The sequence below is a fragment of the Rhodamnia argentea genome, chromosome 5 (assembly GCF_020921035.1).
Source record: "Rhodamnia argentea isolate NSW1041297 chromosome 5, ASM2092103v1, whole genome shotgun sequence".
In the NCBI taxonomy this organism is placed as follows: Eukaryota; Viridiplantae; Streptophyta; class Magnoliopsida; order Myrtales; family Myrtaceae; genus Rhodamnia; species Rhodamnia argentea.
Window position 1 is genome coordinate 23,845,206 of NC_063154.1, and position 72,089 is coordinate 23,917,294.

The following is a 72,089-nucleotide window of genomic DNA, read 5'->3' on the forward strand; positions in this document are numbered from 1 at the left end:
TTTAGTGATACCAGTACTTTAACATCCAGTTTATTCCCGAGACAGTCTTTCGATTGTTTTGGTGATGCTGTATCGTTCTAGTTCCAACTAGAGAAACACCATCTCCCCCCGTGAGCGTGTTCCTTGGCAATGTTCACCCCAAAAATATCAACAAAAGGTAGACATTCCCTATAGAAAGCGATGGCATGTGTTCGCATGCATACATGTACAAATTGAAAAATACATCGAGGAATCGGTCCATGTGTGTATCATCCAAATAAAACTAAACATATTCTAATACTAGGATCTAACAACCTAAACAAGGCCTATTTTCCAAACTATTTTTCCATTTTTTTATATTTTTTTAATTTTTAATTTATTTTTCCTTTTACTAACTCGTTCCATGATATTCTATGAACTACACGAGTTCCCTCTAAATGTTCTCGTCTCATTTATTTTGGAAAACTTTCCTGGACATGTGCATATGAGCAAAATCCTTTTCATCTATTTTTTACTATTTATCAAATGCCATCACTATCCCTCCGCTCCATCAATCACTGACGTGTAAAAACTACCACCTATCGAACTCCACTCATTCACTTCCACCAACTAGCTCGAGTAACGGAACAACGCCCAATTTTTACTGCAATCATTTACCATTCATAGCCACAAATCAGGGAAATGTAAAATAAATGAACGACACACCTTGATATATGAATGGCCTCAGACGAGGCTCCGACTCCATACCATTTCTCAGGGGCAATCACCAAAGGAATATCCAACACAGCATGTACAGCCACAACCGAAAACCATGAGAGAGGAAACAAAGTGAAATGTTTAGATTCTGCTTTAACCATGATAAATTTCGGATGGAGTTGAGCCTATGCACTATAAAAAATGATTGATCTACACTAAAACATCCTTAGATTGTGCAAAAATATGAACAATTTCGCAGTTATGTTTGAGGAGCATTTCAACAAACAATTGGCATGCATCAGGAACATTTGAACATAATCACCAATTGAAAGCTATTTTCTATCTAGGATCTACACTGTTACCAAAGCATGATCACAGATCACCAAGTATCTCTTCAGATTCCAATGATTCATTCACGATTGATGTATACACAATTTGACCTTTGGTCTCAAAAGAGGCAGACTAAGAAGATAAGAGAGCAACTCTCCGTGAATGATGACAAAATCAGTCAATAACATGGAAATTTCACTAATCAATCTTTGGATTCAACAGCAGAAAGTGATCTTAGGTAGATACATCTCAAGTACAATTCGTCAAACAGATGGTGAACGATTTCATTGTGGTAATTTTTTTCAAAGCAAATGAAAGATTAACATCCACATATATTGCCAGAAATGTTAACATACTAAAAATCACCAAAATAACATCAGACTTGATCATCTTCGCTCAAACAGAAACAAAATCTTTAAGTCTATGTTCTTATTTAAAGCGGACCAAGATTGGGTATTTGGATCTCACCCTATCCGCGAAGCAAATCAGGAGACAATGAGAAATTATTGAGAGTCGTCGCATCAGAACCATACAAACAGATTACATATGCACCACCAACATGATTCGCAATTCGCATACACGGGAATATTTCGTGGATTCTCCAGCAAATTTCATGTAATTCTTCATTTCGGTCCACGCCTAATGAACACGCTAGTGACAATTAACAAGTGAACACTTGAACTAATTTCACAGAATCGAGTTTACCACATGAAGATCAAACTCTTGTTAAAACCAAGATCTTGGGAAAGCAACTCTAAAGTCAATATCGACTATATTTACCCAACCTATACAGCTAGTGTAGTGAATTCGAGTAGATGAGACAATCTAGATCAATTTCGAAGCATTTCTTCAAAGTTTATGCATGAAGAAACTTAACAGAAACGTAAACGTAACTAAATCTGCCTAAGCAAAACGAATGACGGTCAAAATGTTCGAAACCAAATACCATAGCCAAGTAAATATTTCAAGAAAAGAACTGTTTTTGTAATAACCCAATTATTTTACACATCATAAGCAGCCAAAATGAGAAAGCAAAAGCAAGGACTCTCACTCGCTCTCTCTCAATTTCCACATTTGAAGCTTCAGTAATGAGATTGCCGGGACCAGGAGATACCCAGAAGCAAGTAAAAACGAGCAGTTCTGCCTATATAACGTATAGTTGAAGGTTAAGAGCACAAAGACTACTAGCTAACGCGGGATAAAAAGAAACCGAAATTGGAGCAAAACATGAGGCACGAAGAAAGCACAAACACCTCAACGATTTCTCTTTCTGGGCCTGTCGAGGAAGAGACAAATGTTCATCCCTCTTCGCCACTGATTGATCGCTGGCTGGCTGGCTGGCTCGCTCTCTCTGTTCATGCCCCTGTTTTCTCAAGTTCAGATTGCGGAGGAAGAGGATATGGAATCTGATTCAAAAAATTTTGGTACGCTTTTGATAAGGGAAATCTGCGGTTAGTTAAGAGAATACTTGCTTCAACAATGACGATACTATCTTCTCTCTATGTGATTATTCTTAATAAGGGAATCGCCGGTCGGTTTTAAGGGATATTTTCTCTCCTTCTTCTCAAGTTCAGATCAACAAGGTACAAGGGAATATTTTCTGGTGTGAAGATCAAGTTCAGCCCAACTGAAATCCATTCAAATAATTAATTCCAATTATCGAAAATAGCCCTAATAAAAGAAGATTAAAAATATTTAGTAAAGTCTAAGCCGGACATGTGAAATTGCTGAGAATTTTAAGTTTACTTATGGACGTCCGTAAGGTTTTGGAACCCCGTACAAGTGTCATAACAGACGTTCAACCATATTTATGGAAACTATTCTCAACGAAATAATAAGTAAGAAATTGCAACTCATTTATGTCTGTAATTCTGAGCACCTATTGTAATTGTATCAATTCAATCCTAAACTTTTTTTTTTCCAATTTAGTCATCAACATTTTTCATTCACGCCAATTCGCATACCTCCCACAATGACGGCGAGGCCGGCCTCGCAAGGGGCGGCCGATGCTTGCCCTCCTCGGTGGCTAGTGGGGGTGAGCCTTGCCGGTCTTGCCTCTAGCCGGTCGCAAGACTTGGCAGCTGACTAGAGGAATAAGATTAAAAAAAAAAAAAGAGATGTGACACCCTGAAACTCGTCTTACGTAAATAGTGAAATTCAGACTATAGAATGACCGTGAATTTCGTTTTGTTTCTCAAAATTATATTTTGAGAATTTGGAAATCGAAAATCGATTAGTTTTTGGAATGGTCTCACGTTATATTCATGGTGCACATCTGCGTGACTTAATGTCAAGTAAGTTGCATGTGATTGATATGAATATGTGATTGCCTGATATGGTATCTGGACGAATCATCGCCCTAGCGAGGCTTAGGCGTTGACTCGCTGGGATTTTTATCTCACCCCTTTGTGGGAATATTTTCAAGTCCGAAGTGATGAAGTTCGTAGGCTGGGAGCCGTTGATTCTTTTTGGAGTAGATGAAGATTTGACCTTGCCTTGTTTGTAGCTCTATAGGGCTAGCTATTATCCGATAGATATGTATTTTGATATCCTACTGTTACGGGTGTTATGTTTGACTATCCCTATTGTTTTGTATGGTTGGGAGTTTGTTCGTTTCCGCATGTGCCATATGTTATCGTGGATCGATAGCATACCTGGGACGTTATTATTATGACCCAAGACGATTTGGTAGGGATATTACGTACCCGAGGGTCGGGGCATGACAAGAGAAATAAAAAATTCAAACTTCAAAATATTCGAATAATTTGAAAATATTAAAATAGTATTAAAAATTGGCCACGTCAGTGCTGGCTGCTCCATATCAGCAATTTCAGCCAAAATTGGCCAAAAGAACTGAATTGACACAAATGCAAAAGATTTAGGACTCAATTGATAAAAAAAAGTTTAAGGCTAAATTGATACAATTTCAATAGTTTAGAATTTTTTGGTAATTTTTCTCATTAAAAGCCCTTGCCTTCCACCCAGTCTGAGTAGCTTTAAATTGATAAGCACACCACCTACATAAAATTTGTAAAATTTGAAAGACAAATTATGGTGTTTTCATGCCTTGATTAATTAAGAACAAATGGTAGAAAACTTAATCGAGACAAAAGAGAAGTACTTGGACTTGCGCCCTATGGCGTCGAATTAAAGTAAAAGTGCTCCTCCACCGTACATAATGAAAGCTTTAAATAAGGAAATGTTGAAGAAAATGTGACTCCGTTTATTTCGTGAAAAAAGTGGCATGTTGAAAAATGTTGTACAACAACTAATTTTTTAGAAAAATGATGATATTGTTCGGCATTTGGCTAAAATCTGAAAATGCACTAGAAAATTTTTTCCGCCACTCATTTTAATGATTCTTTATTTTTATTTATCTTTTCCTTTAAAAAAACCCATTTTTAATTATTTTTTATTTTCATTTATATTCCCATTTTTTGCCGATCACTGGCGAAGGCTCATCTCACCAAATTTGGTGAGGCTTGGCCTTGCTTGAGGCCACTGTCGCCTTGCCTAACCTCGATAGAGGCCAATCGCTGTATGTGGTTGTGGCCAGCAACCGGCCAAAGAAGAAGGGAATAGAAGAAAAAAGATAAATTTAAAAATTAAATTAATAAAAAGAGAAAAATAAAAACAAAAATATGATTTTTTAAAAAAAAAATGAAAAGAAAGTAACAACATAATTAAAAAGAAAGAAAATGTGAAACAGCGGATGAAGGAAAGATGAGGAAAACGTTTTCCTCTTTCTCAAAAAGAAAAAATATATATATTTTTCTCCACTTTTGAAGGAGTTTTTTTCTACGGGTGGAAAATACTTTTCTTGACTAGTATACGTTCAGCGTACCAAACGTCGGAAGATTTGAAAAACATTTTTTTGAAAAATATTTTTCGTGAAACAAACAGATCCCATGAAGGATTTATAAATTCATCTTTTCATGGAAGATTGATTTATTAAGCATTATGTTGTAGTTTATTTAGGATACATATCAATTGTCTCCATTAATGTGCTCAGTCCCTATAGCCATTGCGAGATTGTGTCATCTGCCCGACTTATTGTAATTCTAGACACATCAAGGGGCGACGGCAACCACCTGGTTGTTGAGGGGGACCAATCCAAGTCTCGATGCCTCTAGATATGGAGTGGAGGGAATGAGCCTCCAGATATGGAGGACGCAACCTCAGCAGCCGGTTAGAGCCCGTCGACTTCTCTGTGGCAGCCGATGCGCGGAGCGGGAGGGAACTGACGTATTACTATGAGGTGGGGAATTGACAATCTGGGCGAAGATGGCTAGTTTATCTGAGGACGACGACGATGGATATGATAACGAGTCGGTAGTGGCTTTTAAGTGGCTAAGCGGGCAGCACTGGAGGACGAACAGTTGTGGCGTCAGGTTGAACTTCTTCTGTGTGGTTGATCACCAAAATGAGATGGATAAGTAGAACTATCTCTTGATTGAGAATGAGATTTGTATATAAATCAGGACAACTTATCTGCATCCCCTGTTGGAGGCTTGAATGAGACTTGTTTACTCATTACACCTGGTTAAAGTTCATTTACATCCCCTAATAATTTGATTTCATGCGCTAATCTCAATACATTTAGCATTACTCCAAATAATGTCTACCATTATACTTTAAATACGGCCAAAGAACACTAGAAGTGCCAAAACTTGTGTACGGCGCTCACTTTAGTGTCAAAAGTTTCAAAACGATCACTTAAGTGCTAACTTTTTTAAAAAACGATTACTTGAGTGCCAACTTCAATTTCAGCTGACGTGGCTTACGGAAAATCCGACACGTGCTTTTTTAATTAATATTTGAGTTGACGTGGCTTGGTAGAGTTTACACTAAAGTGATCGTTTTTTTAAAAAATTGGCACTTAAATGATCGTTTTTAAAAAAAGTTGGCACTTAAGTGATCGTTTTGAAACTTTTGGCACTGTAGTGATCGTTTTTCAAAAATTTTAGCACTTAAGTGATCGTTTTGAAAGTTTTAGTACTGAAGTGAGCGCCGTACACAAGTTTTGGCACTTGTAGTGTACTTAAGCCCTTTAAATATTGTGCCCAATTTGCTGAAATCTCAAACTTCGCTTAAGCCTGTTACTTTTCTTTCATTCGAGGAAAGAAAGATGCAAAATCAACTCCTTCGATGCATCACTTACTAATTTTATCACTTCCCGATCAAACCGGATTTGAAAGCAAAGTTGCATTATCCAAACGAGATGCTCCTTGATAAGTTCATTGCACATGATAAGTTGAAGTCCTAGAAATCTTCATGTCTTATCAATAAATACCCTAAGTGATCAACAAAAATAACATCTCAAACCAATATTAGCTAATTCCTTGAGGGTTATGAATTCTCTAACCATAAAGGAGAACTTCGGGGGCATTACCAAAAAGTCATCAACCTATCGATCTTGTATCAGCTCATTCATAAACTTTTCAATTTGACCAATTGAATCCTAAACCTCTTGAGGGTTTTCAATTAGCCCTTCTGGCTAATGTTGGTTGAAAATCGATGATGTGGATGCCAAACATTCTACATGGCACGACCAGTGCTATTGTAGATAATTTTTGTATTTTTTTCTAAATAAAAATTGAATTTTTATTTTTGTTTTTAAATATTAAATATTTATTTTTCTCTTTGCTTCTATTATTATTATTATTATTTGCAATTGGGGTAGCAATAGTGAGGGTCACCGACCACCCTTACCTCCAATCATGAGTGAGCGCACGAAGGCTCGGCTAGACTTGGGGGAGGGCCGCCTTGCCCGTGGCCTTTGTGGCCGACGGGAGGCCTCCCCTGGATCTAGCAAGATAGCTCTCATGGCCTTGCTCAAATATGGCTAGGTAGCCTTTGCCCAATCTAGGCGAGGCCTTTGCGGTAGGCGAAGGTCGCCAAAGACACTCATTGGGCACAAAGAAAAAAAAAAGAGCAAAGAAAATTAAAAATAAGATAATTTAAAAGAAATATCATTAAAATTATTCACGACAGCGTTGGTCATGCCACGTAGGACGACCGGCGTCCACATCACCGATTTCCCGACAATAGAACTCAATTAACAATTCATCAAAAAGTTTAAAACCCAATACGTCAAATTGAAAGATTTATGATTGAATTGACACAAATGCAATAGATTTATCATATTAGAAAAGAAAAAAAACTATAGATTGATATGTCTCCACTATAATTGAGCAAAAAAGAACAAAAGAAACAAATAACCCATCGTCCGACTTCTTGAAGAATAGAGTGTAGCCCTTACCTTAGCAGTAGATGTCACTTGTCTCCTCATATGAGGGTCTGAAGAGACTTGAGTACGAGATCTCAAAAATAACTCCTTGCACTCAATCAAAGACCAATCTCCACAGTTGTTCATTCATCCCTACCATAAAATAGGTAGGGGATAGACCTCAATAGCAGTTTTAACCATGGGGAGCTCTTCGATAAATTTTACCTGCCGTGTTATGTTTTTGAAAAAATATTAGGTTTTTCTCCGGTTTATGTACGTTCTTTTCTTTTGCTTTTAGTGCAACTACTCATGAGATCCTAAAATAGAGGCTATGTGGACTTCCCATGGTTAAAATTATAGGTGTCAAATGGGTGGGTCGGGGTCAAATATGGACCGACCCATATTGACTCATTTAACCCCGTTTTAACCCATTTTCATACAGTACAAATTTTATGAACCACATCCAACCCAATCTATACCCGATTCATACCCGACCCGACCCATATTATTTAAATAGTTATATATTTGACCAAATCATGAAATATTTATTTTATAAAATTAAAAAATATAAAAATTGTTTTGTAAGTTGCCGCCGGTGCCCATCGTCATTGGCATTGCCCTCCACCGCAAGCTCACCGCCGCCACCTGCCACCCACTATCGCCCACCGTCGTTGACATAGCCCACCACCGCCGCCCCGCCCGGGTGGCCCTCTCGCTCGTCCGCCCGCCGCTGTCCACCCGCCTGCCGCCGCCCATTGTCGCCACCGTGGGATGCGATCCTATTTGACCGGTTATTTTTTTCATCACTAACAACTTCATGATTTGAATTTAACCTCTCTCCTCCGAGCTCTGCAAGAAGAATCACATAGTCTCCCACTTTTTAACCCTAGATGTTCGCAACAAGCACTCCACCACTCCTTCCGGCACACCGAGTCAAGCGCCTTCTCCCATGGAGCGTAATGACCGCCACAACTCGTAAAACAGCAAGTGCAACCCCTACCAGCGCTCCTCCAAGAAGGTCAAGCTCTCCGATCCTCTCCAGCCCATTTCTGACCCCGAGCTCCAAAGTGAGTTCTCCCACCACCAGCGTGGCATCACATGGATCAACAACAACAGCTTCTGCAGCTCTCTTGATGCCATCGTTATCAGAAAATGAAAGAATGAAACAATGGAGTTCTTAAAATCATTGAGAAAAGAAAGACAGAAGAAAACCATTCGTATGAAAAATAGGGTAGGAATGAACCATCTTCATCGACTTGATTGACATTTCTTGTTCGAAGAGGGTCGAGTCATGCGAGCTAAGGAGGGCGGGCCACGGATGCTATGGCAAGTGGGCAGCGGGCGGGGAGCGGAGGCAAGCGAGAGGCGGCTACGGCGGGTAGTGGTAGCTGGAGGTCGCAGAGGCGGGCATTCGGTGGGCGGCATTTTACAAGTGAATAAAAATAGCCTTGCGAAGCCATAGGTTACGAGTCGAAAATGAGTAAAAAATGGGTTGAGTTAGAACCCATATTTGAATAAGCTTTATAATCCTAAACCCATAGTTAACCCATTTTGTAAATTTATATAATCCATATTTGATACAAAAGGAGAAAAGTGGGTTAAAATATGGGTCAAAGACCGATATTGACACCTCTAGTTAAAATTGCTATTGAGCTCTATCCCCGACTTTCATTCCTTGTTTTGCAAGTTCTATTTTAATGGTAGGGATGAATGAACAACCGTGGAGATTGATCTTTGTATGACAGCAAGGAGTTTATTTTGGGATCTCATACTCAAGTCTCTTCTCGACTCTCGGATTGTTGGAGTTGGCGAATACTTCGGGGACCCTTGTTTCTCACACGGGATACGCCCACGTGAGCTTAGGGAAAGCGAAGTGTTACCCAACGACATATGACCCCTGCGCCGGGGATGCGGGGGTTCGAGGGCAGCGCCCCCGACACGGGTGTCCCATTGCTCGGTTAGCGGGTGGGGGTTCGGGGGCAGCGCCTCTCGAAACCTTTACGGGTTTGAGCTTTTATTTAAGCTGGCCCGATTGGTTAGAATTAAGAGATTTTAGGCTTTTAGCCCATTTTTGGGGCATATATATTTTGCTCGGTTTTATCATTGTATGAGTTGAATTGGTTGTAAACCGAAAAAAATATAGTAAAATCTCTTTGCGGGACGTAGCCCTAATCTTGGGGTGAACCCGGGTAATCTCGTGCGTTATTCCAATTTTTCTTGATTCTCCGTATAATCGTCTGATTCGGTTCCGATAAATCCCTTCAATTGGTATCAGAGCCTTGTGTTCCGGAGATTAGGGTTTATCGGAGATGACAGGAGGGTCACGGATTGAGATCGAAAAATTCGATGGGACGCGGTTCGATCTGTGGAAGATGAAGATGGAGGATCTACTTTGCGATCGAGATCTTTGGTCGGCAATTGAAACAGAAAGGCTTGTTGCTGCGAAACCTAGTGTCGTGATAAGGGAATCGTGCAAGGAAGTGGGGAAGGATGACGAGACGTCTTCCAAAAGGGCGGATCCAAAGGAGATTAAAGATCGGGATCGGATTGATCGGAAAGCAAAGGGTTTGATTCAGCTTTGTTTCACGGACTCGATTCTGACGAACGTGATGAGCGAACCTACAGCCAAGGATTTGTGGCAGAAACCGGAGTCGTTGTATCAAAGTAAGTCGTTGGTTAATAAGTTATTTTTTAGAAAAAAGCTGTATAATCTTCGGATGCATGAGGGCGACTTGTTTTTCGCACATTCGTATAGCTTTAACACGGTGATTAGTCAACTCGTATCAATCAGTGTTAAGTTTGAGGATGATGATAAAGCGATAACACTGCTTTGTTCACCGTCGGATTCACGGGATAACTTGATTGTGGTGATCGGTGGTGGGGATAAGGAATTATCATATGAAAATGTGTATTCTGCTTTGTTATCGGAGGAGACATGAAGAAAGGGATCGGAAAATTCCGGTAAAGAGGCATTAACGGCTAGGGGAAGGCCAGTAGAGAAGACTCTGAATCGGAAAGGGTCCGAGTCCAAATCTCGCGGGCGATCGAAGAGTAGGGAGAGGAGGGTACATGCTGGAGATGTGAAGAATGGGGCCATGTGAAGCGAGACCGTAAAAACAAGCCAGGTTTTAAGAAAGAAGCTGAATCATCCTCGGGTAAAAAGGAGGTCGATGCAGGAGATATGTATTTGGCTGCTGCATGTATGGCGCAATCAGACAATGATATCCGGTTGATCGATACCGGTGCTTCATATCACATGACGCCTCATAGACACCGATTTTGTGAATATGAGCAATATAATGGTGGGGATATCATGCTCGGAGATGATACTACAGTTCAAATTGTCGGACGTGGCAAGGTGAAGCCGAGGATGAGTAATGACACCATGAAGACTATTCCGGACGTGATGCACATACCCTTGATGAGTAGAAATCTGTTATCGATCGGTACGATGGCTGATTCGGGGGTTACTTTTCGCTATGATAAGGATTCGTGCAAGATGACTCGAGGTTCTATTGTAATTGCACGAGGAGTCCGTTACGAGACACTATACAAGCTGCTCGGGGAAATAATGACTATTGGTAGCGGGTTTGTTTCTGAAAAGGCCAAGGAAGATGGATATGATATGTCCATGTTGTGGCATCATATGTTAGGGCACATCGGTGAAAAGGGACTGTCTACCTTAGCTTCGAGTCAGATGGTAGAAGGAGTTCCAAAATGCTCTATGGATTCTGTGAACACTGTCTCCATGGAAAACGTAACCGAGTTAGCTTCCAACACACCGGTACGAGAGCAATTGAGGTTCTCGAGTTGATTCACAGTGACGTTTTTGGACCTACTCCGACTCCATCTATTGGAGGATCCAGGTACTATGTATCATTCATAGATGATTTTTCGAGATATAGTTGGATTTATTTTATTAAGAGTAAATCAGATGTATTTGAGAAATTTTGTGAATTTAAAGCCTTGGTTGAAAATCAATTGGGCAAGAAGATCAAGATCCTTCGTACGGATAACGGAGGTGAATTCTGTTCGGATAAGTTCGAGCAATTTTGTGTGGATAATGGTATTGCAAGGCGGAAGACGACTCCATATATGCCTTAATAGAATGGGGTGGCCCAAAGGTTAAATTGGTCACTCATAGAAAAGGCGAGATGTATTCCGAGTTGGGCGGGTTTGGAGCCAGAATTTTGGGCGTAAACCGTAGTCACGACCTGTTATTTGAAGAACCGGTCACCGATCTCATCGGTGAAGGATCGTACACCATATGAGGCAAGATTTGGGAAGAAGCCGAATCTGTCACATGTTCGGGTGTTCGGGTGTGATGCATATGTTCATGTACCCAAGGAGAAACGGGATAAGCTTGACAATAAGTCCGAGAAAAACATATTTGTTGGATACAAGGAAGGGGTCAAGGGCTATAAGCTGTGGAATCCGTAATCAAAGACCATAGTCTACAGCGGGGATGTCGTCTTTCGTGAATTACAATCCCAAGTTGGCACACGTAAAGGGGAGGAGCCCAAGAAAGTGATAGTGCTTGAAGAAAGTCCTAAAGCTGAAATATAGAGATGGTTTCACAAAGCACGCTAGTAGAATCTGATTCTGAATCGGAGCAAGGGGACTTGGTTAATGAAGTCGAGGATGTAGATTCGGATGAAGACTCGGATACGTATAGCATGTCGGCTTTCGGGAGATCAACGCGGGAAAGAAAGGTACCATTTCGATACTCCCTTAGTGCTTTGAGTACGTATCATGCTTTAAGCATTACCGGAGATGATCCTAGTTCTGTGAAAGAGGCGAGATCCGGAGATGACGCGAATCGGTGGGAGTTCGCAATGATAGATGAGATGCGGTCGCTTGATCATAACGAGACATGGAACCTGTGTAAATTGCCTAAGGATAGAAAGGCAATTGGGTGCAAATGGGTATTCAAGCGAAAACTGAAGCCGGATGGAACCGTGGAGAAGTACAAGGCCGGGTTCGTAGCCGGGGGGTATTCTCGGATCGAGGGAGTTGACTATGACGAGATCTTTTCTCCCGTGGCAAAATTGACCTCGATACGGTTTGTTCTATGCATTGCAGCTGCATACGATCTTGAGGTGGAACAGATGGATGTAAAAACAGCTTTCTTTCATGGGGACTTGGAGGAGAGGATATATATGAAGCAACCGGAAGGTTTTGAAGTTAAAGGAAAGGAGAATCTGGTGTGCAAACTGAAAAAGTCATTATATGGGCTAAAGCAATCACCGAGGATGTGGTACCGGAAGTTTGATACATACATGCTCCAACTTGATTTTGTGCGTTCAAATTCTGACCATTGTGTTTATGTGAAGAGGACGGGCAATCGGTTTGTCATTCTCACACTATATGTGGATGATATGTTGTTGATCGGGAATTGCGTGAAGATGGTGAAGTCCGTGAAGAGTTTGTTGGCTAAAAAGTTTGAAATGAAAGACTTAGGGCTTGCAAATTTTATTTTGGGCATGCAGATTAGGAGGGACCGTGAGAAACGGAAGTCGTGGCTAGGGCAGGAGAAATACATCAAAGAAATTTTGAAGAAATTCAATATGATAGACTGCAAGCCTGTTGGTACCTCTATACCTTTAGGGACCAAGTTATTTGCGAAGTAATGTCCTAAAACGGATGAAGAAGCTGAAGAGATGGCCCGAGTTCCATACGCAAGTGCAGTGGGTAGCTTGATGTATGCTACGGTGTGCATGCGTCTGGATATAACCCAAGCATTGGGAGTCTTGAGCTGATACATGTCTAACCCGGGTAGAGAACATTGGAATGCGATCAAAAGAGTTTTCAGGTATCTTCGTGAAAGTTTGAAATTTTTCTTTGTGTTACGAAGGTACAGGGAATGGAAATATGCTTGATATCGTAGGCCATGTAGATGCTGATTGGGGTGGAGATATTGATAGTAGACAGTCCACTAACGGTTTGTTTTCACATTATTTGGTGCTGCGGTGAGTTGGATGAGTAGGAGGCAAAGCGTGGTAGTGCTTTCTTTTACGTAGGCTGAGTATATGGCTCTTACTCATGCTGGAAAAGAGGCCGTATAGTTACGGCGGTTGTGCTCGGAGCTTGGTTTTGAGCAAGATGCTGTAGATGTGAAATGTGATAATCAAGGGGCTATTTATTTAGCCAGGAATCCAGCATTTCATTCACGCACAAAGCACATTGATATTCAATATCATTTCATTAGAGAAAAAGTGGAGAAGAATGAGGTTCGACTTGTAAAGGTCGACACGGTAGAAAATAGTTCGGACTTCCTTACTAAAGCCGTCACGGGTGTGAAGTTTGAATGGTGCTCTGCTGCGATTGGATTAAAGAAGAATGATATTGGAAGGGCTTTCATTTGCGCGAAGTATCCACCAAGTGGGAAAATGTTGGAGTTGGCGAATACTTTGGGGACCATTGTTTCTCACACCGGGTACGCCCACGTGAGCTTAGAGAAACCGAAGTGTTACTCAATGACATGTGATCCCTGCGCCCGGGATGCGGGGGTTCGGGGGCAGCGCCCCCGACACAGGTGTCCTGCTGCCCGGTCGGTGGGCGGGGGTTCGGGGGCAGCGGCTCCCGAAACCTCTACGGGTTTGGGCTTTTATTAAGCTGGCACGTATGGTTAGAATTAAGAGATTTTAGGCTTTTAGCCCGTTTTTGGGGCATATATATTTTGCTCGGTTTTATCATTGTATGAGTTGAATTGGCTGTAAACCGGAAAAAATATAGTTGAATCTCTTTGCAGGACGTAGCCCTAATCTTGGGTTGAACCTAAGTAATCTCGTGCGTCATTCCAATTTTTCTTAATTTTCAGTGTGATCGTTTGATTCGGTTCCGATAAATCCCTTTACAGATGAGGAGATAAGTGATATCTACTGCTAAGGTAAGGGCTACACTTTGTTCTTCAAGAAGTCGGACGATGTGTTATGTACGTGTCTCTTTGTTGCTTTTTTGCTCAATTATAGTGGAGATATATTAACCTATAGTTTTCCATTCTTTAGCATGCTAGATACTTGAAAGTTTTTTTTTTTAAGATGACCTTTATAGATAGGGACTCTTCTGAATATTCCGATGAATGAAGAGGCAATCAAATCAGTCGACGTCTGATCTTTAGTATTCTCGTCTTCTTGTTGCAATCATGCGTCCGAAATGGTAAAATGAGTTCTGTTGGCTCGGTCAATGGGGACCAAGAAGCAACTACGTTCTTCAACGGCCCAAATTGTGCTTTAATAAACCATTCATAACGACTCGTTTATTCGTAGAGCCGCAAAAAATACTCTAATCGGACTGAACCAAACCGAAATTTTCGGAATTTTGGGGTTGACACAAAGCCCTCCACGAAAGTCTCATTCCCCGTCTGCACCTTGATCACCAAGAACATGCTCTTGACTCCGTCCTCCTCGTTTGCACCTCGATCAGAATATAGATTTCCATCTTTGTCTCGCTCCTCCAGCGCCGTGAAGCTGATCCTTGATCTTGTCAGTGAGGCCTTCCTTGTGCTCATCCTTCTTGTGCTCGTTCTGCTTGTGGCCTCCTCGTCCCATGTGGAAGGTCTCTTTGATCTTGTGGATGATTCCTACCATTTTCTTTGTTGTCTCTCTCTATGGTTTGATATGATGAGGGGGAACGCGGAATCTTCTTATTTGGGTTTGGTCCCGGGTTGGTCCCTTATTTATGGGCGAGGGGATTCCTTAGATGGGGGCAAATTCAAAGATGACCAAGAGGACCCCAACCGTGTCTCACGAAAAAAGAATGTTCCAAACATATTCAGTCTCATGAAAATCCAAATGACATGGATTTAGATCGCTTAACATTGAGATTGCCGTGACATGCATGATATTACTCAAATCAGGCCATCTAATTTAAAACGGACGGCTTGATTTGAGTACGTCATGTGTTGAAAGGGAGGGAAAAAATGTGGGCGGGAATCTTTTTGGGATTTGAAAAATTTTGAATCCCAAATGTGGCTCAAATCAAACCATCCATTTTCATTTAGACAGCCTGATTTGAGTAATGTCACGTATATCATGGAAATCCTAATATCAAGCAATCTGGATCCCCGTTGATATCCTATTAATTCATTACTATCAGTGTTTTTATTAGGGTTGGTGTCGTGACATTTTTTAAATTAACTGCTTTGAAGAGTTTAGAGAAAACAACCCTGATTGAAAAGCAATGGAAAAATGACGTTAAATTGAACTCCGCATCTATTACCGAAGTGCAATAATCATTGTATGGCCGAAGTTGGATGTTCTTAGCGAGACTTATAATCATTGAGAGTTTTCGCTTGCATGGAGATCCTGTCAGGACGAATCTTGCTTATAGCAACGCGCTTCGATCTTTTGACAACACTTGAAAAGCAACATAGTAAAAGCCACAACACTCGAAAACTAACCGATTCGGACACCATGTAAAGGAGCTTTTATCAATCCACGTTGTAAACCTGTCACTCGAGTGTATCTTGTAATGATTTTTACGTAAAACATAGTAAATCAAACGCTTAAAGGGGAAAATCCAATGGATAGACTGATTATAAGTCACCAAAGTTAGACTGATTGGGGGCACTTAAGGCTTCAATGAGTGGAAAGATACAAAAGTAACCTGTGGTACTTCTTAGGTCATTCTTGAGCAAGAGAAAGGCCTCCAAGTAGAAAGCTCTGGCTAGCAGAATTGAAGTAAAAGAGAAAAAATTAGCAGATTTGTTGCTTGAGCACATTGTATGTTATACCATTGGTTGGGATAAGTTATCCGTGAATAAGATAATTAGTGCAAACAGATGGTGGGGCATCAATCCATACGTCTAGAACCAACAACAAAAGGCACATTATTCGGTAGAAACCGTCCCTTTCAAATGAAAGGGCAAACTGAAAATGGTCACAAGGGTCTTTATATGAGTCCCTTTGCACTTATTCAGGTGCCAAACGCCGTAGAACAATTCACTGGGACTTCAACCTTGCCTCGACCTCTCTCAATTCCGCCCCTTGTAGCTAAAGCAAAGGAAAACAAAAAATTTAGCAGCATAACGCATGCTTGGTAGGATGCACGGGAAAACAGTTGTATTCAGGTACACTAACCTCATGTAAGTTGGAAAATACTAATCTCATGTAACTTTTCCCACACATAATCATATATTTTGTTGCAGCGAACGCCACTTCCATCGCCATATCATATTCTATGTCGTTGGGCTCTGAAGTATATACAACTTCTTCCTGCTTGACATAAAGGGCAAAGAGCCACAAATGTAAGAAAAGGTAAAACTGTTCAAAGAAAACGTAAACAGGATATGACAAGTCTTGTAGGTCGAACTCTGCCTAGTCAGGAACTTGATAAATGGAGGAAGAGAGAACCGACTATGTCCGGAGTCTGTGGATGCCTTGGATTACCAATTACAAAATGGCCAGGAGAGCAAGGAGTCTGGACGCAGCCGACAAGAGGTTGGAAAGGTTCAACTAAATATACATATGGTCCTTTCATATGATATGGCATCTTCGAAAATTCCAAATTCTTGCACATACCTTCCATCAGGTAGCACCAAGCATCCATCACCTAGTTTTCTTATGGCTCTCTTGCTGCTTCTTCTGTTTCGAATATCACCAAAGCTTGACCTATGTCACAACAATTCACATTGTCAAGAATAAGCATGCGCATGAAGCAAGCATCAATACCAGAAGAAATTCGCATTTACCATCCAAAACTGAAGAAATTACAATAACCTAATGGATAGGAGTATAATACAACTACAATTGATATAAGGCCTTATGGAAGGTATTTTCTCACTTCATTTTGATACAATCGAGCGTAGGGTTTCATAAACAAAGGGAAACCACTCTCTTAACAAGGGGTCATCACACCAAAGCCTTTCGTTCGAATCAATATAGTATGAACCGATTGAAAGGCATGAGTCTTAAGTATTAAATTTCATATATCATGAAAGTTTTAGGTGTTTCGGACTAAATAAAGTGGAAGTTTGTGAGCTGCAAGATTTTGATTAAGCAACCAGTAAACGTAAAAAAGTTAACTGAGAAATGCCCTTAACAAGAGTGGCAGGAAATTCCAATCTTCAAGATCGCATTAAAGCAACATCTCAGAGAGCCGATGTGACATCCTTTGTCCCATATTGCTTAGGAGGGGAGTCTTGGGCTAGTTTATATAGCAATGGATCCATATTAACTTGCAAGACACGTTTTTCGAGCCCAGTGTGGGCCTCCCCTGGAGGAACAAAACCGCGAGGACTGTTTGTCCAAAGCGGATAATATCTTTCGAGTGATGGGCTCAGGCACTTAGATTGCAAGTGATAAATGGTACAACGAAATCAGGTATTTCTCGACTTTTCTTACCATAGTGAGGGCTACAAGATGGAGTCTACGGAAACATTTTGGCTGAGCATTTCTCCTTGAAGCCTTGTCAAATTATATCCTGTCAATTATAGCACTATTGTAGGGACGCACTGCAGTGAAAAATATCCAGACAAAGAAAATCACTGGGAGAGCAGGCTTTGATCCATCCTTAAAAGGATGAAAGTTACCCAATGAGTATTACTCCCTAAAATTGTTCCACTAGCTAAACCACGTGCTTAAAAAACGAGGTTATCATGGCAATGAACCTTAAATGTATGCAGATGTCGAATTCCTAGATGCATATTGGGGAACCCTTGAATGATATGTAGGAATGTAGGACACCTCATACCAGTATTAAGCTACGAAACGTAACAAATTGACGAACTAAATTAGTTTAGAGCTCCATTTTGACAAAGAAAGTGCTAGTCCTTGACGGTTGAAACATCGAAAGTGAGCTAAAAAGTGCCTTATTTCCTCATTAATAACAGCATTTCAGAACTGTTCAAATTGGAACCTGTTTACTTTGTCAAGCTCCAGCAAAGGCAGAAAAATATTTTCATAGTTTTTTCGTGTTGCTAGCAAAAGATTTTAGAATGTTAAGGATGCTAATTGCTTAGCCAGCCAGAGAAGTTTCTCAGGTGACAGGAATTATGACTATTGCAAACAAAACTCAACAAAAGATTATTCCAATTTTGCATGTGTGGAATTACCTCAACTTCAGATGAGGCATAAGTTGGATCCAAGTTTTGAAGCAGAACAAGTTTTCCTTGTTCCCATGCGGTCTGCATTCTTTCTTCAATAGGCTGAAAGCAGTGAATGACATAATCAATCCCCAGGAAAAGATGAGAGTTTCGGCTAATTAGAAGTTCCAGCCTCTTGGCAACCAGATACTCCCATGCTAAATCAGAGTTAACTTTATATTTGCTTCTCTTTTAGCACCACGGTCGAGGTTATGCTAGATCGAAGTCAATTAATATCTTTCGTTCATTTGGCTTGTTAGAAGAATGGAACAAGAGCTGTGGTTGGAAAGCTCTTTGAGTCTACTTTCAATATCTAGTCAATTCAAAGCACACTTTTGGCAAAGCAAATTCATCATTCAAATAATTCTGACGACAAGAAATTCTCCTATCATCAATAAGGACATGAAAACATCAACTGTTAATGACATGCATCAACATGATCACACTTAAGAAGTTACCGGCCATGTGCAAATTGTTGACGTCTGAGACCTACCCCAAACTAAACCAAGTGGAATGTGCACAAATATGAGGCAAAGTAAAGTGTTCAACGAATCGAGACAAATGATGATAATGCGACACAGGAGTGAAAAACTAATCAAAGTCAGGTAATGAGAATCACAGCTAAAGCATCAACAGTCCGCATTGAACATGCAAAGATAAAACACTAGTTTGAATGATTGAACAACAGAACAAGATCATCGAGCAAATTCCTCTACGCAAAGTACAATCCAACTACGGCTTCGGTTTATCTCAAACTAAGCCCATCTGAATAAGAGTACATGATAAGCGAAGATAGGCTTGGGCGGAATAAGAGATCATGGCTAAGGCCACTTACTTTCACCCGTCGATTGCACCAATATTCAGTGGGTCTTGGCCTTCCTGACTGGATCGGATTAATAGAAAGGGACGAAGAGAAACTCAAATGCCAAGAAGTACTCAACACAATCCTATTCATTCCATTTTGAGAATTCGCCTTTTGACATTATCAATTAGATGATGTGGTTATATTACCAAAATTATCAAAGAGAGGGAGTAGGATGCGAAATATATTTAAAAGAGACAATACGCTTGGTTCATTTTAAAGGCAAATCAAAATGCACAATGGACCACAATGTCGACCATTTTCAATTTCTTTTAAAATAATAAATACTTTAATCTTCAAATCATGTATGAAATATAATAGAAAATTAGAAAGAAAAAAAAAGTGAAAAATAGGAGCATATGGTTCATCTTAAAGCCATATCAGAACCGCAACAACAAAATTGTCAGAGAGTCGGTTAAAACTTTTACATCAAATTGTTCGATCGTCACTTAAAAATTGCACCACTACATTCTTTTTTTTCTTTGTTGGCGAATCTACACTACATCCTTGAAATGTGCTTTTTCAACATAAATTTTAGGACATAATTGAATCAATTAAGATGTTAGGCATTCCATTGCATTTTCTTTCACATAAAAGTGCCCGATCCAATGGAATTAATTAAATGACTTCAAACTCGGGTTGATTTTATAAGTGAAGATTGAGCCCCATCATTTAGTGTCATCCATGACTGTCCCAATATTCAATGGGTCTTGGCCTTCTCGACCCTCTTGGCCTAACTGGACCGAAATCTTGGTTAAAAAGTAAGGGAGGGAGAGAGACTGAAATGCCAAGAAGTACTTAACACAATATTATCCATTCCATTTTGAGCATTCGCCTTTTGAAATTATCAAATAGATGATGTAGTTATATTACATAAATTATAAAAAAAAATAAAGAAAGAGAGAGAGTGGGATGTGAAATATATTTAAAAGATAGAATACGTTTCGTTCATTTCAAAGCCAAACAAAATGTACAAAAGACCACAGAGTCGACCAGCTTCAATTTCGTTTCAAAGTAATAAAATATGTTAACAATTGAGTCGTAAAACTTATCAAGTTGATGCAATCAAGTACTTACATTAATTCTCTCCAACTTTTCAAATAAACAATATTAATAAGTTTTAGGATTTGATTGCACTAACTTAACAAGTTTTAGGACTTGATAAGGTTTAGAATTTAATTGCACTTTTAGAAAGTTTTAAGATTCAATTGCATTTTTGTGATAAGTTTTTGGACTTCATTGCACTTTTTAAAACTATTAGGACTCAATTATGCTTTCCCGACAAGTTTTAGCACTTACAATACACTTATCTAAATAGAATTTGAGAAATCTCTCCCTTTCCATCCATCAATTTGCTTCGAGTTTTTCTCCTAAAAATTAACATGGGGATGTTAATGGCAGTGGCATGACCTATGCCAATAGTGGTCATCACATGGTGGTAACTTTTTTGCTTGCAACGCGAGTGAAAAGTTTTATTCTTTTTTTCGTTAGAGTGAAAAAATTTATTTGCTCATGTGACGCCCGAGAAATTCGAATTTTGTAATTTACCCAAATTGAATAAAAAGGGGAAAAAATTGAATTTTAGTCGGTGCAAATTTTGGATCGAAAGGACGAAAGTGACGAATTTGGACTAATCCCGAAATGTCGTTCAATTTAGATTGGATCTCGAAATCTCAGTCGCCATGGCTTAGGGTTTTTAATCCTCACGCCTAGCCTTTTTCCGGACCGAACCTAGCTCGTAAAAATCCAGATTTTATTCCCAAGGAGTTGAGCCAAAAATCCAATCAAACCTGATTTATTGAAAGTCCGTTTTGCCCTCCAATTATTCACAAGAGGACAAAATTCTTTATGGATGACTTGATGGGTGGGGCCCACAAGTCAATTCCCCCACCCACCAGTCAACTCACCAACTCTCTCCCTCTCTCTCTCTCTCTCGCGCCCTCCCCTTTTCTTCGCGAGACACCCCTCCCATAGCTGAACCGAGACCACCATCTTCCTTCTTCCTCCGTGATTTTTGTCCGAAAGCCACCCCTAACCTCCGTCTGCCACTGCTCGCCGCCACCACCACCATCCCGACCGCCATTCGCCGCCACGAGCAGCCCATAGAAGCCCCGACATCCCTTGCTCTATTTCAGACACAGGAAGTGCCCGAGCTACCGCAGCTGCTCCATCGCCCTCATCCCCGCTCGGCAACCACCAGCTATCACTCCCTCACCCCTCGACCCTCTAGCCACCACCATGACCTCCGACAACCTGCCAAGTCGCAGAACCATCGTGAACAACCGGTGGAAGCCGTCTACCCTGTTTTTGCGTCGCTCGGCCACCGCCTCTGTTCCACCCGCCTCCACCCAAATCTGCCAGTCGCCGACCGCCACCAACAACCACCCACACCCCTCTGTTGTCCCTTGGGGCTAGTGGAACCACCCGCCACTAGTAGAGGGCGTGAACCACCCCGGAACAACCTCCCCTGCTTTGATCCGAGCTTCCCTATATTGGTCTCCCCCCACGCGCCGTCGCTCGCCACCTCCGGCGCTCGGTGCTGCCGCCGCCACCTTCGGCCGCCCCGAAGACCCCCAAACCTTGGCCAAGCTTTTCCCCAACCTTGGACCACTCGAATCCCCACAAATCAGCCCCGTTTTCCCCGTTTTCTGCCACCGTTCGCCATTGTTCCCCGGCCGCCACTCGCCACCCTCGAGCCGTGCCACCTTCTGGGAGTTTTTGGGCGTCCGGACCAAGTTGAGCCCGGTTAGTTAGATCGCGGGTGAATAAACGCCGCGGGCCGGGCCTGAGTTCGTGCGCCGCCTCGAGTTGAGGCCGCCCGAGCTATTAAATTTGTGAGTTAGCCCATACTCTTGGTTGGCCGCTAATTACGTTCAGACTAGTTAATTAGATTATTAGGTGTTTAGGTAGGCCCACAAATCAGCCCCGTTTTCCCCTGTTTTCCTCCGCCGGTCACTATTCCGCCATTGTTCACCGCCAGCCGCCACCGTCCGCCACCCTCGAGCCTCGTGCCACCTTCCCGAAGTGTCGCCAAGTCTTTTGGGCCGTCCCGGACCAAGTTGAAGCCCGAAGTTCAAGTTAGATGGCGGGTCGCCAATAAACGCCGCGGGCCGGGCCGAGTTCGTGTCACCGCCGCCGCTCGAGTTGAGACCGCCCGAGCTATTAAATTTGTGAGTTAGCCCCTAACTCTTGGTTAGGCCGCTAATTACGTTCGGACTAGTTAATTAGATTATTAGGTGTTTAGGTAGCTCGATTAGGGCCAATTTAGGTTAGAAACTTGGTTTAAGTTTAATGGCCCTAATTGGTTAAGTTAGTTTAATTAGTTAGAATTCTATGCCTAATTAGATAAGATTGATTGATTTGAATTGATTGACTTGATTGATCGCGAGTGAGTAATAGGTTAGAGACGAGTGCACAATCGGAATTGAAATTGTGATTAATAATCGATCGGCTGCAATTGATTAATTGAATTATTGAATTGTTGGTTGTGAGTGCCAATTTGGCTGTTGATTGCCGTGGGGGTCCGATTAGATGTTAATCGCCTCAAATTGCTTGGTCTGTCAATAGATTTAAATTGCGCATTCATGTGACCACGTATGAGATAAAATTGCATATTTTTGCACGAAAACCGCCTTGGGTCAAGTATTTGAACATGTGAGTATGAACATTCGACCTAAATCCAAGAAATGAACTAGCTGGTTGTCGAAGTGCCCGAGTGGTCACATAATGGGATAATTCCGACAATCATTGTCTTCTGATCAATTGGTCCCGACAATCATTTTCTTCCAGTTACTGGTTGCGCGTCATTCATTGTCTTTCGGATGTACGTTTGACGGTCGCAGCTTGTGATGGGTCGAAGCCTTTTAAGGATTCCCGTTAGCTCCGTGCCGTGTCGACAATCATTGTCTTCCGGTTGGTCAAATGGAGTCACATGGACTATCAAAAGCCATCACCGGAAGTAAGGGACGATGCCCGATCCTGCCAGGAGAGCACCAACAGACTAGTGTGATGGACCTACGGGTCGGATCTGATAATAAATGAACTACGTGTGGTGTCCTATGCACGCAAGTGTTGTGATACTTTGCAATGGGTTGAATTGATTTGATTGGTTGACTGTTGAATCGAGTCTACATTGCATTACGTGTGGCCTGGAGGGTAAGCTTGCATGTGATTGAAATATCTGCTCCGTATTGTTGTGATTGTTTATTAGGATGTCTGAGCAAATCAACGTCCTAACCGGGCTTAGGCTTTGGCTCACTCGAGATTAATTTCTCACCCCATCGTGGCTAACATTTTTCGTGCAGTGACGGAAGCCGTAGACGTTGAACCGTCAAAACCGTGGTAGGATTTTTGGGAGTAGATGAGGGATTAACCTTGTCTAACCCCGTGTCTTTTTGTGGTCCTAGTGAGCCGCCCCAAAGGTTGTTGAACGAAGTCGTTTTGTGAATTGATTGTGTTAATTTTTCTACCGAACTATCCCTACTAATCTTATTGTTTAGGAGTTGCACGTTCCGCATGTGCCGTAATTTCGTAGGCCGATAGCTTACCCGGGACGCTATCATTCATGACCTGAAGCGGGTAAGGTAGGGATGTCGCGAGCTCGAGAGTCGTGGCGTGACATTCCCACCCCAAGGTAGTATCAGAGCAAGGTCAGCCCGATCCATCCGGTCATTAGCCGGGAGTGATAAGAAGCGATAAAAATTGAGATAGTGAGTGGGTTAATAATCATTATGCATGTGATTGTTGATTCCCGAGCTTTGAGTTGTGGGGCCACCTTCTAACCACGCTTGCTATGGGGCATGCGGGACTTCGTAATTTGCTTGCGAAATGAGCGAACACGGTAAACGAGCACCCCGAGGACCTCGGACTAGGCCTGTCGGGCCGATAGGTGAAATCTTGGAGGAAGATAGAGCGCCGCGCACCGCCGAGCCGGTTGGGCAAGAGCCGACTATGGTTGGGATTGTGCAAGCTCTGGGAGCTATTGGAGACCTTATGGGGCAGCAAGTGAAGAATCAGAATCTTGTTGCCGCCGCCGCCACCGGAGCCCCACCTGTGAATCAGCCCTCTGGAACCGTGAATGATGGGCACCCGGCTTAGAGACCGGTAGAGCAATTTCTCAAGCTGAAACCGCCCAAGTTCTCTAGGAGCGGAGATCCCGAAGCCGCCACTTCATGGATCGAGGAGTTGGAGAAAGCCTTTGACCTATTAAGGTGTACCAATGAGGATAAGGTCATCCTGGCCATGTACCGGTTGCAAGGAAATGCAAGTACATGGTGGAGAGCTTCGAAGGACATAGTATTTCCCGAGGGTATGGTCCCAATGTGGGATGCCTTCGTGGAGGCTTTTAATGGAAAATGCTTCTCCGACACCGCGAGAGAACAAAAGATGGCTAAGTTCTTTCGCTTGCATCAAAATCGGATGACAGTTGATCAGTATGAAGCCAAATTTGCTAAACTATCTAAGTATGCTCCGAAACCGGTTGAAGACCCCGTGGATAGGGCAAGAAGGTTCAGAGAGGGGCTGAAACCCGAAATCAGAATTGTGTTGATACCATTTAACCCGAAGGATTACAACGACCTCTATGAGAGAGCGTAGATGGTAGAGCAGGATCTGATCGAAAGGGCCGCCGCTTCCGGATCGCGGTTCGCGCCTTTGAATAGATTTGATAAGCGGCAAGGAAATCGATTCAACGTTTCGCCTAATCGTCGAGGAGCGATCAGCAAGCCAATGCCTTATCGAGACGATGTCCGCCGCCCGTGTAATAAGAGGCATGAGTCTACTCTGTGTTCGATGCGTGGAGTTTGCTTTGGATGTGGCCAGCGGGGCCATCTGGTGAGAGACCGCCCGTAGGGGCAACAAGCTAGGCTGCTGGGAGGCCAAGTTGGAAGGATTGCGCCACCAAATTACCGTAACGGACCTCGGGCGCAAGGACGAGTGTTTTCTGTCACACGGGATGAGGCGAAGGATTCGCCGACCGTCACCGATACGGTCCTTCTACAGAATAACATAGCTTATGCTTTGTTTGACCTTGGTGCTACACATTCTTTTGTTGCGAATCGATTTGTTAGACTGTCTAGGTTGATTGTGGTACCATTAGATGTGGTTGTCAAGGTGTCTACACGTTTAAAGGATAGCATAATAGCTGCAGTAGGTTGTCCTAGATGTAGACTAGTGGTAAATGGTCATGAGAGTAAGATAAATCTAGTTGTACTGGAGATGTACGATTTTGATTTGATCGTGGGAATGGATTGGTTAACGAAGCAAAGGGCCACGATGGATTGCTATCGTAAGGCGATTTAATTTAGGCTGTTGGATGGGGCCAGTTTTGAATTTGTGGGAAGTCGAGGAGGAACCTTGATTGTAGTAATCTCGTCGCTAAAGGCGACTAGGTTATTAGAAAGTGGTTGCCAAGGTTATTTGGCTACGATAGTGGATACGTCTGTTGGGGAAACGAAATTGGAGGATATTGTTGTAGTATGTGAGTTTCCGGATGTTTTTCTCGAAGAACCGCCTGGATTGCCGCCGGATAAAGAAATAGAGTTTGTGATAGAGTTAGCTCCGGGGAAGGAGCCGATCTCTAAGGTGCCGTATAGAATGGCGTTGTCAGAACTAAAGGAACTTAAGATGTAGATGCAAGAACTGTTAGATAAAGGATTTATCCACCCCAAGACGTCGCCGTGGGGAGCACCCGTGTTGTTCGTCAAGAAAAAGGATGGTTCTATGAGGTTGTGTATAGATTACAAGCAGCTAAATCAGGTGACGATCAAGAGCAAGTACCCACTACTTAGGATTGATGATATGTTCGATCGGTTGCGGGGAGCATCGGTGTTTTCTAAGATTGATTTATGGACGGGATACCATCAATTGAGGATCGGGAAGGAAGATATACTCAAGACGGCATTCGGGATGCGTTATGGACACTATGAGTTCACGGTGATGCCGTTTGGTCTAATGAATGCTCCTGCTGCATTTATGGACTTGATGAATAGAGTGTTCAAAGAATTCTTGGATCGCTTCATAATTGTGTTTATAGATGATATCCTGGTGTACTCGAAGAGTTTTGAGGACTATGAACAACACCTCGAGGATAGTGTTGGAGACTCTGAGATTGCATCAACTTTTTGCCAAGCTCGGTAAGTGCAAGTTTTGGTTGGCTCGTGTAGCGTTCTTAAGCCACGTCGTCTTTGGTGAAGGAATCGCTGTAGATCCGTCTAAGATTGAGGTAGTTATAGACCGGCCAAGACCAACGACAAGAACGGAGATCAAAAGCTTTTTGGGATTGGCAAGCTACTATAGGCGATTCGTGGAGAAGTTCTCCGCTATAGCCTCGCCTTTGACTAAGTTGTTGAAGAATGATGTGAAGTATGAATGAATAGACAAGTGTGAACGTAGTTTTCAAGAGCTTAAGCATAAGCCAACTACGGCTCCCGTATTGACAATTCCGTCTGGTCCTGGAGGGTTCGAGATCTACAGTGACACATCTCTCGGAGGTCTAGGTTGTATTCTGATGCAACATGGAAGGGTAGTAGCGTATGCGTCTCGCCGCTTGAGACCCCACGAGTTGAACTATCCAACGCATGACCTGGAATTGGTTGCGGTCATGTTCGCCTTGAAGATTTGGAGGCATTATATGATTGGAGAAAGTTTTCAGGTGTATACCGATCATCAGAGCCCGAGTATATGTTCTCTCGTAAAGAGTTGAACATGAGGCAGCGTCGATGGATGGAGCTGCTCAAGAATTATGATTGCGAGATATTGTATCATCCGGGCAAGGCGAATAAGGTTGCATATGCCCTAAGTAGAAAATCAACGATTGCTCAATTACGTGTGAGTGAATGGTGTCTGCTTGAACAAGTGAGAGACTCTGACTTTAAGTTGGAGATAAGTCGTATGTCGAGTCCGGTGGCTACATTGAGAATTGAGCCAGAAGTGCAAGTGAAAATAAAGACCCCGTAGTCGACAAACCTTATTGTTAAGAAGATTCTTCAAGAGGACTCAACCAAGCGAAGGGTTGATTTTCAAGTGGTCGAGGATGGGATATTAAAGTTTAGAGGACGTCTAGTTGTGCCAGTTGATGAAAGTCTAAGGGATGATATCTTATTGGAGGTACATCGTAGCGCTTATAGCATCCATCCTGGAATTACGAAGATGTATCAGAATCTGAAGCAACATTATTGGTGGAATGGAATGAAGGCAGATATAGCTGAGTATGTAGCTAAGTGTTTGACCTGTCAGCAAGTCAAGGCGCAGATCTGTAAACCGGGAGGATCGTTACAGCCTTTGGAAATTCCGGAGTGGAAATGAGAGCATATCACGATGGATTTCGTGATGGGATTGCTTAGAAGTCAGAGAGGACATGATTCAATCTGGGTTGTAGTCGACTGATTAACGAAGTCGGCACACTTCATTCCAAGAAGAAAAGACTTCGCCTTGGACAGATATGCAAATTTGTATGTGAGGCACATCGTCAGACTACATGGAGTGCCAGTGACAATCACCTCAAATCGTGATCCCAAGTTCACTGCTACATTTTGGAAGAGTCTGCAGATCGCTCTAGGAACAAAGCTGCAGTTTAGTACGGCCTACCATTCGCAGACAGATGGTCGGCCTGAAAGGACGATTCTGACCCTGGAGGATATGCTAAGAGCTTGTGTCTTGGATTTCAAGGGCAGTTGGAAAGAGCAGTTGCATTTAGTTGAGTTTGCCTACAACAATAGTTATCAACAGTGTATCAAGATGGCACCATTGTATGGTAGAGTGTGCCAAATGCCAGCCTCTTAGGACGAAGTAGGTGAAAGGAAAATCACCGGTCCCGAGTTAGTACAACGATCTATAGAAGCTATCAAAATGATCAAAGACAGACCGAGGACCGCTCGTAGTCATCAGAAGAGCTATGCAGATAGGAGGCATAGGCCTCTGGAATTCCAAGTGGGTGATCATGTTTTTCTAAAGGTGTCGCCTATGAGAGAGACATCTCGTTTTGGCAAGAAAGGAAAGTTGAGCCCTAAATTTGTCAGGCCTTTCGAGATTTTAGAGCGGATTGAAAATCTGGCATATCGTCTTGCGTTGCCGCCAAGACCGGCTTAGGTGCATAATGTATTCCACGTGTCAATGCTAAGAAAGTACGAACCGAACCCCGCTCATGTGCTGAGTTATGAAGAAATCGAGCTAGATGAGCGAGCTACGTATGTGGAACTTCCAGATCGAATCGTGATAGGAAAGAGCAAGTGCTCCGGAGCAAGACGATTCCGCTAGTTAAGGAGGTTTGGCAACACCATGGGACCGAAGGTGCTACATGGGAGAACGAAGAACTTATGAAGAGTAGCTATCCATATCTTTTTGAAGAATTGTGACTATACTATAATTTTGGGGATGAAATTTCCTAAGGTGGGGAGAGTTGTGACGCCCGGGAAATTCGAATTTTGTAATTTGCCAAGATTTGATAAAAAGAAAAAAAAATTGAATTTTAGTCGGCGCAAATTTTGGATCGAAAGGATGAAAGTGATGGATTTGGACTAATCCCAAAATGTCATTCGATTTCGATTGGGTCTCGAAATCTCAATCGCAATGGCTTAGGATTTTTAATCCTCGCGCCTAGCCTTTTTCTAGACCGAACCAAGCCCATAAAACTCCAAATTTTATTCCCAAATTTTAATCTCTCTCTCTCTCTCTCTCTCTCTCTCTCTCTCGCGCGCGCCTCCCTCTCCCCTATTCTTCGCGCGGATGCGCCCTCCCACAACTAAACCGAGACCACCATCTTCCTTCTTCCTCTGCGATTTTTGTCCGACAGCCACCCCCAACCTCCGTCCGCCAATGCTCGCCGCCACCACCACCATCTCAACCGCCGTTCGCCTCCGCGAGCAGCCCATAGAAGCCCAAACGTCCCCTACTCTGTTTCGGCCACAAGAAGTGCCCGAGCCACCGTGGCTGTTCCGTCACCCTCAACCCGGATCTTGACCACCACCAGCTATCACTCCCTCACCCTCCGACCCTTAGCCACCGCCATGATCGTCGACGATCGCTGCAAAGTCGCGGAACCGCCGTGAACAGCCGCCCAAAGCCGTCCGCCCTGTTTTTGCGTCGCTCGACCAACGCCTCTGTTCCAGCCGCCTCCGCCCAAATCCGCCGGTCGCCGGCCGCCACCAACAACCATCCACATCCCTCTGTCGTCCCTCGAGGCTAGTGGAAACCACCCGCCACCAGTAGAGGCCGTGAACCACCCCGAAACAACCTCCCCCGCTTTGATCCGAGCCTCTCCCGTTTCAGGCCGGTTCTGCCCGCCTCGCTCCGCTGCCTCCGGTCGTCCGCAAGTGCCGTCATCGCCACCTCCGGCCACCCCAAAGACCCCCAAACCTTGGCCAAGCTTTTCCCCGACCTTGGACCACCCGAATCCCCACAAATCAGCCTCGTTTTCCCCTATTTTCCCCTGCCAGCCACTGTTCCGCCACTGTTCACCGCCGGCCGCCACCCTCGAGCCCCGTGCCACTTTCTTGAAGTGTCATCAAGTCTTTCGGGCCGTCCTGCACCGAGTTGAAGCCCGAAGTTCAAGTTAGATCACGGGTCGCCAATAATCGCCGCGGGTCGGGCCGAGTTCGTGTCACCGCCGCCGCTCGAGTTGAGACCACCCGAGCTATTAAATTTGTGAGTTAGCCTCTAACTCTTGGTTGGGTCGCTAATTATGTTCAGACTAGTTAATTAGATTATTAATTGTTTAGGTTAGAAACTTGGTTTAAGTTCAATGGCCCTAATTGGTTAAGTTAGTTTAATTAGTTAGGATTCTATGCCTAATTAGATAAGATTGATTGATTTGAATTGATTGACTTAATTGATCGCGAGCGAGCGATAAGTCAGAGATGAGTGCACAATTGGAATTGAAATTGATATTAATAATCAACTAGCTGCAATTGATTAAATGAATTGTTGAATTGTTGGTCGTGAGTGCCAGGTTGGCTGTTGATTGCCGTGGGGGTCCGTTTAGATATTAATCGCCCAAAATTGCTTGGTCGTCGGGCCGATTTAAATTGCGCATTCATGTAACCACGTATGAGATAAAATTGCATGTTTTTGCATGAAAACGGCCTTGGGTCAAGTATTTGAACATGCGAGTATGAGCATTCGACCTAAATCCAAGAAATGAACTAGCTGGTTGTCAAAGTGCATGAGTGGTCACATAATGCAATAATTCCGACGATCATTGTCTTCTGGTTGATCGGTCCCGGCAATCGTTGTCTTCCGGTTGCTGGATACGCGTCGATCATTGTCTTCTAATCGTATGTTTGTCGGTCGCAGCTTGTGATGAGTCGAAGCCTTTTAAGGATTCTTGTTAGCTCCGTGCCGTGTCGATAATCATTGTCTTCCGGTTGGTCGAACGGATTCACATTAACTATCGAAGCCGTCGCTGGAAGTAAGAGACGATGCCTGGTCCTGCGAGGAGAGCACCAACCGACTAGTGTGCTGGATTTACGAGTCAGATCCGATAATAAATGGACTAAGTGTGGTGTCCTGTGCATGCAAGTGCTATGATGCTTTGCAGTGAGTTGAATTGATTTGGTTGGTTGATCGTTGAGTTGAGTCTGCATTGCATTACGTATGGCATGGAGGGTAAGCTTGCATGTGATTAAAATATCTGCTCTGTATTATTGTGACTGTTTATTAGGGTGTCTGAGCGAATCAATGTCCTAACCGGGCTTAGGCGTTAGCTCACCGAGATTAATTTCTTACCCCGTCGTGATTAACAATTTTTAGGCAGTGACTGAAGCTATGGATGTTGAACCGTCAGAATAGTGGTTGGATTTTTGGGAGTAGATGAGGGATTAACCTTACCCGTCCCCGTGTCTTTTTGTGGTCCTAGTGAGCTGCCCCGAAGTATGGGGTTGTACTTTTTTTACCGTAGCTCAGAGGGGTTAAATTTCATCTACTCTGATTGTTGAACGAAGTCGTTTTGTGAATTGATTGTGTTAATTTTCCTACTGAACTATCCCCGCTGATCTTGTTGTCTAGGAGTTGCATGTTCCGCATGCGTCGTAATTTCATAGGTCGATAGCTTACCCGGGACGCTATCATTTATGATCCGAGGCGAATAAGGTAGGGATGTCGTGAGCTCGAGAGTCGGGGCGTGACAGCTCGGATATATAATAGGTTTAAATTATTTATAATGGCAACTTCATATTTTAAAAGTGTCTAATTAATTAAAAAAAGAGTGCTCGTACTGCAATTATTTTTCATAAGGTCTCCGATGTCTATATCGTATTGATAATCAACTGAGATGAAAGTATTTAATTCCATAAATTGGGAAAATATTGATGAACAATGGAGATAAAAGGAAAAAAAAAGTGGATAAAGTAAAAGGAGTTAAAAACTAAAATAAGGATAATCTTGCAAACATAAAGTGTCCACCTACGACTTCAATCGTCGTTCATTTGTGGAACAATAACACCAATGGTTCTTGAACTTTAGTTAAATGTGCAATATCGTCTCTAAACTTTTAAATTGTTCAGTGTGATACGTAAAATTTAGTTCAATATGCAATGTGGTCCTTAAACTTTTAATTTGTTCAATATGGTCCATGAACTTTTGATGCATGTTCAAGTTAGTCCCTAAATTATATGTAAATTGTTCAATATTGTCCTCCCCATAATTCAAGTTCGGGAACAAAATCAAACATTTTGATGTAGTTCAGGGACAAGATTGAATATAAACCAAAAGTTCATAGATCACATTCAATAAATTAAAAGTTTAAGGGTGATATTGCATATTAAACTAAATTACAAAAACTATATTGAACAAATCAAAAGTTTAAACATGACATTGAACATTGGGCCAAAGCATAGTGATCATTCATATTATTATCCCTTCATTTGTTGGTAGCAAGTTACAACCGACACATAATATTGATGATGGCGGCATGTGGGCAAATTCTTTTTTTTTTTTCCACCCGCATAGTTTCTAAGAATTGTCCGACAAATAGAATATATGCATCTTAAAGAAGCTTAACAACGCCCCACCCCCCACAAACAAAAAAAACTAAAAAAAAAAAACTTTTGAGTGTGACCTTCATAGATGAATCAAATTAGTTACCATGAATCTATTAGATGAAAATGATTAAGTTAGCAACCCTAACTCATTATGTACCAATTTATTTACCATGAACTATAGCACTTGGAATTTCACAAACCTGAGGACTTTAGCTAGCAGTGTCTCGGCCTCTAGGATCTTTACAAATCCTAAGTACGGATAATTTGTGAGTTGGGAAAATAACCACATCTCCAAAATATTGTACTAGAGTAACCAATTGGTTGAGAAAACTAGGTCGATCGGATACCTAAAAGCTTAGGTAGTGAAAACTGGGGCTTATCATGTCGGTTCATTTCTTGGGCCTTGGATGTTGAGACTAATCGCAGCATCTATAATTATTCCACGACTTAATTCTGGGTCGATCTTTCAAGGGCCCTTAATTCTATGTTGATGACCATGGAGCTTCATATAGATTCACCTATGAGATAATTCCTCAATGACTTAATAATTTTCTTCATCTTTTTTTTTTTTCAAATTTTTATCATTTTTTTCTGATGTGGTGCTCGGTGGGTGCCATATCAGCAGTAAGTGTTTTATAAAAGTGATAAAGTAAAGTCACGTCAACATTTTGAATTAGCCAAATTGGTTTGTTCATTTTGAGTTAGCCAATTGGATGGAACTAATGGAGGGTTTTGGTTACACCAAATTGCAAGTCAAATTTCAAGCTTGATAAAATCATTCACAAAGATAGTAGACGGTGATTGCAATCTCAATGTTGACATGTCACTAGGCTTCAAATTTTAGGATATTACAATTATAGCCTGCAAACATATAGTGAGTTGGCAAATCCTCGACTGAGGGAATAATTGACCACCTCTTCTAGGAATCAACATGGATGACACCCCGACCCATTCCACTCTCGGTAGAATTTTTCTTTCCTTGTTGGGTAGTATGAGAGGAATTGAAGAAGAGAATGGGAGAGATATATTTTCTTGTAGGCCCACATGGATATGTTTTTCTATGATGAGAATTAATTGTCTTCAATGTGTTCACTATTGCAGCCAGTGAATGACTAGGATGGCATTATTATTGTGCAGCGATAGAAACAGATCTGCCTAGAGTTGTCATAATATCTTAAAATATTGATAATTGGCCACATATTCTATAGTTCTAAATGATCTTGTGATTTCACCAGGAACTTGATATTTAGTATTCTTCTATGGAGGCTAATCAAACAAGTCAATCTGTTGCTTCCGAGCTTCAAAGACATGCAGTTTTGGGAGTTCACAAAGAAAGGTCGGCGAATATTTATGCACGGTTGGACATTTGCTCATGCAGAAATATTCACCGACTTTTCTTCCTGAACTCACAAAAATGCAAATCCTTGAAGCTCGGAGGCAATAGATCGACTTGTTTGATCTGCCTCCGTAGAAGAATATCAAATATTAAGTACATGATGAAATCACAAACTTATTTAGAAACATAGAATATATGGCTGATTATCAATACTTTAAGACATTATGACAACTCCAGGCAGATCTGTTTAGATCACTAGACAACGATAATGCCATCCTAGTCATTCATTGGCTGCAATAGTGAACACATTAAAGACAATTAATTCTCATCACAAAAAAACATATCCATGTGGGCATACAAGAAAATGTTTCTCTCCCATTCTCTTCTTCAATTCCCCGCGCTCATACTACCCAACAAGGAAAGAAAAATTCTACTGGCTAGGTTATTTTGTTAAAATGAAACGTCATTACACTAATAAAGTAAGAATATTGACATTATATGACGTTTTATACTTTGCAATTGTCGCAATACCTACATTCTCATAAAATAAAATAAGAAACATATGACATTCACTTGGTTACAAGAAAACTAAGTAATGATCTAAATAAGAAAAGAAATCTCGTTCTATAAAGTTATCCACTTATAATCGGAAATTCTGTATATGATATCATAATCTTGATATTAGACAAATTATACTATCATATATAATATGCTGCACTCGGTTTAAAAAAACGTCGTCAATGGTGGTGCAGCATTGTAAAACTAAAACAAAATACATATATGATATCATGTGTACATGATTAAGACCAAACTTAACAAATCTCTAGAGACTAGGCTAAAAATATTATGATGATTTGTACTTGATAACTACTTCACATCATAAATTCGTAAAATGATTATTTTATTTTATTTTACGAGCAAATTTATTAGAATTTAAGTGGAAAATGTACAGATAATTTCTTTTGGTTGGGGCACAGGTTACCAACTAAAATCACCATATCTCAACTGGAATAAGAGTTCAATTAAAAAAAAACTAGAATAAGATAAAAAGATAAAAGAGCAGGAGTAGAAAGCCATAAGGTAAAAAAAAAAAAAGGAACGTAAAAGGCAATAATTTCTTGACATCGTTTCTTAGTTTGCATAAAAAATTAAAAGGCAACGTTGCAGGAACTGGAGAAGGCAGTCATAAGGTTCCAGCAACACATTTTTTAGGTTAATAGTGGTCCGTTACTCATGCAAAAAGCGACCGACTGTTATGTGGCACATTTGGCGTGGACAACGTTTGTCCTCGCACTTGTAAATCTTTGCATTTGCATATCCAAGCTTAATAGTAATGTCATTCTCCAACTCATTCTTAAAACGAACAGTCCGCAAAAGCCAAGATGCACGTCTAAAATCCTTCCACATTTCAGAGGAAAGAGAACTTGTATCAGAAATCGAAAAAGAAAATGCCCCATGCTGCAACTCCAATGGGCTCATCAAAAGACACAATAGCCACCTCAAATGACAGAACCTAAAGCAGTGGCGTCGTCATAAAAACAGATAAACACGTATAAGACTGACTAGCCCTAGCAGGAAATTTTCCTTGGCTCTCCACAGACTACGACCACAATCAATTTTAATAATAGAATGCAGATTGACACTAGGTTTTCTCCAAACAGGACATCATAAAGCCCTGAATGAATTTGGTCACTAATCATTATATGGCAATCAAAGCCAATATAGGGCAGGTAGAAACTCTAGTTTCGAAGAAAACATTAACATTGAACCAAATAACAAAGGGCATAGTTACCTGCACACCGGAAATTGCCTTTGCAACTGTTGACTTTCCGTTCGCCACACGACCGGTAGTGCCTGATAGAGAACAACGTGCATTGAAGTAACTCGCTAACTAAGAGAAATTTTCAGCCCATAGTTAAAAGTAATAATAATAATAATTTTAGCGTACGTACAGACCGATATTTATAGTCACCTGCCATAAGCTTACTTCCGGAGAGAGTGGAGTCAGTTTTGTCTCGTCCAATTTACTTAAATCCTGCTCCATCAAACCCTTCCGAGACATTTTGGCTTGTTCCGAAAAAAGTCCTGTTCAAATAATGAGAGGACCACTAAAACGGACGACTTTATGAGAGGTAAGACAAACAAACTGCTGAATGCATCAAAGAAAGTGGAATGATGATTCAAGGTCTACAAAGTTAAAAGGAAATGCATTCAAACAGATAGTATTTAACCAAAGCACACCGAATTATATTCGATTGAAGCTCGATAGAGAACTCAAACATGTGATAATGAATGAGAACAAAAAATATTGGGGAGTATAAGCTTTTCCTGCTTCACCTTCTTGATTAAGCTGGAAACTTGGAATCAGCAGTTCAAAAAATTGAGATCAAGTATATAATATTTATCAAGCGTATCAATAGCATATCAGAGTATATTACAGACCCTACTGCCATATACATGACGAAATCTCATATGGATATTAACTGCAAAAGTGGATTTGAAGCAACACTGGCCTCAGAAAAAAAATAATAATAGGGAAACAAGAAGGTTTGATATATTCATCAATCAAAGTTCACATAATTGAAACCTTTAAAAATGAATACCCTCAAACAAAGTTCACTCAAAATGAGATAGCCACTTCAAAGACCCATAACGGGCGTCTAGTATTGAATTTACCCGATGCAATAGTACTCGTTTTGGGAATTTCAAGTGCCAATCCCTAAAACGGACTATGGAATGTAAAACCCACAAAAATAACAGTTGAAAAAAGAGCACCACGATGCCCAACAAAGCCCCCCGACGAAAGAGCAAAATATAACCAAGAACGATACGCAGAAATCGTTCAAAACAAAGAGAAAAAGTATGACATTGACAGAAAATGTGAATCGGGATTCCCTAAGAACCACCTGAGCTTCGGAGTTTAGTTGCCCAAGCCTCTACGAGCGAGCGAGGGTTTTTGAGTTTTGGTTGTCCAGACAAGCAGAGAAAGAGCACATACATTCCCAGAACTCCACGGACAACAGTCCTACGTTATTTTCGTCGAGTCTAAAGGTTATAATTGTCAAACCGTTTGTGTTCTTCTCGGGTCCGGCATTTGCTGTTGGTGGCCAGAGAAGGATGAACGATGTCCAGCGATCTAGAGCTTCTGCTAATGAAGTGATTCCCAACCTCGAAGCGACCGTAGGAGAAGTGAGAAGAAAGAAAGGAACGAGGGAGAGGAGGAGCTGCTGTGCTGGTGGTGGCCGGAGAAGGAAGAAGGGGAGAGAAGCATCAAAGAGAGAATTCTTCTCCTCCCTTTTTCTGAACGTGTGCGCGACCCTGAAGGAACAATAGTGTTGCTTATGTAAAGAAGACGGATAGCGCAGAGAGAGATTAATCGCTAAAGTATCGCACAGATTGACTCGCGCGGTTAGCAGAGAAAGCGGAGTCAGTTGTGAAGAAAAATCAAAGGAAGAGAGAGATGAATCGCTTAATATACGGGAGACGGTTAGCAGAGAGTGCGAATTCGCCTTTCGTTTGTTATCTACGTAATATCTATTTTCCTTGTTCTTTTACTATTTCGACGTAAAAGTTGATCTTTGATTTATTACAAAAACGACACCAAAGTTCAAAATGAACTTTGATTTTGAACTTGAAAGACAGTTAAAAAACTCTTTTTTGGCTAAAACGACGGACCCGGTTACGATCGGAGACCAAACTCTCGAGCTCTTAGCTAATTGGACTTGTCTGAAGTTTCGAAAAAATAAAAATAAAAATAAAGGAGAAGCCCTTACCCCCGTAGCTGCCCACCATCGCTAGCCTTTTAGGGAAACCTCGCCGACTCTCACTGCACCATCGCATCCTTTTGGAGTTGTTCTATTCATCTTTGCTTATGTCTTTAATTTGAGTGGATTTGGTCGATGAAACCCAATCAATGTGGTGGTTGTCCTTGATGTATAATAGAGTCTTTTTTTAACATTAATTATTAGTTTATTAAGGTTAAAACCTTGCTTAATGACACGTTCTAGTCATCTTATATGCAAGCGAGCGAAATGAATATATCTTGCTATTAAAAAATATAAATGAGCATAAAATGATAACAAAAAAAGAAAAGGGTTTTGTCTTTGTTCAAATATAAGAACCGGTGGAGTTTGATTTTCTTAATGCAAATCCATATGTTTACCTAACTCTAAATTGTCATTAGAGCGTAGTAATATAGTAATAAACTCCTAAATTGCCCAACATATGTGATAATATAAAATGTTGCGACGAACTGATATTCCTAATATCTCTGAAATGAATGATTAGTAACATGTATTTGGACCTCAAATTGTTTTTACCATTCTCCAGGAACCTTAGGAAACAGAAGTACTTGAAACATTTCCATAAGCTCAACCTACGTTTCAAGAATCATTGCAAAGGGTGGGTTGCCGAATTACGTGGTGATCTAGCAAAGGTGCTTCGAGCTTTCATGATCTTATTTGCCCAGCAACGACGACCACCCTTCTCATGTGAAAGAAGTGTACAAAGCATTGAGATCGAGCCCCCAATGGAACGAAATCTTGTTCATGATTATTTAAAATGACCATGACGGTCTCTACAAAGATATCAGAACCAACCGTGGAGGATGAATTGTGAAACTTATCTGTTTCTCATCACTTGGATGCAATCATTCCAAACTGAGCTTATAAGTGGAAGAACTTTGGGACAAAAAAAAAAAAGTGCAAGAACTTACCATTTGAAACTCAAGAAAGCTTTTTGACCCAAAAAAACACTCAAGAAAGCTCAACCAAGTTAGCAGTGAATCGAGAACATGCGAAAATCTTTGCATACGCTCTAAAGCATACTTCAAAACGAAGAACTACTCAATCCGCCAAAAGTCTTATAATACTCATCAACTTTCAGCACTTCTCTATTTATGTTTCTTTCTTCATTTCTTCCATCGATCATCTAGATTGCTCAAGCTTTAGTGCAGGTTTTATTTGGCGTTTGCGACTTCTGTATTTTAAAATTGATTTTTACGGTTTTCTAAAAAAATTTAAATTTTTTGAAATTTTCTATTTTTTCTTTTCTTTATTCTATTAAATATTAAATTTAAAAAAGTTGGTAGTGGTCCCACAAAATCAGTCCAAAATAGTAATTAAATAATAAATTTAAAACAGTTGGCAGTGGTTCCAAAAAATCAGTCCAAAATCATAATTAAATATTAAATTTAAAACAGTTGACGGTGGTCCCACAAAATCAATCATGGTATCTTGAAAAGATTTGACCTCCTTTTATGGTACCATGAAATATTTAGTGGGATCACCGCCAATTGTTCTAAAAACTTAAGCTGATAGGTGAAGGTATAAAGAGTATGCAAGATCTATTCACAATCGATATGTGACAACAACTTCAACGATTGTTTATTGCGATTATTGCAAATAGGAGTTATTTGTGGGTAGCTACTAGCATGATTGTTTCTTGTAATATCAAAAGAAAATTCGGGAGCTGTTTTTAGTAATCCCCAAATTCATCATGACAAACTATGAATCATGAGAAAGGTTGTACAGGTGATATAACATAACATGTAAGATGAACTTAGGGAAAATTAGCCTGATTGAATCGTCACTTGTTTTATTTAGTTGTGACAATCTCATTATTTTCTGCTCTGCCATGTACCTTGCCTTATAGTGGTATGTCTCATTCAATTTAATGCACGTGAATGGGATGGTTGGCATTAATCGAATCGGAAGTTCGATGCTCCAAATTTAGAAAAAAAAATAGAAACTTTAGAGAGTAAATTAGACGAAATAAACGAACCATATAGGTCTTCTGTAATATGATTAAGGAAATGACCGAGGTCGTTTGTCTTCTTCACCTTGGTAACCCGACAGAAGATAAGTTTGTGTATCATGTAATAAACATAATTAGCGGATGCCAAACTTATCCGATAGTCATGCTATAAAATTACATGGGGGTACAAAATATGTTTTGGTAGTTACGGTTCACAATGCACATTTCCATCTGATCTCTTTCTGTAAATACAAGTCAGTTCAATCAAAAGAACTTTACAGTTTATTAAGACCCAAAGGAAGCACTAGACATCCCAATGGCATCAAGAAGCTGCGAGAGTTGAGTCACTGGCAGCAACAGCAGGGACCCCGATGCCTGAAAAAGTAGAATCGCACCAAACAGAAGTGGAAAGAGTCCCTACCTGCTTGAATAGCGGGACCGTATGTTCCTCTGTTTCTTCGGGTAATCTTTGTTTCTTCAATGGAGTTCCATCAACTTCACCTCGCATTTGTCCCTGCTGAATCCACGTCCGAGAACACACTCAACGGCTCTCCACATAACGTGGTGAATCAATGCACAAATTAGTGTCTTTCTGCTTTTGATCATTTGACAACCAAGAGCAGAAACAAGAAGGAATACCTCTCTTCTTTCAACTTTCAGTTTCTTGTACTCAGTGCTGCGGCGGTCGAGTCCTTCCCAGAGTCCATATGGTTCTGTACCGGGAGTACAAGCACGTGATACATGTTTCCAATGGCGGTGCAAAAGCCGGACTAAGGACGCCTAGTACGAAATGCAGAACGACATTCTGATCGGCATTGACTCCTCTTTCCCAGTCCTTTACAACTATGTGATGAACACCCAAATCCTCGCGTACACCCTGCAAAAAGCGACTAGCCTTAAAATGAAAAAGAAGCGATGCAGAATCAGAGTAGTTGGTAAAATATGCAGCATGTTGCAATGTGGTTACCTACGGAGGATGAGTGTGTAGAGAGGCCACATCATGTATGCCAACCTTTTAAAAGATAGAAGACATCCGGCATCGTGATTAAAGAGCAGTAGGAGCAAGTGGGACTGAGAAAACTGTCACCTAAAACATTTGCAATGCTCTCCTCAGCATCAAAACTGAGATGAAGATGCATGAGAGATTCAGACTGGATTAGAAAAGTGGTGCTGTTCCTCACTTTGCCATAGCAGCGGTCCAAATTCTTCACAGAGTGATCCATTATTCCGAGAGCTCCTAGCTCATGATCGTTAGGACCAATGCACGTGCAATAAACAAGATCCACGTATCTACACAACATGATTGCGACGAACTTGATCAAAGATGACAAAACACCACAAAATGAGCCAAATTAACTTTCTTGCGTTACCTTTTGTAGACCACCGTTGAACCTCCCTACTCCGGGAAACGGCACAGCTCAAGACCTCTATCAAGCACTAGCCCACTGATTTCTCGGATGACCTCAGGTTACATTCCCACTCAAAGAAAGATGTTAGCCTTCATAATATCAAAACAAGTTGCAGGTGACTAAGAGCCTTCTTTACTCGGTCGATCCACGACAAAGATATGTTTATATGTTTTATGCATGAAATTTCACGATGACATGAACTCACGAGACGTGATTGCGCCAGGCTTACATAAAACTCTTTCACCATCTACTTATTGTTCGCATGCTGATTGAGACTGTTTTGGTTCAATTGGATGTTAATTTGGCCTTAACTTGATATCATCTTCTAATCACGCGATGTTATTTCATGCTACGTATGTTTTGACGCCTCTTTCTCACGATACAATTTCCTCTTTCCCTTATTAATAGCTTCAGCAAAGAAAGAAAATCCATATATCCGTGTACAAAAAGATTAATAGTATCATGTCCTAATTGCACTCGAAATTAAGATGAGAATAAACCATCAGAAATTTGATCAACGCGTGGCATCTTCTATCAAAACTCTTGAATCTATGCCAATGAATGGGCTGCTAGAGTAGTTTCAGGAAAAAAGTGAGACCTACCCCTCCATCCACACTGCCAAACTTTATTAACGAAGACATCTTTTGGCACGAGGTTCTTACACCTATGCCCTCAAATGTTCGCTAAACATCATTTCTACGTAGTGCAACCATGAAATCAATTCGTTTTATCTCAAATTGCTAAAACATATTGCAATTATCACAAAGCTTAGTGTATCAAATGAACGTCGACATGGCACTAGGTGTCAAATTCTAGGAAGTCTACATTACCTCGAGCTCACTGACTGAAGGATAGGGGTGGCCAAAGCATCTCCAATAACTACGAAGTTAACCTAGGATAGAAATAGATGATAGAGATAGGGGTAAGGATTCAAAGAAGGAATAGATAGATAATCACTCCTAAATTTGAGAATTCTTTCTCGATACTCCCCGTTCTATCCACCGAGTCTTGCTAGCATGATAGTGCCGTTCGATTGAGCTTCTAGCAATGCTATGCTGACCAAAATTTTCATTCCAAGAAGAACTGGCTACTGGAAGTTCATAGGTAAGTTTGATTCTTTACATAAAAGTTAAAACAATTTCCTAAGAAAGAAACGAAAATGGAAATCATTATTTGTTCTTTCGAACTACTTCTTTTGAAGCTCAATTTTCATCATATCTGTCATCTATGCACAACTTTGCAGTGTGATTTTTTTTTAATGTTTTTTTCATTTTCACTCTATATTTTGTCAAAATAACACATGGTTACGCTCATAAAATAAGAATATTGACATTGTACAACATTTTATTGTTTGTAATTGTCACAATATCTATATCTCATAAAATAAAATAAGAAAGCATATGACATTCATTTGCTTACAGTAAAACTAAGTAATGATCTAAATAAAAAAAAAATTCCCATTCTATAAAGTTATCCACTTATGATCGGAAATTCTATATATGCTGTCATGACCGTAGCATTAAAAAAATCACATTCGCTCATACGTATAATATGCCGCACTCGGCTTAGAAAAATGTGGAAAATGTGGTCAACGGTTGGTGCAACGTCGTAAAATTAAAACAAAATATATTTTATGATATCATGTGTACTTGATTAAGATCAAACTTAATAAATCTCTAGAGAATAGTCGTAAAACAATTAAGGTTAATACCATGAAAAACTCCAAACCGGTATACCCGTGACAAATTTACCCCAAACTATTTTTTTATCACAAAAAATCCCAAATTAGTATACCCGTGACAAATTTACCTCAAACTATATTTTTTACCACCAAAAACAGAGAACTGGTACATTTGTGATAAATTTATAATAAAATAATTATTTTCACCACAAAAAAATTCAAACTAGTACACATGTGGCAAATTTAGCCTCCATTAAATTGGATTAATACCATGGAAAACCTACACACATGACAAACATAGGATAAAAACGCCAAATTAATACATCCGTAAACCGCCACATGTCATTCAACTTAGTAATTTGACGATTAGATTTAACGAAAACTAGTGTATGGTAAATTTGTCACAGGTGAACCGGTTTTGGGTAAATTTGTCACGGGTGAACCAGTTTGGGGTGTTCCGTCGTATTAACCCCAAAAATTATGATGATTTGTACTTGACAACTTCTTCACATCATAAATTCGTACACTTTGATTTTTTTACGAGCAACTTTATCGACTTTAAGTGGAAAATGCCCTAATAATTTCTTTCGGTTGGCGCACGGATTACCTACTAAAATCACCATATTCAACTGGAATAAGAGACTCTGCTACGAAAAAGAGAAGAAGATCTTGTAAAAGATAAAAAGAGGAGGAGTACAAAGCCATCTGAAAAGGAAAAAAGAAAAATAGGAATGTAAAAGGCAATAATTTCTTGACATTGTTTCTTAGTTGGCATCTAAAATGAAAAGGCAATACCATTGGAGCGCAGCGCAACCCTTAGCATTGGCTTCAACGGAGCCATTCGTGCTGCGGGATGCCGACAGGACTAGGATAAAGACGAAATAACGAGGGGAGGCCCAAAGAGGCGGTGGTGAGGACATGGATCGAGAGCGGAGTTCCGTAGGGATAGTGGCCGTCGGGTTGGGCCTGAGGATGCAAGGCACGTCCGTGTTCTTGTCTGGAAAAAATTTCAGAATTCCGCAATACCATTGAATGCTAAACAAGAGCAGCGACGGCAACCTCTTGATTTTTGTTCTCTAATAAAAGAATCTGATCACGGAATTCCAAGCCGGTTTCATTTCCCATTTTCCTCACCCGCAAAGGATCGGTCAGCTCATAGCGAGGCAATCAATCAAAATCACACGTCCACACGATGAGGTAAGCGGCTCACCACCAAATGAAGTGTGAGATGCGGCCGAGAACTCCGCCCTTCACATTCGGATCCGGATCGTCGGGCCAGGGGTAGTTGTGCTTCTTCACCTTCCTCGACCACCATGGCGCTCCTCCATGGGCTCTCGGCGGGAGCTCATGAACGCCACCGTTGCTCAAGCTCCCGAAAAGATCGACGGCCATGCAGGGCCGGGCAGTGCCATGGACGGCCGAGTCGGGGAACCCATTCGCCCAACTCCTCACCTCAATCCAAACCAGCAGTAGCACGATTAGTGGACGAGTAATGGCAAGTAATCGAACCAGCGGCGATGAGAGGTCGAAGACCAGCGGAGAGAGAGAGAGTCTCAATACTTGTTATGGATAGATTGTTTGACTATACTATTAGGAGCGGTACTGTCACGCCCCAACTCTCGAGCCCGCGACATCCCTACCAAATCGCCACGAGGTCACGAAGGATAACGTCCCAGGCACGTTATCGACCTTTCACAATATACGCATGCGGAAACGGTTTACTCCCGGACAACATATAAACAAATAGGGATAGCATAGCGGGAGATACATACTAAGGCAAATAATTAAAATGTAACATGTGCAGTTACAAGGCGGCAGATGAGTCTTAACCCTACCGAGCTATAGAAATACATACAACCTCATACTTCGGGGCGGCTCACTAAGACCTCAAAAGGTTACTAGGTCAGATAAGGTTAAATTCTCATATACTCCAAAAGACTACCCTCATAACCTGGCCATGGTACCCGCAAAGCTCCATCACTTGGGACCCGAAAGTGGTTCCCACAACGGGAGGAGATATAAATCTCGGTGAATCAAGCCTAAGCTCGGTTAGGACGATGATTCGCCTAAAACATCCTAAACACAAGGATTATAAACATCACGATATAGACATATATCCGGCCATCATATCACATGGCAATAATCACCCACATGCATACTTACCAGCCTTCACCCACACATAATGCAATGTTTGACTCCACTCAACAGCCACATCAGACGACCAACCGAACACGCATCACACTCACAAGTATGCACTGGACACCACACAAGTCCATTTATTAACGATGATCGCGCTCTTGGCGCCACGGTGATGAGGATCCACGCGACCGGCGTGATCGACTCTCACAATTAATGCGATCCCGCATTCTTCCGGCAAGACCGAGCTACGTTCCTTTTCCCTCTCGGCAACGGCTACTACAAGCGGTGTATCCAGTGCACCCTGCACAGCACGGCGAGTAGGCATCCCTATACGGGGCTTCGGTCCATCACAAGCTGCGACCGGCATCCGATAATCCCTTAAAACCGTACGTACCATACGGGGCATGAATTATCGTGCTTCTGGCAAGTCGTGTGGTTCCATAAAAATGGTACGGTGTGTATTATGTGTACAAGACGAACTTGCCAAGAAAACCCATCATCGTTCCTTCATATGACCATACAGCACACCCGACACATCAATCAATTTATTCTCTTTGATTTAGGCCGGATGCTCATACGTACGTGCTCAAAGACTCGGCCCAAGGCCATTTTCATGCTAAAATATGTCTTTGATCTTGCACACGGTCATATGCATATGCAGACTACCAAATAGACGCCGCAAAGATACACGGGACAATTAATTCCCAAACAAACACCAATTCACTCAAATCAACATTTCAACGTGGCGATCCGCCCAAACAAAGTCATCAATTCAACACGAATAAACCAATTCGATTAGGCCACATAAAGGCTCAATTTCGTGCCAGAGTCATTAATTAGCCAATTTGATTTATAGTCGCCAATCGATCGCTCGTCATTAACCTATCGCTCGCTCGCGATCAAATCACAATATACGATCAAATTTGTCTAACATCAATTAGCCGCAGACAATTCTAATTTAACCGATTATGGTCATTTACCCTAAACCGGATTTCTAACTAATCCGACCATAATCAAATCTACCTAAATGCCATATCGACTAGCTAACTAATTCTAGGCGCAATTAGCGCCCTAACCAAAGATTAGGGTCAACTCACCAACAGTGGCGGTCGAGGTCGGGTCGGGCACGATTTTCGAGGTCGGGGGCCAGAAATCACTGTTCACGCCGAAAACACTGTTCCCCGGCGGCGGCACCGATCACTGTTCACAGAACACTGTTCACCAGTACTGTTCGCTGTCACTGTTCACCCCGAACACTGTTCACGGCACTGTTCACCCGAACGGAAAAATCTTGGCTCCACGCTCTCGGGACGACGGCGAGGCTGCGATTCCGGCGGCCGGGACACCCAGATCTAGTGGGTCTTGGGCGAGGAACAACGGAGGCCGAGCTGGGGGGCTCGGGTCGGCGTCGGGCCGAGGTCTCGGGTCCTCCGATCTCACGGCTTGAGGCGGCTGTGGCGGTACAACGGGCTGGCGGTGCGGCAACGGCGGTAGCGCGACCGGGTGGCGGGTGGACGAGAATGGAGGAGGTCGCGGTGGAGGTTGGCTCGGGAGAGAGACAAGGGTGACGAGGCGATGAGCTACGGCCTCGGGCGCCGGGGATGCGGGTCTTTGCGACTCGCGGGGGGGCCGAGCTCAATGAGCGGCGACCAAGCGGAGGGTGGCGCGACGGTGACGAAGCGATGCGGTGGTGGCTGGCTAGTGGAGCTGTGGCTTCGAGTGGAGGGGGCGGTGTCGCAAACAGAAGACCAGAGAAGGAAAGGAAGAAGAAGAAGAAGAAGAAGGAAAAGTCAAGTGGGGGAAAAAGGGGTCTGATCACACGGCAGAAAAAAAAGGAAAAAGGGGGAAGGAGAGAGAGAGAGAGAGAGATCACGTGGGAGGTGGGGCGAGGAAAAAGGAAGAGAGAGAAGATGATGGTGATGGGTTGGTGGAAGACTTGACTAAAGGGGCCCACCATGGGTTTAAATTGTTTTGGCATTATGTGCATTATTGAGAGGGGCAGAAGAGTAATTCAATAAATCGGGACTGATCAGATTTTTTGCTCAACCGGTAGAAAATAAATTTGGATTTCTACGGGCTAGGGTCGGTCCGGGAAAAAGGCTTAGGCGCGACGATTTAAAAATCCTAAGTCGCGGTGACCATGATTTCGAGACCCAATCGAAATCGAACGACATTTCGGGACTCGTCCAAAAATCGTCACTTATGTCCTTGCAATCCAAAAATTTGCGCCGACTAAAATTCAATTTCTTCCTTTTTATTGAATTCGGGCAAATTTATAAAGTCGGAATTTCCTGGGCGTCACGAGTACAATCCCAATCCAATTTTTTTTCTTTTTCCTTTCTTTCTATTCATTTCCCAATACACAAGTCATTTGACCTTCTAAAAACTAACCATTAACATCGGCATAGTTTTTGCATCCGACACGGATCATGGACTAGATCCATCTCCAATCTCTCCACCAGCATTTTCCTAACTGGGAGCTACCAACTTGACAATACTATCAATGACAATACAATCCCAACCATAGATCCACACGCAATCAATGCGTGTTTTATATAAAACATTCATTGATTTAGAGATCGTATGATTAAAAATAACTGGCGCATCTGTCAGATTGTCAGGCTAGCGGTTCCTAGCTAGGAAAATGCCGATGGAGAGATTTGAGATGGATCTGGTTCACGATCTGCGTTAGACGCGAAAACTATGCCAGCGTTAATGGTTAGTTTTTAAAAAGTCAAATGACTCGTGTTCTGGGAAACGAAGAGAAATAAAGGAAAAATAAAAAATAAAAATAAAAATAAAATTGGAGAATCGATATGAGCAGTCAATTGGTCTCGCCGATGTTTTCGGTCTTCAAAAATTTTATTGTACTCCTAAATTTAGTTTTTAGAGATTGGTTCTGCAATGATTCCGAAGCATTTACATTAACAAAGACAGAGTCAAAACAACGATAGGTTTTTCTTTTGGTCAAGGTGACATATAATATTCCGTAATTGAACTTTTGAACGAACGAGAGGAAATTTAATAGAGTTTTTTTTTTGTCGGACAATTTAAAAGAATATTTTTTTTGTCATAAAATTTAAAAGAATTAATACCATTAAAAAGTTTATCTTTTAGGTTTGATAAGAAAGTCAACGTAAAAGTCAAGGAAAATGATATCTAAGTATAAATAAATTGAAATGACACTTAATACACCTATGAAGACTTTTTTCGATCTCGATCATGAATCCTAGCTCTCGAGTTTCTATCCTATCGGATCTGCCGGGGAAAATTCAAGTGTCAATAGCTCTAAATGCGCTCTTCCGGACGGTAGAACCCACTTCGAGAGCATTGCGACAGCATTTAATTTATCCAACATGTCTCGACTATGGGGTTCCTTTGGTTTTATATGTAAAATTATTATTCACCAAATAGCTTAAACTTTTGATTGGACATTGTAACACTTTAACTGAAATTTATAACTTGATGACAACCATTTTCATATCTTCTTACACTTTTTAGACATGCATCTCACAACAAATGTGGGCCGCGCTAATTTATATCTGGAAAATGACCCATTTTTAGCCGATGCTTGCGGCGGGGCATTGGAGTGGATAATAAGAAGTCGCGGATGACTCAGTTCACGGTCGTTGCTTGTCTCTCTCTCGCTAAACACGTATAAGACTGACTAGCCCTAGCAGTAAATTTTCCTTTGCTCTCCACAGACTACGACCACAATCAATTTTAACCATAGAATGTAGATTGACACTAGGTTTTGTCCAAACAGGACATCATAAAGCTCTGAATGAATTTGGTCACTAATCATTATATGGCAATCAAAGCCAATATAGGGCAGGTAGAAACTCTAGTTTCGAAGAAAACATTGACATTGAACCAAATAACAAAGGGCATAGTTACCTGCACACCGGAAATTGCCTTTACAACTGTTGACTTTTCGTTCGCCACACGACCGGTAGTGCCTGATAGAGAACAACGTGCATTGGAGTTACTCGCTAACTAAGAGAAATTTTCAGCCCATTGTTAAAAGTAATAATAATAATAATTTTAGCGTACGTACAGACCGATATTTATAGTCACCTGCCATAAGCTTACTTCCGGAGAGAGTGGAGTCAGTTTTGTCTCATCCAATTTACTTAAATCCTGCTCCATCAAACCCTTCCGAGACATTTTGGCTTGTTCCGAAAAAAGTCCTGTTCAAATAATGAGAGGACCACTAAAACAGACGACTTTATGAGAGGTAAGACAAACAAACTGCTGAATGCATAAAAGAAAGTGGAATGATGAGTCGAGGTCTACGAAGTTAAAAAGAAATGCATTCAAACAGATACCATTCAACCAAAGCCCACCCAATTATATTCTATTGAAGCTCGATAGAGAACTCAAACATGTGAAAATGAATGAGAACAAAAGATATTAGAGAGTAAAGTTTTTCCTGCTTAACCTTCTTGATCACGCTGGAAACTTGGAATAAGCAGTTCAACAAATTGAGATCAAGTAGATAATATTTATCAAGCATATCAATAGCATATCATATTTGTCGAGCATATTACAGACCCTACTGCCATATACTTGACACCAAATCTCATATCGATAGTAACTGCCAAAGTGGATTTGAAGCCAGATTGGCCTCAGAAATAAAATACTAGGGAAACAAGAAGGTTTGATAGATTCATCAATCAAAGTTCACAAAATTGAAACCTTTAAAAATGAACACCCTCAAACAAAGTTCACTCAAAATGAGATAGAGCCACTTCAAAAACCCATAACAGGCATCTAGTATTGAATTCACCCGATACTTCCCATGCCAAAGTCACTGAATGGGTAAATCGCCAATCCCTAAAATGGGCTATGGAATGTAAAACCCACAAAAATAACAGTCGAAACAAGCGCATCACTGCTATTCAAGATTCAATAACAGAACCATCAAAGGATTCCGCAATCCCCAACTTCATATAATCGAAGTCATTTGGAGCTTCTAATACCAAAAGGCGTGTATAACCAATCAAGAAACACTAGGATCTCAATCCATACCATCGAAACATCACCCCACGATGCCCAACAAAGCTCCCCCGATGAAAGAGCAAAATAAAACCAAGAAGGATACGCAGAAATCATTCAAAACAAAGACAAAAAGCATGACATTGACAGAAAATGTGAATCGGGATTCCCTAAGAACCACCAGAGCTTCGGAGTTTAGTTGCCCAAGCCTCTATGAGCGAGCAAGTGAGCGAGGGCTTTTGAGTTTTGGTTGTCCAGACAAGCAGAGAAAGAGCACACAAATTCCAGACCTCCACGGACAACAGTCTTACGTTATTTTCGTCGAGTCTAAAGGTTATAATTGTCAAACCGTTTGTGTTCTTCTCGGGTTTGGCATTTGCTGTTGGTGGCCGGAGAAGGATGAACGATGTCCAGCAATCTAGAGCTTCCGCTAATGAAGTGATTCCCAAACTCGAAGCGGCCGTAGGAGAAGTGAGAAGAAAGAAAGGAACGTGGGAGAGGAGGAGCTGCTGTGCTGGTGGTGGCCGGAGAAGGAAGAACGGGGAGAGAAGCATCAAGGAAAGAATTCTTCTCCTCCCTTTTTCTGAACGTGTGCGCGACCCTGAAGGAACAAAAGTATTGCTTATATAAAGAAGATGGATAGCGCAGAGAGAGAGAGATTAATCGCTAAAGTATCGCACAGATTGACTCGTGCGGTTAGCAGAGAAAGCCGAGTCAGTTGTGAAGAAAAATCAAAGGAAGATAGAGATGAATCGCTTAATATACGGGAGACTGTTAGCGGAGAGATCGAATTCGCCTTTCGTTTGTTATCTATGTAATATCTATTTTCCCTGTTCTTTTACTATTTCGACGTGAAAGTTAATCTTTGATTTATTACGAAAACGACACCAAAGTTCAAAATGAACTTTGATTTTGAACTTGAAAGACAGTAGAAAGACTCTTTTTTGGCTAAAACGACGGACCCCGTTACGATCAGAGACCAAACTCTCGAGCTCTTAGCTTATTGGACTTGTCTGAATATTCGAAAAAATAAAAATAAAAATAAGGGAGAAGTCCTTGCCCCCGTAGCTGGCCACCATCGCTAGCCTTTTAGGGTAACTTCGCCGACTCTCACTGCAGCATCGCATCTTTTGGAGTTGTTCTATTCATCTTTGCTTATGTCTTTAATTTGAGTGGATTTGGTCGATGAAACCCAATCAATGTGGCGGTTGTCCTTGATGTATAATAGAGTCCTTTTTTTGTTACATTAATTATTAATTTATTAAGGTTAAAACCTTGCTTAATGACACTTTCTAGTCATCTTATATGCAAGTGGGCGAATTGAATATATCTTGCTATTAAAAAATATAAATGATCATAAAATGATAACAAAAAAAAAGAAGAAAAAGAAAAGGGTTTTGTCTTTGTTCAAATATAAGAACCGGTGGAGTTTGATTTTCTTAATGCAAACCCATATGATTACCTAACTCTAAATTGTCATTAGAGCGTAATAATATAGTAATAAATTCCTAAATTGCCCAACATATGCGATAATATAAAATGTTGTGACGAACTGATATTCCTAATATCTCTTGGAAATGAATGATTAATAACTTGTATTTGGACCTCAAATTGTTTTTACCCTTCTCCAGGAACCTTAGGAAACGTAAGTACTAGAAACATTCAAGAATCATTGCGAAGGGTGGGTTGCCGAATTACGTGGTGATCAAGCAAAGGTGCTTCGAGCTTTCATGATCTTATTTGCCCAACAACGACGACCACCTTCTCATGTGAAAGAAGTGTGCAAAGCATTGAGATCGAGCCCCCAATGGAACGAAATCCTGTTCGTGATTATTTAAAATGACCATGGCGGTCTCTACAAAGATATCAGAACCAACCGTGGAGGATGAATTGTGAAACTTATCTGTTTCTCATCACTTGGATGCAATCATTCCAAACTGAGCTTATAAGTGGAAGAACTTTTGGACAAAAAAAAAAAAGGTGTAAGAACTTACCATTTGAAACTCAAGAAAGCTCTTTCACCCAAAAAAAAAAAAAAAAACTCAAGAAAGCTCAACCAAGTTAGTAGTGAATCGAGAACATGCGAAAATCTCTGTATACGCTTTAAAGCATACTTCAAAACGGAGAACTACTCAGTCCGCCAAAAGTTAGACGTGAGCTTTGAATAGTTTGTGCTTAGAAATCTTATAATACTCATCAACTTTCAGCACTTCTATATTTATGTTTCTTTCTTCATTTCTACCATCAATCATCTTGATTGCTCAAGCTTTAGTGCAAGTTTTATTTGGCGTTTGCGACTGCTGTGTTTTAAAATTGATTTTTACGGTGTTAACCCTACTATTTTATTGGTTTTCTAAAAAAAATTAAAATTTTTGAAATTTTCTATTTTTCTTTTCTTTATTGTATTTTTTTATTTCTTTTCCTTTTTTTCTACCAAGTTTGGTAGAGTCAGGACTTTCGCAGACCAATAAGCGAGGGCCACGAAGCGCTTGCTAGTAGTGGGTCCAGCGACCCTCGCCTATGGTCGGAAAGGTTGGCTAGCCCACGCTTGTCACGGATGACCCTCGTTCAGCATGGAAGGAAAAAAATAATTAATTAATTAAAAAGAAAAGAAAAAGAGAAGGGAAAAAATATATATATATATAAAAAACATGGAATTTTTTAAAAAAATTATAGTCGTTGTCCACTCTGGCTATCCGACCTTGCTACATAAGATGGCAGACATACACGTCAGCAATTTTCAAATAAAATTGATTAGCTGGAAGGAGTTAATTGGCAAAATATGAAAATATTTAAAACTAAACTGGAATAATTGAAGGAATTAAGATTGAACTTGCACAAGAGTAATAGATTTATGTCATTTTTTTGTCACTTTCCCACTTTAAGTAGGATTGTAAACTTCATATGCATAGTCTCTCTGGCGGAAGATAGACAATTATTCCTTAATCGAAGGATTGTCACACTACGGATTAGTCATTTCGGTTACATTCTTTACAATGTCGCATTTTCTCTTGCAGTATTGCATGAGCCTTTTGTGCCATAGCCTACCTTCCAGTTCGAGCATTCCTCAATCCCGACATCAGTGAAAAAGAATTTCAATTTACTAAATTTCCTGACGAAGCAAGATGAGTGGACGGGTACTTTTTGATGTTGTCCTGAACAGACTGCCCAAGTGAACATCCGCTGCTCAAACATCATATATATCGTCACTGGTAATGATGTTAGGTACGCTAATTATTTACCTAACGAGATAACTAAGATTGATCTCAACTCGGAAACCATGTCAAAGCCTCTTTGTGATCTCCAATTTGTTTCAAGTGACAATTAACTAGAATCAACACTGTTATCACCAATTTCTTACGTTCATTGTTGTTCTCGCTCGTTTTCAGATGGTCATTTGTGTCATTCATTTGAGCGAAAAGACAACGATTGACCTCGTAAAACTCCTACTAGATTTATACCATGTTTCATGCAAAGTGCAGTGACTTCACTAGGTCCGGTAAAGCTGAGAGAATCGGGGCCTCGGGGGGCAAACTCTAATGACTTCATGACAAGCTAGCTTAATTGCCTGCGACATTGAATGGTGGCCATAATAAAGACATTTATCCACACAAGCTAGTGCAAAGCGTGATAGTGTTTGATGCTGTGAAATATGTTGAATCTGCACTATAAACATTTCGCAGTAAAACCGAGGGACCATCTGAAAATGGCGTCAAGAATGCAGATGTGGTCGGTCAAGTGGATGGATCGACCTGAACGAGGGAGAGAAATCCTAAGCTCATTACCATCGCTGAAAAGTTATACAATTTGGCAATAGGACAGAAATACTATCAAGTGAGAGAAATCCTGTATTGCCACGTTTAAGTCAACTGCCATATCTGTCAAATAATTACTTGAAAATTCTTAGCTTTATAATATCAGAATGCAGCGTACTTCTTCCTCTTATTGTAGGGTGTGCGCGCGTTCGCAAGAGAACCCAGACCCACAAACTTCAGCATAAAGCACAAGACAAAATTGATCCCTCAGAACCCAATAAAAGAACAAAGAGGAAACCTTAGAATCAAGCAACTCCACAGGTCAACATTAAACAACCGACAATTCCAAAAGATCCTCTGCCCAAACTCACCCAATGTGAATTCTCAGCATTGAAAGTGGGTCCAGCTCGTGCAACTTAGAAATGCAAAGTTGAACATCTAGAGCTTCCTTGCTCCCTGGTGAAGCTAGACCTCAAAATTTTGTTATTTTGCAAATTTTCGCAAATCAGCCTCAAAGTGCAAGATTGAAATTTGTTTGCACCCATGGAACAAGACATGCATGTAGCAGGGCTAGAAATTAGAGAAGCTTCGAAGACAAACCTTTTCGTCTTACCGGAAGAGTGATTGGTCAAAACAGGGAGGAGGACTTTGTGACCGACAGCTGAAGGGTAGAGAACCACTGATCAGGGTTCCAAGTTTACTAATTGTCACGACCCGAACCCTACAAGCCATTGACATCCCACCCGACCACGACCGTGTACAGTTCTCCAGGATTCAAAGGCCGACAAAATAAAATTTCGAGGAAGCAACTACAATCTCCGTACAGAAAATCAATAACACTATGATAACTTGGGATGGTAAAAACACACATATATACATATATACATAGTTGTTACAAACTGTCAAACCTAGGGCTTCAGGGGCCAGTGTACAAATCCGTGACCACCTATAACAAAAAGACACGTGGTCGAAGCCCGCTACACAACCAGAATATAACGCTCTACGAAAGTCGAGGGGCCAACTATCCTAGTCCTCGTCCTCACTGTCCAGCACAAACCCATATAAGGCTGCTAGCTCGGCCTCATCCAACTCTAGAGACTGGTCGGCATCCGAAGGCTCCATGACTTCGCCATTTTCTTCTCGCAGTACCGCAGCTACGGGGTCGGGCGCCAAAACTTCGGTGCAGCATCGGGATTCACCACCACTCCATTTGGAGGTGCAGCATTCACAGGATCGTACTCCCCGACTTCATTAAAGGGAACATCGAAACCACTTAATGGTCCCACGGTCAGGTCTCCGTGGCGATAAGTCCATGCCACGTATGTCCGGGGCTCCCAATGGAGCCCTCCGGTGTCTACCCAAACTGTTGTACCGTACCTATAATGAACTTGATTTTCCCCGACAGGATACTCTGTCACCTACGTATCCATGTCCCAAGGAATACCGAACTTCGGGGGCGGAACACTTATGGCCGAGGCGGAGGGTCTGAAAAATAACGATCCCACGACGGGGTGAGATAAAATCTCAGTAGGAAAGTCTCTACCCCTAGATCGGGTCGCTAGTGCCTCCAGACACAACCTAGGCGAACAACAATTTCCAACAACTCTTTCCTTTTTCCAAAAAATTTCACAATTAAATTCCAGAAAATTTCATTCTTCCTCCGAAAATTCCCACACCTTCTCAAATATTCTACGTTACTCCCGTTTTGGCGTTCCACACCTCGGTCCGACCATAAAATATTCTACGTGCTCGGGGCCCGCATTTAACGCATCAGGCCATAATATAAATATCCACATTATTCTGAAAATTCCACGTTACTCCAAAAATATTCCACGTTACTCCAAAATATTCCACGTTACTCCAGAAATATTCCACGTTACTCAAAAAATATTCCACGTTACTCCACCGCCATCATATAAGTTCATAACATTGAGCCTCGGACCTTTATGGAACACGGCTATATATATATCGGGGTCTCAGACACAGAGGAATACGACCCATAAATCTCGGTCTTGGACACATAGGAACACGACCGGATTAAGTCTCGGACAATTAGTCGAACGCGACTCACTTTGGTCTCGGACGACTTAATTGAACACGACTTTCATACCTTCTCGGTCTCGGATAATCAGACGAATACGGCTCACTTTGGCCTCGGACGACTTGATTGAATATGACCTTCACATTTTCTCAGTCTCAGACAATCGGACGAATACGACTCACTTTGGCCTCAGACGACTTGATTGAATACGACCCTCACATTTTCTCGGTCTCGGACAATCATACGAATACGGCTCACTTTGGCCTTAGACGACTTGATTGAATATGGACCCTCATATTTTCTGAGAATAGTTCGGGACCACGTGATTCGCTCACGTTAGAAAATTAATAAATTGGGACCACCCGATTAATTCACACTAATCCAAAGATTAATCCAGACCACTTGATCAACTTATGCTACTATAGAATTTAATCCATGCCATGCGACCATATTATGCTAACGTAACAATATATAAATAACGTACGATTAAAAATTATACTAACGTGGGAATTTTACTAGGGCCGAACAATAATAATTTTCTAACGTATAATTAATTCATGACTATAGTACTAAACTATAATAATGCCATATTTAATTAACACCATGGCATAACAACATTTTGACACATAAAAGTAACTATAGTTAAAACATAATCTAACCATGGTTCAAAAATTAATTAGGGTCAATAACTAGCCTAACCATGATTAAATAATAGCATAAAGTAACTATAGTTAGACATAAAGTAACCATGGTCCAACTTTGACCACACAAATCCTCTTGACTTCACTATTCATGCCAAGAACATGGTTTCTCTCTCTCCTCCATGGAAATTTTCGGCCACCCCCTTCCCAAGCTCAATTCCAACAATTTCTTCATCAAAATTTCACAAATTCATGGTCTCTTAGCAACCTAACCGCCTAATTTAGGTTTAGAAATGATCCTACCTCAAAAACTAGCAAAAACCTCCGTTGAACCGTTGAGAAAAGCTCGAATCAAGCGGCGATTCCGGCGGTCCTTGCACGGCTAGCGACTCGACGACGATCTAGCAACTCCAAGCGATCCAAAGCGATACCGGTGAAAGCTTGAAGAATTTTAGGTGAGGATGGTGGTGAAGTAGGGGATTCGGCCAAGAGAGAGGGAGAGATAAAAAGTGAGCTAGAAAGAGAAAGTTCTTGAAAAGTAAAGAAGAAGAAGGCCAAATAATAATTAATATAAGTTAAGATAATTATTGGGTGGGATATTCTTGGTGTCTTGAAAGTCAAGAGGGGTAAAAATAATTTTCCTCCCCACAAAAACTAGTCAATATCGGCCAAGGGGAAAAATGACCAAAATACCCTTTGTTCCAAGTGAAAAATGGGATATTTTTCAAGGGCAAATGGGTCTTTTCCCATTTCCAGCCCAAATCTATTTTTCCTGAACCTCATTAGGGCGAACCGCGAAGGAATTGCACACTGGATGAGGAAACGTTCAAAAATTTATTTATTGAAACCCCTGAAGGTTCGACGTCAAATTTTGAAGCTCGATTCGCGATCAATCTCGATCAATAAAATTTTTAGCGTATCTCAAACTAACGGACGGCTTTTAGAAGTTACGCGTATCGACCCGTGATTAAAATCACGTTTAAGAATTACTCGAGCCATGGCGACCTTGGTTGTCATTCAATTGCGAGGGTCAATCATTAGTCCCGATGGACACAATCGTTAAAAATTAATTCAGGGACGTTCGGAACCCATATGAAGTCGAACGGAATCACCCGTGATCCAAGCGTAGGGTATTATCCAAATCGTTCCTAAATTATTCTATGATCGGCCTATATTGGTCCAAAATATTCCCTCGACAATTTTCATAGCCAAAGAGTCAGTCCATGACCAAGTTCTTAGGTCCACGTACTTGATTTTCCTAGCTAGCCATTCCCATTTGGTTAGTCTGCTCGAGAGGGATCAATTCCGAGTGAGATTAGACTGAAATATATCGATGAGACTTTTCATTTATTCAAGGCTCCAAAAAGAGTCGGAATACATGATGTCATACTAATAATCCCCTTTCTTTATAGGTCAAGATAAGCAATATGAGGGTGAATATATTGCAAATGTATCCAATCTATAATCATTTCTATTTGATGCTTTACAAGAAAAATATTTAGAATGGCCCACAGGAGATATAAACTATTATAATTAACCATGCGCCAGCTTGGACAACTAACCTGTGTAAAGGCTGTTTTCTTGTTTATGCCTCTCAGTTGCTAGAAAGCTTATATGTTGTTCGAACAAGAAGAAATGCAATTCATGTGAAGCGAATTTCTTGACTGAGGGTGAAAATGATCACAAAATATCTCAAAGAAGAGATAGAGCTCCTCTGATGAACTCTACAAATAGAAAATCAAATTTATCAGCAAAGAAAATCAGTTGCCTCCAAGTTAGGAGCTCCCAAGAAGGCAGGGTGCTGATCGGCATTCCTTGTCACCAAAAGCTTGGAAAGAAGAGAGTCAGACATCTATTCCTATGTCATGTAATACAAAATAAGTTTCTCCAATTAAGAGAAGGAAGAATTTGAATCTTAGGATGAAGAAACTCAAAAGCCCACAATATAATAAGCCAGGATCACTGAAAGTGAATGGCACCATCTGACATTAATTAATAGGAGCTGCACTCATTGAGCAAAATCGGTGTCCCATCTAATTTCGTTCCGAGCTAGCGGAAAGGAACATTAAGCAAGAACAGCTTTTGGACTCCATATGGGTTCTTTAATCTAGATGCATCACAAGGTCCATGTCTTGTTTCCAGCTTGAGATGTAACACCCTATCTTTACCTTATTTCCAGCTTGAAGGTCATCAGGGAGCAGGCACTGAGATTAATAGCTTTAGACATCAAAGAACTCTGATGAGCCCCTTCTAGTAGCATTTAAGCAAGTTCTTCTATTAGAAAGAGGGCAGGAACTTGAGAAAGACAGGAAACCGAGTTTCCTACTGATAACATATGCTTGACATACATATCCAAACTTTAAGTTTTGATTATAAAGCTTCTGCTATTAAATTTTGGATTTTCCTATGACTCACTCAAGATGCTATTGAGCAACAAATAGAGCTTCCCTCAAGCTCTTGAATTCAGAACTATGCAGAATCCATCAGCCGGATGGACCAGACACTGTGTGTTTCCTATCCAAAAATTCCAACGTCTTCAGCATTTTTTCCATCTAAGCCCAAAGGAACGCAACAAAACCATTACATAGGGATATCTTTGATGCAGATTTCTTAGAAGTTCTTGGTTTAATATAGTCTCGCAAGAGAGTTTGCTGCACTTTGCTCTGTGGTTGCAATGAATGACAGATTCTTGCCTCTCACACTCATGCAGAGTCAGTAAGTGATTAGGAGGAACGTTGTGTGTGACCATTAGCTTGTGACAGAGAGAGGGGCTATCCTAGGACATATGTTATGGACTCTCATATAGGATGGAAGGAAAGAAACCAAACAGAGCCCTCGCCTTCTTTTTCTAGTTTTCATCTTCATATTCGGCAAATGAGTAGCTTTGTCTCCAATAGATTTAACCTGAAGAAAGAACCAATCTCCATAGTGGCAGTTAGATGTCCTTGAGTTGCATTAAATTGCTTGTCTTGGATAGCTACCCCGACCTAGTAAACACGTTTGATCATTAAAGAAAGTTTGGTTTGTATCGCCTTGTGCTCTATGTACAAGCATGAAGGGGCAGGGGCAAGCATGTGGAGTGGAGCTCTCACAGCTGCTGGCTTTAACTGGGCAATGCCACAATGGCAAGTGATCAGTATGGTAAGCTAGCCAATGATCGGAAAACAAATCCAGGAACTAACCAGGGCATCTCAGATCCTTCATCTCATATTGCCCGGAAAACAAATGACAGCAAGCGTTGCCTGATGCCACTTCAGAAACGACTGTTTTGACACCGCTGGTTTTGATGCAAACGAGTCGCCACATGATTCTCCGAGTGATGCAGTCGACTTTGCATCGACAGTAATATGATTAGTTGAGACTACGACCTTAGATGAGACAAACAAGACCAGAAACATGGAAAAAAACTAACCACGTAGAAAACAGCCTTGGAATTGAAAGGCAACCAAGGTTTAGCAAGTTCAGAATTCAGATACTCGCAATTCCAAAAGAGCGAACCACATAATCTTTCACGCAATTGTAACGAGACCACTTCAGGATAAAGTAATCGAACGACAATTTTTACTGGTAGTCTCAAAGAGGCCATGTCCTGTGGACTAGCTAGCACAAAGATATACAAAAAGAGATAACCAAAGAGGCCACACATCCAAATGGATCACATTTCTTAATAAAGTGCAAAACCAGAGAACTCCATTAGAAACGCAGGACAGTTTTGTAGAATTTACTAGCACTTCTCTCTTACCTGTGAGTTCATTTAATAAAGTTTTATCTATCAGAAAAAACAGTTAAAAGAGTAGAATTACTAGTGAACTTAAAATGCACTGCCTATTCTGTAGACTACCCCACTTCCTAGCCACCGTGGCTTGACACAATTGGCAGGGTCATATCACATCCTTTAGAATAACATATAACGGTCCACAAAAGCAAACGAATGTCTACAAAGTTGGTCCCACAAAATCGTAATTAAATATTAAATTTAAAACAGTTGATAGTGATCCCACAAAATCATAATTAAATATTAAATTTAAAATGATTGGCAACGGTCCCACAAAATCAGTCCAAAATCGTAATTAAATATTAAATTTAAAACAGTTGGCATTGGTACCACAAAATCAGTCATGGTATCTTGAAAAGATTTGACCTCCTTTTATGATACCGTGAAAGATTTAGTGGGATCACTGCCAATTGTTCTAAAAGCTTAAGCTGATAGGTGGAGGTATAAAGAGAGTGCAAGATCCATTCACAATCGATGTGGAACAACAACTTCAACGATTGTTTATTGCGGTTACTGCAAATAGGAGTTATTTGTGGGTAGCTGCTAGCATGATTGTTTCTTGTAATGTTAAAAGAAAATTCGGGAGCTGTTTTTAGTAATCCCCAAATCCATCATGACAAACTATGAATCATAAGAAAGATTGTGCAGGTGATGTAACATAACATGTAAGATGAACTTACGGAAAATTAGCCTGATTGAATGGTCACTTGTTTTATTTAGTTGTGACAATCTCATTATTTTCTGCTCAATCGACTCTTGGATGCCATGTACCTTGCCTTATGGTGGTATGTCTCATTCAATTTAATGCACGTGAATGGGATGGTTGGCATTAATCGAATCGGAAGTTCGATGCTCCAAATTTAGAAAAAAAAAAAAGAATCTTTAAGAGTAAATTAGACGAAATAAACGAACAATATAGGTCTTCTGTCATATGATTAAGGAAATGACCGAGGTCGTTTGTCTTCTTCACCTTGGTAACCCGACAGAAGATAAGTTTGTGTATCATATAATAAACATAATTAGCGGATGCCAAACTTATCCGATAGTCATGCTATAAAATTACATGGGGGTACAAAATATGTTTTGGTAGTTACGGTTCACAATGCACATTTCCATCTGATCTCTTTCTGTAAATACAAGTCAGTTCAATCAAAAGAACTTTACAGTTTATTAAGACCTCAAGGAAGCACTAGACATCCCAATGGCATCAAGAAGCTGCGAGAGTTGAGTCACTGGCAGCAACAGCAGGGACCCCGATGCCTGAAAAAGTAGAATCGCACCAAACAGAAGTGGAAAGAGTCCCTACCTGCTTGAATAGCCGAACCGTATGTTCCTCCGTTTCTTCGGGTAATCTTTGTTTCTTCAATGGAGTTCCATCAACTTCACCTCGCATTTGTCCCTGCTGAATCCACGTCCGAGTATACACTCAACTGCTCTCCACATAACGCGGTGAATCAATACACAAATTATTAGTGTCTTTCTGCTTGTGATCATTTGACAAACAAGAGCAGAAACAAGAAGGAATACCTCTCTTCTTTCAACTTTCAGTTTCTTGTACTCAGTGCTGCTGCGGTCGAGTCCTTCCCAGAGTCCATATGGTTCTGTACCGGGAGTATAAGCATGTGATACATGTTTCCAATGGCGGTGCAAGAGCCGTGAACGACATTCTGATGGGCATCGACTCCTCTTTCCCAGTCCTTTACAACTATTTGATGAATACCCAAATCCTCGCGTACACCCTGCAAAAGGTGACTAGCCTTAAAATGAAAAAGAAGCAAAACATTAAGCTGATGCGGAATCAGAGTACTTGGTAAAGTATCCAACATGTCGCAATGTGGTTACCTACGGAGGATGAAGTGTAGAGAGGCCACGATCATGTATGCCAGAACCTTATAAAGAGCAGTAGGAGCAGGTGGGACTGAGAAAACTGTCCCCTAAAATATTTGCAATGCTCACCTCAGCATCAAAACTGAGATGAAGATGCATGAGAGATTCAGACTGGATTAGAAAAGTTGTGCTGTTCCTCACTTTGCCATAGCAGCGGTCCAAATTCTTCAGAGTGATCCATTATTCCGAGAGCTCCTAGCTCATGATCGTTTGGACCCATGCACGTGCGATAAACAAGATCCACGTATCCACACAACATGATTGCCACCAACTTGATCAAAGATGACAAAACACCAAAAAATGAGCCAAATTAACTTTCTTGCGTTACCTTTTGTAGACCACCGTTGAACCTCCCCACTCCGGGAAACGGCACAGCTCAAGACCTCTATCAAGCACTAGCCCACTGATTTCTCGGATGACCTCAGGTTACATTCCCATTCAAAGAAAGATGCTGGTCTTCATAATATCAAAACAAGTTGCAGGTGACGAAGAGTCTTCTTTGCTTGGTCGATCCACGACAAAGATATGTTTAGATGTTTTATGCATGAGTTTTCACGATGACATGAACTCACGAGACGTGATCTCACCATATCGAGTGGTTTGGCTTACATCAAACTCTTTCACCATCTGCTTATTGTTCGCATGCTGATTGAGACTGTTTTGGTTCAATTAGATGTTAATTTGGTCTTAACTTGATATCATCTTCTAATCACATGATGTTATGTCATACTATGTATGTTTTGACGCCTTTCTCATGACACAATTTCCTCTTTCCCTTATTAATAGCTTCAGCAAAGAAAGAAAATCCATATATTCGTGTACAAAAAGATTAATATTATCATGTCCTAATCGCACTTGAAATTAAGATGAGAATAAACCATCATAAATTTGATCAATGCGTGGAAGCATATTGTTTCAAAACTCGTGAATCTATGCCAATGAATGGGTTGCTAGAGTAGTTTCAAGAAAAAATATGAGACCTACCCTTCCATCCCCACTGCCAAACTTTATTAACAAAGACATCTTTTGGCACGAGGTTATTACAGTTATGCCCTCAAATGTTCGATAAACATCATATCTATGTATTGCAACCATGAAATCAATTCGTTTTATATATCCCAAATTGCTAAAACATATTTTAATTATCACAAAGTGTAGTGTATCGAATGAACGTCGACATAGCACTAGGTGTCAAATTCTAGGAAGTTTACATTACCTCGAGTTCACTGATTGAAAGTTAGGGGCGGCCAAAGCATCTCCGATAACTACGAAGTTAACCTACGATAGAAATAGATGATAGAGATAGGGGTAAGGATTCAAAGAAGGAATTGATAGATAATCACTCCTAAATTTGAGAATTCTTTCTCTATACTCCCCGTTCTATCCACCGAGTCTTGCTAGCGTGACAGTGCCCTTCAATTGAGCTTCTAACGGTGCTATGCTGACCAAAATTTTCATTCCAAGAAGAACTGGCTACTGGAAGTTCATAGGTAAGTTTGATTCTTTACATATAAGTTAAAACAATTTCCTAAGAAACAAACGAAAATGGAAATCATTATTTGTTCTTTCGAACTACTTCTCTTGAAGCTCAATTTTCATCATCTGTCATCTATGCACAACTTTGCAGTGTGATTTTTTTTTTAATGTTTTTTTCATTTTCACTCTATATTTTGTCAAAATAACACATGGTAACGCTCATAAAATAAGAATATTGACATTGTACAACGTTTTATTGTTTGTAATTGTCACTATATCTATATCTCATAAAAAAAAAAATAAGAAAGCATATGACATTCATTTGGTTACAGTAAAACTAAGTAATGATCTAAATAAGAAAAAAATTCCCATTCTATAAAGTTATCCACTTATGATCGGAAATTCTATATATGCTGTCATCACCGTAGCATTAAAAAAATCACATTCTCTCATACGTATAATATGCCGCACTCGGCTTAGAAAAATGTGGAAAATGTGGTCAACGGTTGGTGCAACGGCGTAAAATTAAAACAAAATATATTTTATGATATCATGTGTACTTGATTAAGATCAAACTTAATAAATCTCTAGAGAATAGTCGTAAAACAATTAAGATTAATACCATGAAAAACTCCAAACTGGTATACCTGCGACAAATTTACCCCAAACTATTTTTTTATCACAAAAAATCCCAAATTAGTACACATGTGACAAATTCACCTTAAACTATATTTTTGACCACCAAAAACAGTAAACTGGTACATTTGTGATAAATTTACAATAAAATAATTATTTTCACTACAAAAAAATTCAAACTAGTACATATGTGGCAAATTTAGCCTCCATTATGGATTAATACCACGGAAAACCTACACACATGACAAACATAGGATAAAAACGCCAAATTGATACATCCGTAAACCGCCACATGTCATTCAACTTAGTAATTTGACGATTAGATTTAACGAAAACTAGTGGATGGTAAATTTATCACAGGTGAACCAGTTTGGGGTAAATTTGTCACGAGTAAACCAGGTTAGGGTGTTCCGTCGTATTAACCCCAAAAATTATGATGATTTGTACTTGACAACTTCTTCACATCATAAATTCGTACACTTTGATTTTTTTTACTTTATTTTACGAGCAACTTTAATCGACTTTAAGTGGAAAATGCCCTAATAATTTCTTTCGGTTGGCGCACAAATTACCTACTAAAATCACCATATTCAACTGGAATAAGAGACTGCTACGAAAAAGAGAAGAAGATCTTGTAAAAGATAAAAAGAGGAGGAGTACAAAGCCATCTGAAGAGGAGCAATAATTTCTTGACATTGTTTCTTAGTTGGCATCTAAAATGAAAGGGCAATACCATTGGAGCGCAGCACAACCCTTAGCATTGGCGTCAACGGAGCCATTCGTGCTGCGGGATGCCGACAGGATCGGGATAAAGACGAAATAATGAGGGGAGGCCCAAAGAGGCGGTGGTGAGGACATGGATCGAGAGCGGAGTTCCGTAGGGATAGTGGCCGTCCGGTTGGGCCCGAGGATGCAAGGCACGTCCGTGTTACCGTCTGGAAAAATTTTCTGAATTCTGCAATACCATTGAATGCTACACAAGAGCAGCGACGACGACCTCTTGATTTTTGTTCTCTAATAAAACAATCTGATCACGGAATTCCAAGCCAGTTTCATTTCCCATTTTCCTCACCCGCAAAGGAAGCAATCAGCTCATAGCGAGGCGATCAATCAAAATCACACGTCCACACGATGAGGTAAGCAGCTCACCACCAAATGAAGTGCGAGATGCGGCTGAGAACTCCGCCCTTCACATTCGGATCCGGATCGTCGGGCCAGGGGTAGTCGTGCTTCTTCACCTTCCTCGACCACGGTGGCGCTCCTCCATAGGCTCTCAGCCAGAGCTCATGAACGCCGCCGTTGCTCAAACTCCCAAAAAGATCGGCGGCCATGCAGCCCCGGGCAGCGCCACGGACGGCTAAGTCATGGAACCTATCCACCCAAACTCCTCACCTCAATCCAATCGGATGTTAGCACGATCAGTGGACGAGTAATGGAAAGAAATCGAACCAGCGGCGATGAGAGGTCGAAGACGAGCGGAGAGAGAGAGAGTCTCTATACTTGTTAGGGATATGATTGTTTGACTATACTGTCAAAGATGGTATAATCTCAATCCAATTTTTTTAAAAACTAACCGTTAACGTTAGCATAATTTTTGCGTCTGACACGAACCGTGGAGTAGATCCTTCTCCAATCTCTCCACCAACATTTTCCTAACTGGGAGCTACCGGCTCGATAGTACTATCAATGACGATACAATTCCAATCATAGATTCACACACAATCAACGCGTGTTATATGTAAAGCATTAATTGATTTAGAGATCGTGTGGATAAAAATAACTGGCAGTATTGTCAGATTGTCAAGCTAGCGGCTCCCAGCTAGAAAAATGCTAGTGGTGAGATTGGAGATGGATCTGGTTCACAATCTGCGTTAAACGCAAAAACTATGCCGGCATTAATGGTTAGTTTTTAAAAATTCAAACGACTCGTGTTCTGGGAGACGAAGAGAAATAAAGGAAAAATAAAAATAAAAATAAAAATAAAATTGGAGGATCAATATGAGCAGTCCAATTGGTCTGCTGATGTTTTCGTTCTTCAAAAATTTGATTGTACTCCTAAATTTAGTTTTTAGAGATTGGTTCTGCAATGATTCCTAAGCATTTACATTAACAAAGACAGAGTCAAAACAACAATAGGTTTTTCTTTTGGTCAAGGTGATAAATAATATTCCATAATTGAACTTTTGAACGACCAAGAGGAAATTTAATAGAGTTTTTTTTTTTGGTCGAAAAATTTAAAAGAATATTTTTTTTTTGGTCATAAAATTTAAAAGAATTAATACCATTAAAAAGTTGACCTTGTAGGTTTGATAAGAAAGTCAACCTAAAAGTCAAGGAAAATGATATCTAAGTATAAATAAATTGAAATGACACTTAAGACACCTATGAAGTCTTTTTTTGGCCGCGATCATGAATCCTAGCTCTCGAATTTCTATCCTATCGGATCTGCACGCGAAAATTCAAGTGTCAATAGCTCTAAACGCGCTCTTCCGGACAGTAGAACCCACGTCGGGAGCATTGCGACAGTTGTTAATTTATTCAACATGTCTTGACTATGGGGTTCTTTCGATTTTATATGTAAAATTATTATTCTTCTAATAGCTGAAACTTTTGATTGGACATTGTGACACTTCAACTGAAATTTATAACTTTTTTTTTTGGTCCAAAAAAAAAATTTATAACTTGATGACAACCATTTTCATATCTTCTTAAACTTTTTAGACATGCATCTCACAACAAAATGTGGGCCGCGCTAATTTATATCTGGAAAATGACCCATTTTTAGCCGATGCTTGCAGCGAGGCATTGGAGTGGATAATGAGAAGTTGTGGATGACTCAGTTCACGGTCGTTGCTTCTCTCTCTATCTCGCTAAACACGTATAAGACTGACTAACCCTAGCAGTACATTTTCCTAATTTGCTCTCCACAGACTACGACCACAACCAATTTTAACCATAGAATGCAGATTGACACTAGGTGTTCTCCAAACAGGACATCATAAAGCCCTGAATGAATTCGGTCACTAAACACTATATCGGCAATCAAAGCCAATATACGGTAGATAGAAACTCTTGTTTCGGAAGAAAACATAAACATTGAACTATCTAACAAAGGGCAAAGTTACCTGCACACCGGAAATTGCCTTTACAACTGTTGATTTTCCGTGCGCCACATGACCTATAGTGCCTGATAGAGAACAACGTGCATTGAAGTAACTCCCTAACTGAGAGAAATTTTCAGCCCATAGTTACAAGTAATATTAATAATAACGTTACTGTACGTACAGACCGATATTTATGGTCGCTTGCCGTGAGATTACTTCTGGAGAGAGGGGACTCAGTTTTGTCACATCCAATTTACTTCAGTCCTGCTCCATCAGACCCTTCCGAGACATTTTGGCTTGTCCCGAGAAATGTCCTGTTCAAAGAATGAGAGGACTACTAAAACAGACGACTTTATGAGAGGTAAGACAAACAAACTGCTGAATGCATAAAAGAAAGTGGAATGATGATTCGAGGTCTGCAAAGTTAAAAACAAATGCATTCAAACATGTGAGAATGAATGAGAACAAAAGATATTGGGGAGTATAAGCCTTTCCTGCTTCCCCTTCTTGATCACGCTGGAAACTTGGAATCAACAGTTCAACAAATTGAGATCAAGTGGATGATACTTATCAAGCATATCATTAGCATAGCAGCTTTGTCGGGCATATTAACTGCAAAAGTGGATTTGAAGCAAGATTGGCCTCAGAAATAAAATAATAGGGAAACAAGATGGTTTGATAGATTCATCAAACAAAGTTCTCAGAATTGAAACCTTTAGAAATGAACACCCTCGAACAAACTTCTCTCAAAATGAGATAGCCACTTCAAAGACCCATGACATGCATCTAGTATTGAATTCACCCGATACAATCCATTTTGGGATCGTCCGGTGCCAAAGTCATTGAATGGGTAATTCGCCAGTCCCTAAAACGGACTATAAAATGTAAAATCCACGAAAAATAACAGTCGAAACAAGCACCCCACCACTATTCAAGATTCAAGGACAGAATCATCAAAGGATTAGAATGCATAACGGACATTATAAGCCAAGAGTCTGCAATCCCCTACTTCATATAATCAAAGTCATTCGAGCTTCTAACACCAAAAGGCGCGTATACCCAACCAAGAAACACTAGTATCTCAATCCATACCATCGAAACATCACCCCATGATGCCCAACAAAGCCCCCCAACGAAAGAGCAAAATAAAACGAAGAAGGATACGTAGAAATCATTCAAAAGAAAGACAAAAAGTATGACATTAAAAGAAAATGTGAATCGGGATTCACTAAGAATCACACACATTCCAGAACTCCACGGACAACAGTCTTTGTTCTCCTTCCCTTTTCTGAACGTGTGTGTGACCCTGAAGGAACAAAAGTATTGCTTACATAAAGAAGACGAATAGCGCAAAAAGAGAGATTAATTGCTAAAGTATCACACTGATGACCCGCACGGTTAGCAGAGAAAGCGGAGTCGGTTGTGGTGGCACGCGTCTTCTTTTAGCACGCTCAAGAAAAATCAAAGGAAGAGAGAGATGAATCGCTTAATATACGGGAGATGGTTAGCAGACAGAGCATGCGAAAGTCTCTGTATACGCTCTCAAGCATACTCCGAAATGAAGAACTCCTCAATCTGCCAAAAGTTAGACGTGAGCTTTGAATAGTCAGTGCTTAAAAGTCTTATAATACTCATCAAATTTCAGCACTACTCTATTTATGTTTCTTTCTTCATTTTTACTATCAATTATCTTGATTGCTCAAGCTTTAGTGCAGGTTTTATTTGGCATTTGCTATTGCATTTTTACGGTATTAACCCTGCTATTTTATAGTTTTTTTAAAATTTTAAAATTTTTGAAATTTTCTATTTTTCCGTTTTTTTCTCTACTTTTTCTTTCTTTTCCCTTTTTTCCGCCAAGTCTAGTAGGGCCAGCGACCCTCGCAGGCCACTAGACAAGGGCTGTGAAGCATTCGCCAACAGTGAGTGAGGGTCACCGATCCTCGCCTATGGTCAGACAAGGTGGCTAGTTGATGCCTATCACCGATGACCCTCGTTGAGCATGGAAGGAAAAAAAGAAAGAAAAGGGAAATATAAACGAAAAAGAGAAGAAAAATTAAAGATATATATATATAAACACAGAAATTTAAAAAAAAAAACATATATATTAAAATAGGTGTCCACACTAGCACTGGCCATCCGGCATTGCTACGTAAGACAACCGGCATACACATCGGTAATTTTCAGATAAAATTGGTTGGTCGGAAGGAGTCAATTGGCAAAATATGAAAATATTTAAAACTGAACCGACATAATTGAAAGAATTAAGACTTAAATTGCACAAGAGCAATAGGTTTATGACTTTAACCTTCATATGAATATTCTCTCTGGTGGAAGACAGACAATTATTACTTAATCGAAGAATTGTGACACTATGGGTTAGTCATTTCCGTTACATTGTTGACAACGTCGCATTTTCTCTTGCAGTGTTGCATGAGCCTTCAAAGCCATATCCTACCTCCCAATTCTAGCATTCCTCAATCCCGGCATCAATGAAAAAGAATTTCAATCTATCAAGTTTCCCGATGAAGCGAGTTGAGTGGGTGGGCACCTTCGATGTTGTCCAGAATAAGACTACCCAAGTGAACATGCAATTCCCAAACATCATATGTATCGTCATTGGTAATGATGTTAGGTCACTAATTTTTGCCTAACGAGATAACTAAAATCGATCTCAACTCAAAAACCATGCCAAAACCTCTTTGTGATCTCCAACTTTTTTTGTGCAACAATTAACTAGAGTCAATATTGTTATCATCGATTTCTTACGTTCGTTGTTGTTCTTACTTGTTTTTAGATGGTCATTTGTGTCGTTCATTTGAGCAAAAGACTACGATTGATCTCATAAAACTCCTACTACACTAATCCCATCGTTCATGCAAATTGCAATTACTTCACTAGATCCGGTGAAGCTGAGAGAATCAGGGCCTGAGGAGGCATCAAGTCTTAATGACTTTCATGACCAGCTGGCTCAATTGGCTGTGACATTGAATGGCGGCCATAAGAAGGACATTTATCCATACAAGCTAGTGCAGAACATGACAATGATTGACGTTGTGAAGTATGTTGAATCTGCCTTATAAACATTCTGTAGTAAACTCGAAGGACCTTATGAAAATGGCGTACAGAATGCAAATGTGGTCAGCCAAGTGGATGGATCGTCCCGGACGAGGGACCGAAGTCCTAAGGTCATTAGGGAGCAGGCACTGTGATTCGTATCTCTACCATGATTAAGAGGTTGCTAGAGTAGTTTTAGGGAAAAAAATGAGACCTACCCCTCCATCCACACTTCCAAACTTTATTAACAGATGGTGCCTGTGCAAAACTTTACTTTTCGAAAAAATATTCGCAAGTCATTATATCTATATAGTGCAACCATGAAATTAATTCGACAGTCAAAATGCGTATTACAATTCTAGCCTGCAAACATTTAGTGAGCCAGTCTCAATGCTGAATAAGCAAATCCCTGGCTAAGGAAATAATTGACCACCTCTTCTAGCAATCGGCACTAATGACAATCCAACCGATTCCTCTCTCTCTCTCTTAACCGTCTTGCATATATAAGCAATTAATTTCGTTCAGTTCAGCTATAACGAAAAAGAAACAACGAATGACTCGCTCAACAGAGGGATTGAAACCACGAGAATAATATTAAAAATGAAAGGGGTTGCGGCCGAGAGCTGTTTTGGTTCATTGGTTCGGTTCTTCATGTTTATAATTTCTTCTTGTCCAACCGCAAGTGTCCAAAGATTACCCAAGTCCAAAATGAGGTGATGGTCCCATCAAAGCATGGTAAGGGCCCATTAATTCGGAGCTCATCAGTTATCACAATGAAGGAATCACCACCTTTCATTTCTTCTAAAGTTTTCTTGATTAGTCCAGCTTTCTCTCGTCCTAATTCTCTCCAGAATTTTCTAGCGTTTGACCTGCTGTCAACATGGCATTAAATAAAATGTGAAAGTCGGTTCAGTAACCGACTTTCCACCCTATAAATAGGGGCTCTAGCCCGTTGTTAAGTCTGTAGAGTAATACTGGTGTGTGCACGGAGTGAGTAACGTGAGAGTGGTGTATGTGAGTGAGAGACTCCGTCGTGTGTGCTTTGAGGGAGTGGTGTAAATTGAGTGGTCTTCCAATAATATAAAGAGAGTTTTATTTAAGTTTAGATATCCACTAGATTCTCAGCGACCAATCCCTCTCCTCAAATTTCCACACACTCTACATGCGTGTAATCTTTTTGTTAAGCTAACCATGCAAACGAGAAAATCAAACATAATAGGACTAAAACACTAAGAAAGATTTACAAAGATTTACAGCACTAGCCTACCTGGGCAAAACTTGTCTCTAAGCTGAATTGACGAGTTAACAGCATAAGCTCGAATGAACTCCTCCTTGACCTTTTGGATCAAGACAGCATTCTATAGAACTGTTCCAGTCAAGCATACTTTCTATGAGAGAACAGGCATGCCGGCAAAGAGTCGAAGCTTGTGTCATTGCCCCAAGACCTGTGTTAGATATCCGATCTTCTTGAACCCAAATTAAATGATCAGGAGTTTTTACCTATAGAGAGACAAATAAATAGGCAGATCCACATAGAGAGGTGACAAACAAGCGCATAGATAGGCAAAGTATATTTGAATCTGCATCGAGCTCCATGTTTGTGGACATGTTTAGAGAGAGATGTGGAAGAATTTCATCCCACTCATAATCACAGAATTTCAAATAGATAATCCAGCCTTTTCCAATTAGTAAGATATCCCAAAATCATCATGAATAGTGATCCTGAATTTATTATCTATTCCAAAGAAGGCCAGAGCATCATTCAAATTTATTAGCGATTTTTATGATTGACAGTCAAAGTCCTTGGTTTGATCGTTAAGTCAACCTAAAAGCCAACTTTGATTTATTAAGAAAACCACATCGAAGTTCAAAATGAAATGAAATAGAACTTGAAAGATAGTAAAAAGTCTCTTTTTGGCTAAAGCACGATCAGAGACCAAAGTTTTGAGTTTTTTTACCTTATCAAACTTATCAGCTAAAATTCATATGTCAACAATAGGATAAATTCGGATATAAGGAGAAGAATCATTGCAATAAAAGGTAAAAGGCCGAATGATCAACATGGTAGTTTACCTGGCCATCGGCATGTAAATCTAAACACAAAACTAAAAACAATTTAGAAAGTAAGAAACATACAAGAGGGGTGGTGGGGCGGTGTGACTTGATATGAGGGGGGATTTTTTTGTGTCCTTTTGCTGTATGGGTGTAAGTCGATCCGCTCTGAGATTTTTTAAACAAACATGCCAATTA

At 40.7% G+C, this 72,089-nt stretch overlaps 1 protein-coding gene and 1 long non-coding RNA gene across 2 annotated transcripts; one reads left to right on the forward strand and one right to left on the reverse strand.

The window, feature by feature from the left end:
• Positions 1–16,633: 16,633 nt before the first annotated feature.
• On the reverse strand, positions 16,634–18,399 carry LOC125315044. The gene is made up of 4 exons (XR_007198415.1): positions 18,288–18,399; positions 17,578–17,656; positions 16,756–16,845; positions 16,634–16,689 (listed from the first exon to the last, which is right to left on the reverse strand). It is a non-coding gene; the product is annotated as an uncharacterized LOC125315044 (long non-coding RNA).
• Positions 18,400–24,006: 5,607 nt separating this feature from the next.
• Positions 24,007–24,774, forward strand: LOC115727378. Its single transcript, XM_048279706.1, has 2 exons — positions 24,007–24,231; positions 24,277–24,774. Exons 1-2 carry the CDS (start codon positions 24,007–24,009, stop codon positions 24,772–24,774), a joined length of 723 nt encoding a protein of 240 aa, XP_048135663.1.
• Positions 24,775–72,089: the final 47,315 nt, after the last annotated feature.

What these genes read in the sequence shown, in the direction of transcription:
- LOC115727378 (XM_048279706.1), top strand. Translation starts at nt 24,007, where the DNA reads ATGAGCGAACACGGTAAACGAGCACCCCGAGGACCTCGGACTAGGCCT. An exon ending in CCGCCACCGGAGCCCCACCT is followed by an intron (nt 24,232 to 24,276) that starts GTGAATCAGCCC and finishes CACCCGGCTTAG; the next exon opens with AGACCGGTAGAGCAATTTCT.